This window comes from Hemitrygon akajei, chromosome 30 (assembly GCF_048418815.1).
Source record: "Hemitrygon akajei chromosome 30, sHemAka1.3, whole genome shotgun sequence".
NCBI classification, from domain to species: Eukaryota; Metazoa; Chordata; class Chondrichthyes; order Myliobatiformes; family Dasyatidae; genus Hemitrygon; species Hemitrygon akajei.
The window spans coordinates 12,248,526-12,320,614 of NC_133153.1; positions in this window are offsets into that span (position 1 = coordinate 12,248,526).

Sequence of the window (72,089 nt, forward strand, 5' to 3'; positions counted from 1 at the left end):
ATTGTCCCCTTTCTGTTTCTGACTTCCATCCACAATGACTCAGTACACAATCCCTCCATGACCTTCTCCTTTTCTGCAGCCATCATATTATCCCTGATCAGCAGTGCCACGCCCCTAGCTCTTTTGCCTCCCTCCCTGTCCTTTATGAAACATCTAAAGCCTGGCAAACTCAACAGCAATTCCTGCCCCTGAGTCATCTAAGTCTCTGTAATGTCCGACACATCATAGTTCCACGTATTGATCCATGCTCTGTTCATCCACCTTGCTCACGATACTCCTTGCATTAAAGTAGACACATCTCAAACCATCTGGCTGAGTGCTTCTTTGCTCTATCATCTACCTATCCTTCCTCATAAACTCCCCACAAGCTGTCTACTTGTGTGCCAACCGCTCCATTGTCTGCCTCTTCACTTCGGTTCCCACCCCCCCAGTGAATCTAATTTAAACCCTCCCCAATAGCATTAGCAAACCTCCCTCCCAGGATATTGGTTCCCCTCCAGTTCAAATGCAACCCGTCCCACTTGTAGAGATCACCCTTTCCCCAGAAAAGGTTCCAATGATCCAAGACCTTGAAACCCTACCCCCTGCACTATTTCCTCAGCCCCTGGTTCATCTGCGCTATCTTCCTGTTCTGACCTACACTAGCTCATGGCACTGGGAGTAATCCGGAGATTACCACCTTGGAGGTCCTGCTGTTCAGCTTCCTTCCTAACTTCCTAAACTTACTGCGGAGGACTTCTGCCCTTCGCATGCCTATGTCAATGGTACCAACATGTACAATGACCTCTGGCCGCTCACCCTCCCCTTCAAGCATATTGTGCAACTACTCAGAGACATCCTGGACCCTAGTACCCAGGAGGCAACACACTATCCTGGTGTCTTTTTAGCTGCTGCAGAATCTTCTATCTGTCCCCCTAACTATCGAATTCCCTATGACTATTGCTCTGCCTGACGTCACCCTTCTCTTCTGAGGCTCAGAGCCGACCACAGTGCTACTGGTCTGGCTGCTGCTGCCTTGCCCAGATAGCTCATCCCCCCATCAGTATCCAAAGGGGTATACCTGTTGCTGAAGGGAATGGCCACAGGGGGACCCTGCACTGACTTCCTTCTCCCTTTACCTCTCTCGGTGTTCATCCATCTGCTCTCCGAGTCCTGCACTCTGGGTGTAACTACCCGCTCAAGAGTCGTATCTATCAACTGCTCTCCCTCCCGGATAATCCTAAACTCATCCAACTCCAGCTCCCAACTCCTTAATGTGGCCTTTCATGAACTGGAGCTGGCTGCACTTCCAGTAGATGTAGACATCAGGGAGACTATCAGGTTCCATGAATTCCCACATCCTACAGGAGGACCATTCCACCGCCATCCTGCCTGCATTGTACAATGGGCAACCAAGGCCAAATCCTCCAACCTGTTTCTTGGCCTCAGCCTCTTCTCATCGAAGCTCTTGAGTCAAAGTCTGATGGTCCTACTCTCACCACTGGCCTACTCCCAACAATGGCTGCCCTGACCATTGCCCCTTATGAACTTCCATTTAATTCACAATGCTCTGCTATGGCTTGTTCACAGTCATCATTAGGAAAGGCCAGGCGATGCAAATTTCAAAGCTTTATAAATGCCCTGACTCGTCAAACCTTGTCCCAACAATCAGCAGCCATGCACTCCTCTAAGCAGCTGCATAGCATTCTGAAAATTAAAATAAATGATGCCCACAAAGCAGGAGAAGGCTATAAGAAGATAGCAAAGCATTTTCAGGTAGCCGTTTCCTCAGTTTGTAATGTAATTAAGAAATGGCAGTTAACAGGTACAGTGGAGGTCAAGTTGAGGTCTGGAAGACCAAGAAAACTTTCCAAGAAAACTGCTCATAGGATTGCTAGAAAGGCAAATCAAAACCCCTGTTTGACTGTAAAAGACCTTCAGGAAGATTTAGCAGACTCTGGAGTGGTGGTGCACTGTTCTACTGTGCAGCGACATCTGCACAAATATGGCCTTCATGGAAGAGTCATCAGAAGAAAACCTTTCCTGCATCCTCACCACAAAATTCAGCATCAGATGTTTGCAAAGGAACATCTAAACAATCCTGATGCATTTTGGGAACAAGTCCTGTGGACTGATGAAATTAAAACAGAACTTTTTGGCCGCAATGAGCAAAGGTATGTTTGGAGAAAAAAGAGTGGAGAATTTCAAGAAAAGAACACCTTTCCAACTGTCAAGCATGGGGGTGGATAGATCATGCTTTGGGCTTGTGTTGCAGCCAATGTCATAGGGAACATTTCACTGGTGGAGGGAAGAATGAATTCAATTAAATACCAGCAAATTCTGGAAGCAAGCATCACACCGTCTGTAAAAAAGCTGAAGATGAAAAGAGGATGGCTTCTACAACAGGATAATGATCCTAAACACACCTCAAAATCCACAATGGACTACCTCAAGAGGCACAAGCTGAAGGTTTTGCCATGGCCCTCACAGTCCCCCGACCTAAGCATCATCGAAAGTCTGTGGATAGACCTCAAAAGAGTAGTGCATGCAAGACAGCCCAAGAGTCTCACAGAACTAGAAGCCTTTTGCAAGGAAGAATGGGAAAAAATCCCTCAAACAAGAATTGAAAGGCTCTTAGCTGGCTATAGAAAGCAGTTACAAGCTGTGATACTTGCCAAAGGGGGTGTTACTGAGTACTCACCATGCAGGGTGCCCAAACATTTGCTTCCGGCCCTTTTTCCTTTTTGTTATTTTGAAACTGTAAAAGATGGAAATAAAAAAGTAATCTTGCTTAAAATATTAAACCAATGTGTCATCTTTAAATTTATGCTTTTTGGAAATCAGGTCATCTTTTACTCGCTTAGCTATTCACAGTAACAGAAATTTTGACCAGGGGTGCCCAAACTTTTGCATGCCACTGTATGTTATCAAATTATTAACTGTTCTGCTCTATCCATTACATTCTGTAAGGTCTAATAAAAGTTAATGTCTTGAGTATCCAGCAATTTACTTTTTTTTTGCTTTGATTCTATTTAATTGCATTATTATTCACTGTTCATATGCCACACCATCTATCTTCCCTTTAACCTCTGCTTAAGGTACAGGTGGCTTTTGTGTGAAACCTGTTCTCTAGCAGGAGCTGTTCAAAGAGATGACCATCATTCCTCTTTTCTGAACAACCTACGGTGCAAGTCTTTTCAGCAAAGAACAAACTCAGAGAAGGGAATAACTGCACAGTTACAATCCAGCCCCGCTGCACAGCCCACCCAACCTATCAGTAAGTGCACGTGAAGTGAGAGGGCATTAGTAGGAAGCCACCAAAAGAGGAAGTTTGCAAAGCCATCAGCAAAGTAATTTATAATTCATGTCAATTCAATATTCCATTATACACACATTTCCCTTAATCAGATTGCTTTAGTGAATGGAAATAGGTTACTTCAGGAGAGGTCAAATACCAAATGGTATCATGAATAATATATCAGAGAATACAAAGTTAGGTAATTGATCTGGTGTTGTCAATCCATGAGTGACATTGCCCTTGAAGACAGCACCTACCCTTCCTCCGTCAGGCAAGTGAAGACGGTAAGGACACTTCCTTAACATTCCGTCCACAGTCAGCTGGCCAGTGCTACATTTACAATATTGATCCTATTGATCTTTTTGATGTGACCAGCCATGAGGTAACACATACATCAGTTAATTGCATTCCTACTGCAAAGCATCTAATGGCTGCATGCTGAGGAGACAGGGAATCTGCTGTCCTGGGCTGCTAATGTTGCCGTGGAGACATTGTTCCAGTCAGGTACCAGCCACAGCCTGTGTCCGTCAGAGTTAGTGTAGCCCTGAGCCATGGATTTCTTTCAGGTTGTAGGAGGTGACATCTGTAGCATCTCTTAAGTTCCACAGAGCTCATGGAAAACAGAAGCAAAAGGTAACCAGCAATCTGTTGGAGGAATTCACCACACCAAGCAGCATGTTCCAGAAGATTGTTTGTTGCTCTAGATTCTGGCATATGTAGCCTCTAGTATTACCACAATCAAAGAGGAATTGGTTCCACTGGCATCTTCAGGCTTTCTCAGGGTCCACGCAATTCCTATATTGTCTTGTATATTCTCCATGTCCAACTTGGCACCTTATTGATTGAAGGAGGTTGTATTTTCTAAATTTTCAACAACAGACAGGTTGCTGTCTTGCTGTTGAGGCAGCAATAATGATCCTTTCATTCTCAGCACCAAGTTGCCTCAAGCAGGCTGAGGCTGTATGAAAATGGAGATTCAAGAGACTGTCGTTGCCAGAATCTGGGGCAACAAACAACCTTCAGGGGGAGCTCAGCAAGTTGAGCAGCATCTGTAGAGGAGAGGTGGGTGGGTGCTGATGGATCGTGTGATGTTTGGGGTTTAAATCTTGCATCAGGAATGAGAGAGGAAAGAGGAGATTATCGGTATAAGGGCAGTGGTGAGACAGGGACCAGAGGTGATCAGTGGACCAATAAGGGGTGAAGAATGGTGGATGGATTGAGCTGACTAGAGGAAGGGTTGAGTTTAGAAGCAGGATGAAGATGTTAGACGTCGAACAAAATCAAGATCTTGATGGCCTCCCTCTTCTCCAAGTGGCTTGATCATCCCTCATCCTTCCTGGGTCCACCAATCACTTCCTGCTGTTGTCTTCCAACCTACCCACTCTTTGCACTGGCAAATTCTCTTCTCCACTTTCAGTCCTGATGCAGGGTTTCAACCTGAAATGTCAATGATTCCTTTTCTCCACTGTTGCTCCTTGACCCACTGAGTTCCTACAACAGCTTGTTTGTCACTGGCATGGATATGAATCTCACATGACTATGCAAGACCTAGGATAGGACAGCATGGTGAATAGGTCAGGCAAGTCTCAACCATCTTGTTGACCGTTTGTCAATGGAACTAGGTTAGGAAATTCACTATGTAACCCATAATTAGCCAAAGCTCACACTTTATTTTCTCTGCACAAACAACAAAGGAAATATGTTGACCCCAGGGCAACAACTTAGAACATAAATTCTGCTGTTCTCTTTGTAACAATACTCACTCAGACCACTTGTCTAATTTATAACACCGAAATAGGAGAGATATTCATTGGCCAGATAATTGATCTTTTCTTCAAACTCTGGCATGGGGCTTCTTCCTTGCGAAGGTGGGTCTCTTGAGAAAGTTATTGCTGATAGCACCACCAAACTATCCTCTTTTATTTTTGTTCCTTACCAATTCAAAAATTGCATTCCAATGTCATAGACTGTAAATCATGTGTCTGACCTTTAAAAACTTTTTATTGGCTCAGCTCCAGGCCAGCGTCTATTTATTGCCCTCTTCCCAAGAAGTGACAATTGGTAATTATGGCTCTTTGTTCTCTTCAGTATCCTGCTTGAATCACTCTAGGCTGGTACCTATCCCAATAGTCACAAACCTGCATGTTATATCTAACCAAAGAACATCTCACAAATAACTTCTTATTTGAAAATTATCTCTAGACCTGCAGATTCCCTGAAGCATCATTGTATTTGCTTTAAAACACAGAAAGCAAAGCAACTTCATCTCACAAAATGGAGGACATAACACTGTTCAACAAAATGTCAGCCTCCATTTCCAAGCACGTGGCAGGAACAAAGTCAATTGATCTGTCTGCTTCCACTGTCCTTGACCCATTCGAGTTCAGTGTTTTTTTTCCATAACTTAAATCCACCATAGCCAACAATCTGTAACCACATTCTCTTCAGAGTCAGGTTCATTGTCATATGTTGTGAAATTTGTTGTTTTATGGCAGTGCTACAGTGCTGGACGTAAAAAAAAATACTATAAACCATAAAAAACAAGTAAATAGTGCAAAAGAAGAACAATGAGATAGTGTTGATGTGTTCAGGATTGTTCAGAATTCTGATGGTAGAGGAGAAGCAGCTGTTCCTAAAACATAGAATATGGATCTTCAGGCTCCTGTACCTCCTTCCTGATAGTAATGAGAAGAGGGCACATCCCTGATGATGAGGGTCCTTAATGATAGATGCCGCCATCTTGATAGATGCCTTTTGAAGATAGAACTTGCATAGCCTCGTGCTATCCTGTGGCAATGAGGTGATGCAAGCTCCACCGTACACCTGCAGAAATTTGCTGGCGTCTTTGGTGACATATTAAACCCCCCAAAACTGCTAATAAAAAAGAGCCACCAGTGCATGCTGTTTTTGTGATGATGATGGCGTGGTCTGTCAAGAGAGGTAGCATTGGATTGTTTCTCCTTTCTATTTCTTATACTACCAAGTAAATAACCGCTTTCTAAGGCAGACTGTGTGTGCTCTTGATTTGGAATAAATACAGATCATACCATTTCAGCATAGGAAAGGATCACCCAATGAATGTGTACATTTAGGCCTGTCCCACATATCAGTAGCAATTAATGTCAGATAAAAAAATTATAAAATTATAAATTATAAAACTGAAATCTATCCTTGATGGCAGGAGGAGCTGGAATGCCACCCTCCCAGCTGTATAGGCATTATGCCTGTCACCAAAGCTCATTCCAACCTTCTCCCACACCTACCCCAGCAACACTGATCTGTGGAAACCTGGTGACCCCAGTTTGCTGTCTGCAGTGTGCCAGTGTACACTCAGTTGCCTGGTCCAAATAAGGCCCAAAGGCTCCTGTCATGCAGGCCGCCCTATCCCAGCACTTTGACCATCTCCTCAGCCTAATCTGAGACACCAGAAGTCTCCGAGCTGAACCTCGAGTTGTTGAAAGTTAAGCCTGGCGTACACCTGCATGCTAGGTTGATTTTGTTTTGCCTTGGATATATTAGATGTTGAAATGTGCTCCACAATGAGACAATATCTCCAGGGCAAAGCAAAATCAGCTTACCATGTGAACTGTCTTTTTGCAGAGCACAATTCACTTCCTTGTCATCCACACATGAGCCAGCAATGAAGACCAAGTTTCATTTCACTCCCAAGTTTTTCTCTCTAGCCAGTCAAATCAGAAGAAATGTTACTTTTAATTGAGTCTACGAGACACTTGCTAGATGCTTTAATTAGGTGGCTGTCAACTTTGGATTAGTTACTCATCATTAGTATGAATTCGCAAAGAGTCTAAGAATGGCAGCTAAATGTCTGATCAACCCACCCTCAAAATCTCATTATATTTAAAAGGGAAAGAGAATTACTGTATTTTTTCAGTCCTTGCCCACCCCTTCTCCCAATTAACCACATCTAGCAATCTAGCAGAAAGCTGAACTGACAGAGAATTCAAATCAGCGCCGACAGCATTGTTGATCTCGGTGAAACGTGACAACTGGACCTCTGTGTGAACATATGTTGGAGCCAGCATGAGTCATTTGATGCAAGGAGCTCGGGCTTGACATTGATTAGCTCCTCTGTAGAAGGGCTGACATAGCCCCAGGTTTGTCGGTCAGCTGTGGTCGGGAGGTGAACTGAACTGACTGAGAGTTGCTCCTCCCCTCAGCAGCACAATGGAAGCTGTTGAATCATTTGTACCCTGGTAGAGATCAGTTTTGCATTTGTAGTCATGCGCAGAAAGCAACATTATATAATCCATTGTAAAGATTCCTCTTAATTAGCGGCTCAGCATCTGAAGAATGGTCATTGTAAGCAACACTCAATGTAGAAAAACATCCTCAGGTGTCCACAGGAGAAGCAAGAAGCAGAATCTGGTATTAAACCAAATTATTAGGATTGAAGTCCAAGAACATAGCTCAAAGGGGCAGGTTTTAAGGATCCCCTTAAATCAGAAGGAGATAAAGGGGAAATGGGGCTTGCAGAGTCATTTCCAGAGCCTGGGGCCTAAGGAACGGAAGGCACAGCCATTTGTGGTGGGGAGTTTGAATCTGAAGATGCTCAGGAGGTTAGAATTGGCTGAGTGCACGTAACCTGATGGATCTGTTGCCTGGAGTAGATTGCCAGGAAAGGAAAGGGGAGATAAGATTGTTTAGCAGTGAACTTTGAATGTGTAACTACAGGAAATAGGTACGCAAGACCCAGATTCAATCCAAACTTTGAGTGTTGTTTGTGTGGAGTTTGTACACTCTACCTGTGACTGTATAATATTTCCTGCAAATGCTCTGCTTTCCTCCCACATTCAAAAGATTTCCAGTTTGGCAGGTTAACTTAGTTTTCATATTATCATGCGTACTGAGAAACAGTAAACAGAACTTTTCTTTGCAGAATAGACTATGGCAAGAATTAAGAAAGAAAAATAAATATAAGATTAGTGTTAATGGGTGATGGATAATCAGTGTGGGCCAGGTGGGCCAAAGTACAGCGTCTTTCTATGACTCTCAATACGTTACTGTTGGTTGCGTTTACGGTAAACACGCCTCGGTGAGATTCTGCGGATGTTAGTAAAGAGATTCTGCAGATGTTAGAAAACTTGAGCAACACACAAAAAATTCTGGAGGAACTCAGTGAGGCTGGAAGTATCTAAGGAGGGTGATGAACAGTCAATGTTTCAGGCTTCTGACCCTTCCTTTCCAGTCCGGATGAAGAGTCTCACCTCACAACTCTTCCAAGCCAAGATTCCCCACCTGAGCCTGTCCCATTTCCCTGCATCCCTGTCTCCCTTTCTTCTCAGTACCATTGGGTGAGAGCTACATGAGTGTTGGGCCCTACACTGCCAAGTTTGGGTGCAGTTGTTAGCCTGCAACCATCGAGCTCCTGGACCAGCTTCACTTAACTCAGCACGGAACTGGTTTCACAGCCGGTGGACTCACTCTCGGGACTCTGCGGCTCATGTTCTATATATTATATGTTTACTTTTTGATTATTTGCATACTTGTCCTCTTTTGCACATCAGATGTTTGTCGTTTTTGTTGTGTGTAGTTTTTGTGGATTCTATTGTACTTCTTTGTTTCTTGTAGGTGCTGGAAAGTAAATGAATCTCAAGGTTGCATATGGAATGTATACTTTAATAATAAATTTACTTTGAACTTTGAAAAGTCGATTGCTTATTCCTTTCCATAGATGCTCCCTGACTTGCTGTGTTCCTCCTGTGTAGAGAGTTGTGAATCCCTCAAGATTATAAAGGGAAAAGTGTATAGGTGTGAAGAAACAAAACTACAGAACATTTGAAGAACTCAATGACCAAGCAGCATCTGTGAAGACAAAGAATGCATGTCAACAGCTTTTGTGTCTACAGAAGCTACTAAATGTGCTGTTCTGTTTTATGATGCAAGTTCCAGCAACTGTATTCTCTTTTGTCTTTATAAAAATAGCAAGGTCCTGAATTCATTCATCATTTTAAAGAAAGAGATATCAAAGGCAATGTAGCAGTTGAAAAGCAGTCTCTGTATATTTTTGTCTATGTTTTCAAAGGAGTAACAGGCTCCACACTGATTTTGTGGCCTTCATAGCCAAGTGTATCATAGAAAGATCATAGCACAGTGTGATACCTCAGGAGATGAAAATGTCAGAACAAGGTAACTGGCCTACTTTATTCTTCAATATAGGTCATTCCTTGTTTGGCTCGTGCAATTATTTTCAACATGTAGGATCAGCACATGAACAGAATTTCTCACATTCGAACGAATGTGATCATTTAGGAGTTCCATACCAGTGTGTGATGGATGGTATCACGTTTCATTGCAAAGTAGCTCACACAGATCAATCACTAGGTTATTCTAGGATGTGCATTTTTAGCATATTCTACTTCTCAGCTCTCTCTTTAATCCTTCTATAAACTTCATTATTTACAAGATACAAACACCATATTTTACAGTGTTAAAGCTATAAATGTCCACTGCACTGATGTCATAGTTATAGAGTTACACAGTGTGGAAACAGGTGCTTTGCGTGTACTGATCCATTATGACCACATGCCCATGTAAGTGAGTCATATTTGCCCAAGTAAAGTGCCTTTTAAAAGATGTCGATGTTCCTGCCTCAAGAAATTCACCTGGTCTATTCAATATATAGACCATTTTGGATGAAAAATCTACCCCTAAGCTTCCTGTTAAACCTCTCTCTTCTCACTTTAAACCTATGATTTCTGGTTCTTGATTCTCCAACCTGGGAAAAAGACTGTGTGCACTCACCCTGTCTCTCCCACTCATGATTTGATACACTACTCTAAGATCACCCCTCAGTCTCCCATGCTGATGTGCCAGCAGAGCTCACAGGTTTAGTATTGCCAACACTACTATGGTCCAATATAATCTCTCTCAGGTGGGCAATTAACCCTCCCAGCTCGAAGTGGATTCCTCTTTGTTGATATGATTGCACTGTCGTGGGTACAGAGATTAGCCAGCATGTTGTCTGGATCAGAAGACAACTTTTCGTACTTTCATTCCCCCGGAGTAAACGAGGCTGAGAGATGACTTGATGGGTGCAGCATCTACAGAAAGTAGATGGAGAGGTTGTTTGAAGTAAAGATGAACATGGGGCCAAATGAGTCATTTAAATGTCTGGATTTAGCACAGAATGTCATTCCTAATTGCTGATTAAAAGATATGAATGTACCTGGAGTTGCTTAACCAGGTATCTACAGGTTGAGCACCCGAGGACTGAGGTACAGTACGTGGTCTCATCAATCTCCAATGTTGAAAGTGTGGACGCACTTCAGATATTTCAAGGTGCAGTTCTGCAGAGAATATCAACTTTCCTTCCTGCTCTCCGGCCCCATCTCCTGCAGCTGAACCTTCACTTCCTGGTCTAATAGCCTCCTGCCAATCCTTATCCAGATGGAACTGGGACCATAATCAAGAGTCCCACGTACATCCATTCCCTTTCTGCAGTAAGGTTCTGAATAGAATAAAGTAGTACTGTGTTTACACTTCTGAAGTCAATAGAGAATTCACTAATAATTTCATCTTTTATATTTCTTTACAACAAAAATAAGGCCATTTGAGCCATTGAATCTGTCCAATAACTTTTTGGCACAATACTGGCAAGCTCTTGATAAAGTCTTCCAGAAAATCTGTCAGTTTGTCTTAGGAGTTTGAGGAGGCCTGGCATGTCTACAGATGTACCGTGAAGAGCATTCTGACTAGTTGCATCCCCATCTGGTTTGGAGGGGCCACTGCTCAGATCAGGAAATCTGCAGAAAGTTGTAAACTCAGCCAGATCCATCATGGGCACTAGCCTCCCCAGTACCCAGGGCGCCTTCAAAAGGCAGCATCCATCATCAAGGACCGCCATCAGCCAGGACATGTCCTCTTCTCATTGCTATCATCAAGGACAAGGTACTGTTCAGGAGCCTGAAGACACAAATTCAATGTTTCAAGAACAGCTTCCTCCCCTCTGCCATCAGATTCTTGAATGGACATTGACCCATGAAACCACCTCAGTAATTTTCCCCTCTCGGTTTACACTACTTAATTTATATTTTTATATATACTTCTTATTGTAATTTATAGCTTTTATCATTACTTATTGCAATATACTGCTGCCACAAAACAATAAATTTCACGGCGTATGCCATGATATTAAACCTGATTCTGAATCCACTTCATCGTCCATCAGCATTAAGAGGAGAACGTTTCATTAAATGTAAAAATCCCTGAGTAATACCCTAACATCTGAAGTTAATACTAATCTCAAGTTTAATTCCAGTCATCTGGTTCTGGTTATGAGTGAAGGTTAATTGGTGCTGGTCAATATACGACATGCAATCTCTTCCATGGGTACTGGCAGCAATGCTTAATGGTGATCGCTGTTCAAAATGCCTCCAGGTGGTTTTTCCCTGCCCTGTGTCGACTGCTCTGGCAAGATGCTGTCTTTGCGTTAACGTTGTGATAACTTGGCGCTCCAGCCCAGCGCCTCACCCTGGCGGCCACTTTCGCAGCCAGGCTGTTGCACACCTGAAAATAAACTCCCTTCCACCAGTGTATCCCCATGTACACGTGTGCATGCCCACACACACACACACACACACACACACACACACACACACACACACACACACACACACACACACACACACACACACACACACACACACACACACACACACACACACACTCACACTCAGAATTCCCCACATGCACCCATGCAAACATACCCACACACATACATATTTGCCCACATACTCCCCCTCCCCCCAATTCCTCTCCCCTTCCTTCCAACACACTTATATATGTACACAATATATCTGGCCTGGGGGCCTGCTGTTATTAATCATTACACTCTGTGAAGCATAAACAGGCTTCAGTCATTCAGTAATGAAAGAGATCCATACTGTTAAAGAACCAGACTCAGATATAGGTTGTGAAATGTGTCATTTTGCAGTAGCAGTGCAGTGCAATACATCAAAAATGCTATAAATCACAATAAATATACTTACATAAAAGTACACTGAAATAGGTGATGCAAAAGAAGAGCAAAAATTTTGAGGTAGTATTCATGGGTGGGTTCATTGTTCATTCGGAAATCTAATAGCGGAAGGGAAGAAGCCATTCTTAAAATGTTGAGCGTGTGTTTTCAGGCTCCTGTACCTCCTCTCTTATGGCAGTAATGAGAAGAAAGCATGTCCTGAGTGATCGGGGGGTTCTTAATGTTTGTTGCCACCGTTTTGAGTCATTGTATTTAGAATGCATCTAAAGACATTGTCTTTAGACTAATATCCATGATAGAGTTAGTTGAGCTTACAACCTTCTGCAGCTTTTTCCAAGTCTGAGCAGTAGACCCTCCATACCAGATGGTGAGGCTACCAGTTAGAATGCTCTCCATGTTACATCCGTAGAAATTTGCTACAGTCATATGTCCCCAAAACACTTTATGAAATATAGCCACTGGCTTGCCTTCATTGTAATTGCATTAATATGCAGAGATGCTGGCACCCAGGAACTTAAAACTGTTCACACTTTCCACTGCTGATCCCTCAATAATGATTGTTGTGTGTTCCCTAGACTTCTCCTTTCTGATGTCCGCAGTAAATTCCTTGATCTTACTGACACTGAGTGTAAAGTTGTTGTGACACCACTCAACCAGCCATCTATCTTACTCCTGTGCACCTCCTCATCATCATCTGAGATTCATCCAACAACAGTTGTATCATCAGTGAATTTATAGCTGGCGTTTGAGGTGTGCCTAACGACACAACTATGGGTGTAGAGAGAGCAGAGCAGCGGGCTAAGCATGCAAACGTGAGGTGAGTCGATGTTGATGGTCAGCGAGAAGGAGATCTTATTTCTGATCTGCACTGACTATTGTCTCCCGATGAGGAAGGCAAAGATCCAGTTGCGGAGGGGAGGCACGGAGGGCCAGGATTTGAAGCTTGTTGATTTGTACCGTGGTTGGTGGTAGTGAAGACTGAGCTACAAATAGCAGCCTGGAATACATAGGCGTTGCTGTAGTCCAGGTGGTCCAAGACTGAGTGGAGAGCCATTGAGATTGTATCCAGTGTAGGCCTATTGTGGCAATAGGCAAACTGCAGTGGGTGCAGGTTCTTGCTTAGCGGCAGTTAATTCTAGCATGACCAACCTCTCAAAGCACTTCATCACAGTGGGTGTGAGTTCATCTGGGTGATAGTCATTAAAGCAGCTCACCTTGCTATTCTTTGGCACCGGTATGATTGATGCCATTTGAAGCAGGTGGGGATCTCTGAATGTAGCAATGAGAAATTGAAGATGCCCTTGAACCCTCCCGCCAGTTGGTGGGCACAAGCTTTCAGCGCCCTACCAGGTACACCATCAGGGCCTGATGCCTCGTGACAGTTCACCCTCTTGAAAGATGTTCTGACGTCAGCCTCACAGGGATTACAGGGACGCCAGACGCTGCAGAGATTTGCGCTGGTGTAACTTTATTCCCTCTTTCAATTGTGCATTAAAGGCATTGAACTCATCTGGGAGTGAAGCATCACAACCATTCATGATGTTCAGTTTCACCTTGTAGGAAGTAATGAACGATGCAGATGAGAGACATTGATCGTGTGGATAGTCAGAGGCTTTTTCTCAGGGCTGAAATGGTTGCCACAAGAGGACACAGGTTTAAGGTGCTTGGAAGTAGGTACAGAGAGAATGTCAGGGGTAAGTTTTTTACTCAGAGAGTGGTGAGTGCGTGGAATGGACTGCTGGCAACGGTGGTGGAGGCGGATACGATAGGGTCTTTTAAGAGACTTTTGGACAGGTACATGGAGCTTAGAAAAATAGAGGGTTATGGGTAAGCCTAGTAATTTCTAAGGTAGGGATGTGTTCCGCACAACTTTGTGGGCCGAAGGGCCTGTATTGTGCTGTAGGTTTTCTCTGTTTCTATGTTTAGTCTGCAATCCCCTGATTCATCTATGGCTCTCGGTTTGGGTATGCCAGTCTGTTCTCCAAGACACACACTCATCCACACAGGTCTTGATGAAGTCGATGACAACAGCGGCATATTCATTCAGATTCAAAAAGGAATCCCTGAATATTGTCCCACTGACTGATTTGGACTGCTGATTGGAAGCAGTCCTGTAAATGCTGCTTTGCCGCCCTTGACCGTACCATTGTGGTCCTCATCACTGGTGCTGTGGCTCTCAGTCTCTGCCCCTGCACCGCGAGTAGTACAACCAGGTGACCAGACCAGCCGAAGTGTGGGAGTACGGAAAGCACGGTAAGCTTTCTCGATGGTGGTGTAACAGTGGTCAAGTGTGCTGGATCCCTTGGTTCCACAGGGGATTTAATTGTGTAAGTTGGTCGGAAACTTTTGCAAGCTACCCTGGTTGAAATCCCCTGCAATGATCAAGAAGGCATCTGTGGCATCTGTTAATCTCGCGAGACCATGGATCCATGCCTGTAAAGTCTTGCTTCAGTCCTCTCCAGGGCGCAGGCCTGGGCAAAGTTGTATGGAAGACCGGCAGTTGCCCATGCAGCATTTTGTGATAGCTGTGCTGGGAAATGCCACCTCTTCTCTTTCAAATGAATGTAAAAGAGACCAACACACTATACCAAAAATTCCCCATAAGGGTATTTTAACCCTCTGTCCTGGACAATTTTCATTGTTCAATGAGCACCTCCAAGAAATCCCAAACTCTAATCTTATACATCAATTGCTGCTTTTGAGGTCTCACTGTGTAAGATTTGGCAACATTATAACTGTTTATGTTTTCAAACTTTTTCACCTGGTGTGCACGGTAGCGTAGCGTAATGCTTTACAGTACCTGTGACCAGTGTTCAATTCCCGTTACTGCCTGTAAGGAGTTTGTACGTTCTCCCTGTGACCGCGTGGGTTTCCTCACAGAGTCCAAAGATGTACCGATTGGTAGGTTAATTGGTCATTGTAAGTTGTCTCGTGGTTAGACTAGGGTTAAATCAGGGGGTGCTGGGCAGCATGGCTCGAAGGGATGGAGGGCCTATTCCACACTGTACCTCAATAAAATAAAGATTAAAATTAAATACTTTTCACTAGTGGCAGAAGTTTCCTTTTTTTTTCAAAGTTGTGATATATTAGGGTGCAGGAATACAACATGGACAACACTTCTTCAGTTCATAGTGTGAAGGAAATAGAGATTCCAGATGTTCACCTAACCTGAATGGCGGAGCTTAGGAGGACAATGGCACCTAATGCCAACTCCTTTGTTTGCCTCTTCAGAAACCTCTCTATTTCTATCTTTGATAACTCTTTTTTTTCCTTTTCAAGGTTCTTTTGAAGACCCTGACTTGGAGTTCATGCTGACTTTGGTTCTTTGTGGAAATGGGACCCGCTCTCAGGGTCTCAAGACTAGCCATTTGTTGATATGCCTAGAAGACTAGCGCTCCTTCTGGGTGCCAGAGTTTCGTGTCTCTGGTGGCGGGCAGATTTGAGGTTGGTGCCGCCGCAGAAAACTGGTGTGTCATGGGAGATGGAAGATCGAAAGCAGCAAGATGGTTGCTGGCTGTACGCCCAGAGACCCGAGTTCTTTGGGCACAGAGCTTGGAAGAAGCGACACAACAAACTTCTAATATCATAAATCAGCAAGTTGTTTGTTATGTCTCCCCTCTCGCTGTAAAACGGGGCCACCTCTTTTTCCCTTATTAGGGGTAGAGAGAGCCTGTGGTGTGGTGAATACCGGGTGAATGAGTAGTCTTTGGGGTACTGCAAGTCTGTGTCATTATTGATGCTTTGCTACACGAGTGAGTGCTCGGTGAAAGCCGCTGATACTTTTTGCTTTGCCGCTGCTTGAGTGTGGGAGGGGGGAACGGGGGGAGCTTTGGGGTTCTAACTTCTAACTGTCATTCATTCTTTGGGGCACTCCTCTGTTTTTGTGGATTTTTGTGATGAAAAAGAATTTCAGGATGTTTGTTGTATACATTTCTCTGACATTAAATGTACCTATTGAAACCTATTGAATATACTGTAGCTGGTGGCATAATGACCTTGGTGTGGGAAACAGAATAAATCAAAATAAGATGTGATGCTTCTTCAGATCAGTAAATGAACTGTTAATAATTGCGGCACAAGTAAGTTTGTGGATGGCAGCTGCTTTAAAGCCAATGCCATTTCCTCTCACAGAGTAAAATCTGCAGGTGCTGAAAATCTAAAGAACACACCCAAAACGCTGGAGGAATTCAGCAGGGCAGGCAGCATCGATGGAAAAGAGTACACAGTCGGCGTTTCACACCAAGACCCAGAGTCTTTACTCTTTTCCACAGGTGCTGCCTGGTCCGCTGTTTGTGGGTGTTGCTTCCATTTCCTCTGTCCAGATACTGCAGGGAAGGAAAGCTGGAGCCTTCCAATTTCCCCACGGAGCCCTCTCTGACTGCAACAGACGGTTTGAGAGCAGTGCTCTCAAATCTCATCTTACCACAATACCTTTCTACTAAAAAGACAATGAGCATCTTAACCTCTGCCCAGCAGGCAGATAACTCATTTTAATATGCTTTCTCACTTGAATAATATATCAGTTAAATTTTAAATTAGTGTAACCAGTGGCCTAAATGCTAAATTCAGACTCTCTCGTTCTCATAATAATAATTTTCTTGAAGAGAACAGCGATAATAGAGGTGAGGGTGTCATCTGTTCAAACACTTTCAAGGAAATCCAAATCCCAGCCAAGAAGTTTAAGAATGTCAGTCAACCAGTGAAAGGCTGCTTGATCTATGAGTGAATAATTATACAATACAGTTTGGTAATAGAGATAATATTCTTTTAATAATCCAAACTTGTCTGTTATTGGATTAAGAGCAACTTCAGGAAACATCCAGTGGTTCTGTCGTCCTGATTCTGCCTCCTCATCAATGTCAACCAATAATGGGGTCAACTTGCAAATATATAGCGTCTTTAATGTAACAAAAATACCACGTGAAAGCAGAAAAGGAAATTATGAAACAAATTTAATCTTAGAGCAAAATTGAAAATACGGGAGATGCTTGTAGAGAGAGAAGCAGTCAATATCTTTGGTCAATGATACTTGTGGAGGGAAGAGTTTGAATTATCTTGGAGCAGGTTAAAAGGATGGCACAACATCATGGGCTGAAGGGCCTTATGTTCTATGTGCTATGACACTTCCTTTTCCCATTTGATCACTTAGGTTGATTCGGAGTTTTATGTGCAGTTTGGTCACCTACCTACAGGAAAGATGTAAATAAGGTTGAAAGAGGACAGAGGAAATTTACAAGAATGTTGCCGGGTCTGGACTTTATTCTTTGGAATAAAAAGGTTACGACTTTATTCCTTGTGACATAGAAGACTGAGAGGAGATTTGATAGAGGTATACAAAATTATGAGGGTATAGATAGGGTAAATGCAAGTAGGCTTTTCCCACAGAGATTGGGTGAGCCTAGCGGTCATGGGTTAAGGTGAGAGGTGAACAGTTTAAGGAGAACTTGAGGGGAAACTTCTTCGCTCAGAGGGCTACGAGAGTGTGGATTGAGTTGCTAGCATAAGTGGCGCATGCAAGCTCAATTTCAATGTTTAGGAGGTTTGGATAGGTACATGAATGGTAGGGGTATGGAGGGCTATGGTCCAGGTACACATTGATGGGAGTAGGCAGTTTAAATGGTCTGGCACAGACTAGATGGGCTGAAAAGACTGTTTCTGTGCTGTTGACTCAAAGAGAAAGTAGAATTACCTTTTTTTTCTTTAATAAATCTTTTTATTAATTTTAAACAAACATAAGAGAAACATAGGTACAGAGAATTTGAGAATACATAATTAATAGGTTAAAGTATAAATACAAATAGATGATAATCCATATATAATAACCTCCCAAACGCATAGTGATTACGAAAAAAGGAGTAAATAAGAAAAAAAATCCCTCCAAAAAAAAACCTAACCAACATGGGCCATTGCATTATGTCAAATATACACAGCAGCATCAATAACTCCGTACCTCCATCCAAATAATTAAGGATAATAAAAGTAAGGTTTAGGAAAAGTCAGTCTAGCTCATATGAAAATGTTGAATAAATGGTCTCCAAGTTTCTTCAAATTTAATTGAAGGGCCAAAAACAACACTTCTAATTTTTTCTAAACTCAAATAAGAAATAGTTTGAGAAAACCACTGAAATATAGTTGGAGGATTAATTTCTTTCCAATTCAATAGGATAGATCTTCTAACCATTAACGTAACAAATGCAATCATCCGCCGAGCTGGGGGGATAAACAACTATTATCCACCATTGGTAAACCAAAAATTGCAGTAATAGGATGCGGTTGCAATTTAATATTCAGAACTTTTGAAATAATACCGAAAATATCTTTCCAATAATTTTGCAAGCAGGGGCAAGACCAAAACATGTGGGTCAATGAAGCAACTTCAGAATGACATCTGTCACAGGTTGGATTAACACAAGAATAAAATCGAGCAAGTTTATCCTTAGACATATGAGCCCTATGTACAACCTTAAATTGTATTAAGGCATGTTTAGCACAAATAGAAGAAGAATTGACTAATTGTAAAATTTTCTCCCACTGCTCAGTGGGTATAAGACAATGAAGTTCTTTTTCCCATTCCTTCTTAATTTTTCCTGATACTTCTGGCTGTATTTTCATGATCATATTATAAATTATGGCTACTAAACTCTTCTGGCAAGGATTCAGAGCTAAAATTTTTTCCGTAATGTCCATTGGACATAATTTTGGAAAAAACTGTAACATGTTATTCAAGAAATTTCTAACTTGCAAGTATCTAAAAAAAAGAGTTTTAGGCAAATTATATTTATTAGATAGCTGTTCAAAGGACATAAAACTATTGTCTAAAAAAAAATCACGAAAACATGTTGTACCTTTTATTTTCCATAATACAAAGGCGTGATCCATAAAAGAAGGCTGAAAAAAGTTAGATATAATAGGGCTTGATAATATAAACTTATTCAAGCCAAAGAATTTACACAATTGAAACCATATTTGTAATGTATGTTTAACTATAGGATTGGTTATTTGTTTATTCAATTTAGATAAAACAAAAGGAAGCGAAGATCCTAAAATAGAAAACAATGAGAAGTCTTGTACAGATTTACATTCCAAATTTACCCATTGTGGGCAAGATACTATGAAAGTAGAATTTGTTCATTGAGATCAATTAGCTTGAATTCTGTTGGGGATAAACTGCAAAAGGAGTTGGTGTAAAGCATCTGAGATTTGCGCACATTTCCTTCCCAAAATTGGGAAGAAGGAGACAACTGGTGAGCACAGTCGTATCGATGTGACATCAAGGTCATTACTGCAAGCTCCTCTGGAGAAGTAACAAGCACCCTGGCTCCAAAAAAAAAGTATGAGAAGTGACAATACCAGCCAATGGGAAATACAGCATCCTCCTCTGGAATCAAGAGCAACAAGGTAACAGGTCAAGCAGCACCTAAGGAGTGTAAGGAAATGTCATTGTTTTAGGTTGAAACCCTGCATCAGGATCCAAAATGTCGATTAATTCCTTTCCCCAATGTTCTTGAATTGGATCATCATATCCCAAAAAAGGCAAGTTTTAAAACTATATCAACAAACAGCTCAGAAAGAAGCTGATGAGAGTTCCTGTAATGGAAGAAATGAGACAGGCAGGGACAAGTACAGAATCAGTTTTCAGACCCCAATACACACATCACCAAACACATTCTACAATAGGTGCATTCACTATTGTCTGTCTTTTGTTTAGTTGTACATATAAACTTGAACTTTTACTTGATATTGGTTTGAGTGCCACCAGCAATATTTCACTGTTTTTATTCCTCTCCATGTCTTTCGGTGTATTGGGTGGCAGCCTTGTCATTTCTTTAGCATTTGTCTGGTTTTTTTTAATGAAGCCATGACTGTTTATTCCACTGTACTGCTGCAAAAAAAACCAAATTTCATGACATATGTGAGTGATGATAAACCTGATTCTGATATAGGTCTCTATTGTGGATTAAGATTAGGGAGGGGACAGGGAGAAGGGAATCATGGTTGGGAAAAGGAGCAGGAAACACCAGAAAGACATTCTGTAATGATCAATAAACCAATAGTTTGGAATCAAATGACCTTTCTTGCTGTCTCAGAGCTGGGTGTATCTGCACCCATGCCACCCCCTGCCCCTGGCACTCCTTTTCTGCCACCTGTTCCACACCCCTCCCATGGCGCTTCACCCTCACCATTCCCAACATCCCGGCAGATTTACAAACTTGCTCTCTGCTTAAACGCGACAAATGCAGTACTGAGCAGAAGTCTCAGGCACCCTAGCTATATATGTGTGCCTAAGACTTTTATTGTAGACAACACGAGTAACTAAGGCTTTGTGAGATACAGATCAAATGCAGGTGAATGGAATGTGAAGTACATGATGATTAGCATAGACATAATGCACTGAAGGGCTTGCTCTGTGATGAGTGACTCTGTGGGACAGTTAGAGCTTTCAAGATTGAGAGAATCAGAAGGTTGGGAGCTGTAGTGATAATGAGGAATAGACCCAGACCCACTGTTGTGGAATTGCATAACATACACCCATTACCAAGCAACCCTCCTCAGTCCTGCTGTCAGCTGATTTTAATTTTCCTCAGGTTCTGAAGTCACAACTTCATAGGACTCAGCAGGGATTTATGGGGAGCAGATGGTCCATCAGTGGTGGCTTGCACATATGGTCTTGACGTCATCAATATGCACGCTCCCAAGAGATACTCCAGTTGCCTGTTGCCTGAGGTTCTCAAGTGCCCATTGAGACTGCCAGCTGTTCACTGGTGTTCATACCACAGTTTCCTTTTCCTAGACATACAGCAGATCCCAAAGGTAGGATTTCCAACCTTCCTGGTGTAATTTGAACTTTGCAGTTCTTTTTTTTTAAAAAGAAAGGAGCTGAATAAAATTCATTTTCAATATGAAGTTCTCTTGTAATCTCACCTCCCATCCTCTGCTTTTTGCCTCTTCTCAATCAAGGATCTTAAATCAGCAAATAAGCCCTGATCATGTAAAGAGCTAATATTTATGATTTTCGTTCCATGCTTGGCCTATTTTGAGCTTTTCTTACCTTGAACTAAATTTCAACCAATTTACAATTTTGTTTCATCAAATCGAAATAAATAGGTGTCTGGGATAGGAGAGTTAGGTTGCAGAACAAGATGGTAGTTAATCATCAGAAAATCATTGCTTTCTCAAGTTGATTGTGATTGTGACCACATGATCAAATTGCACCACTTCGGAAATTCAACTGGGTACATCTACGATTGAGCACTTGGTGTAATTCCCTATGTAACGCTGCACAGGTTGACAATGTTCCTCATGCAATATTTCCTTTGATGTAGAGTGAGGTAAATTAGACCTTAGAGACCAGCGTGCTATCGGACTTAGATTCCTACCACACAAGCTTCCAGACATGCACCCTCAAGCATTCCCTGATTATGTTCAGACCTTCCATCTGTTCCTCAAATTTCAAAGTAACTTTATTATCAAATCACATAGATGTCACCATATACAGCCTTGATATTCATTTTCTTGCGAGCATACACAGTGGATCCAAGAAATACAATAGAATCAATGAGAAACTGCACCCACAGGACAGACAAACATCCAATGTGCAAAAGACAACTGCAAATTCAAAAGAGAAAAATAAATAAATAAATATGCAATAAATATTCGAAACATGAGATAAAGAGCACTTGAAAGTGAGTCCATAGTTTGTGGGAACAGTTCAGATGAGAGAAGATGAGAGATGTTATCCCATTTGGTTCAAGAACCTGATGTTTGAGGGGTAATAACTATTCCTGAACCTTGTTGAGTGGGTCCTGAGTCTTCTTCCTGATGATAGCAGCAAGAAGAGAGCATGACCTGAGTGATAGACGTCCTTGTTGATGGAAGCTGCTTTCCTGCATCAGCACTCCGTATAGATGTGCTCAATGGTGGAGAGAGCTTTACTTGTGATGGACTGGGTTGTATCTGCTACTTTTTGTAGAATTTTCTGTTCAAGGGCATTGGTGTTTCCATACCAGACTGTGGTGTAACCAGTCAATAAATTCTCCACCACACATCTGCTGGAGTTTGTCAAAGTTTTAGATGTCATGCTGAGTCATTGTAAACTTCTAGGGAAGCCGAGGTGCTGCCTTGCTTTCTTCGTTATTGCATTTACGTGCTGGGTCCAAGACAGGTCTTCTGTAATGATAGCACCAAGAAATTTAAAGTTACTGACCCCCTCCACCTCCAATCCCCCAATGGGGACAGTGTTGTGGACCTCCGGTTTTCTCCTCCTGAAGTCAATAATCTTGCTAACATTGAGTGAGAAGTTGTTGTGGCACCACTCAGCCAGATTTTTAATCCCCCCTCCTATATGCTGATTCGTCACCATCTTCGATTCAGCCAACAACAGCGGTGTCATCAGCAAACTTAAATATGGCATTGGATCCATTCCTAATCTCACAATCATAAGTATAAAGCAAGTAGAGCAGGGGGTTAAGCACACAGCTCTGTGCCCAGATGTTTCAGGTTGAGTGAAGAGAATTTGCTGTGGTCCTGTTGTGCCGATTGGCAAATTGGAGTGGATCCAAGACACCTCTCAGGCACAAGTTGATATGTTTCATCACCAACCTCTCAAAGCACTTCATCACAATGGATAGAAGTGCTATAGGACGATAGTCATTGAGGCAGGTTACTACGCTCTTCTTAAACAAACCTGTGTTATCAAAGCCTGCTGGAAGCAAGCTGGTACCTCAGACTGCCATAGTGATAGTTAAACTCTCCAGCCAGTTGATCAGCACAGGTCTTTAGTACTTGGCCAGATACCGCATCTGGGCTGGATGGTTTCCATAGTTTCACTCTCCTGAAGGATGCTCACACGTTGGCCTCAGAAACTGAAATCAGAGTCATCAGTGGCTGTGGGAGTCATGGACTACTGATCCTGCTCTTGAATCCCCATGTCTCGTTCAAAATTGTGATCCCAGATGTGTCAAGATCTATATGATCTCCAAGTCTACCTGCCCCATTTGCTGCAGCATCTCTAACCACTTATTCTTTAGCCCATTTACCATCCAGGAGCCACACGGACAAAATGCTGGGCCAGTTCTCAGTGGTAAAGAGAATACCAGGAGATGGTGTGATTGCTTTTCTTCTGGGTCTGATGGATTTGGCCAACGTAGACCGTAAGAAGCCTTTCACATTTTCCACCACATTAAACCCAACAGTAAAGGGAGACAAAATCGAAATTAAACAATAGATCACTGTTAAATGCCCAGAGTCGTTCAGTCTTGCAGGAAGTAGTGCGACCCAGGGTCAGGCCTAATCTCTACTGCTGTTTCTGTTTGCACATTCTCCGTGACCATTGCTGCCCTGATTTGGATAAGTGCTGGCTGGTAGGCTAATTCGACGCTGGTGTAGATGAGTGGTAGGAGGATCAATGTGGAATTGATGAACATGTGAAAAACAATATGTTACTGGGAAATACGTGGGAGAACCTGCACTGGTATTGGTATTGTTTTATTATTGTCACATGTTCTGAGGTACAATGAAGAACTTCTCCTGCATACTCTCCACACAGATCAGATCATTACACAGTCCATTGATGCACAGCAAGGTAAAACAAAATGCAGAATAACATGCAAAACTGACAGAGGAAGAGCTGTGCAGGTAGACAATAAGGTGCAAGATTGTAAGGCAGATAGTGAGGTCAAGAATCCACCTTATTTTACTAGAGAAACATTCAATAGTCTTATGTCAGCTTGGTAGAAGCTGGCCTTGAGCCAGGCTTCTGTATCTTCTATGCAATGTGAGAGGGAAGAAGAGGCAACATCCAGGGTGGGTGGGGTATTTAATTATGCTGGCTGCTTTACCGGGGCAGCGAGAAGTGGTAGACAGAGTTCATTGGGGGTGGGGGGGGAATGGTTTCCGTGATGTGCTGAGTTCTGTCCACTACTCTGCCGTGTCCTACAGTCTCGGGGAAAGCAGTTGTCATACCAAGTTGTGATGCATCTAGATGAGTGAATGAGGCCTCCGTCTGTCAGGGTTGACCATAAATGTTGCACCACAGCTGTCTGGACACACGAGACTGCGCAGTACAATATGGAGAAAAGCTAGAAACATCAAAAAACTACAGACCACAAAAAGCTGTGCCGAACATGTCCTTACTTTAGAAATTACCTTGTGTTACCCAAAGCCCTCTATTCTTCTAAGCTCTATGTACCTATCCAAAAGCCTTTTAAAAGACCCTATTGTATCCGCCTCTACCACCGTCGCCGGCAGCCCATTCCACGCACTCACGACTCTTTGTGTAAAAAACTTAACCCTGACATCTCCTCTGTACCTACTTCCAAGCAGCTTCAAACTGTGCCCCCTTGCATTAGCCATTTCAGCCCTGGGTAAAGACCTCTGACTATCCACATGATCCTGCTAAGCTATTGCCCATGCAGCAAGCTCCTCCATCTCTATACAGCGATTGAACCCAAAGGAAAGGCAGCGATAAAGTTTGGCACCAGCAGTGCCGCAGGAGTTTCCAGTCAGGGTTGAACTCAATGTAGGACTGCCATAGGGACTCCTACTCCGGATTTTTCCCTCGGGGTTCACACCCGAAGCCTTCCCCATGAGTGGGTATAGCCGCAAGTTAGCAGAGGTTTAAGACTCAGAGTTTTCAACTCAATGATATGCCAACCATGGCTGATGAACTCCATCTGTCCAAAGAAACTGGTTTTAAGGCAACCCTCCTTTGCCCCTTCTTTTGTCAGTAGAAATGCTTAGTAGTATAACCCTCTCACCAGGGCTTATATACAAACTTAGCTTAATAGCCAACCCTGCTAACAGCCATGTAACTCAGTGCTGAGAAGGCCATCACACTTCTAGGGTTGATATTATCAAGTGCACTTATCAAATATGGCTCTAGCATAAATAACTTCTACCCATATGGATACGTCAGTTTGATCCAACTAAATCTTTGGGAATAGTCTTTTGTACTTTAGTATTTCCCTTGATACACTGATTGGAATGTATTCTCTCTGAGATGCCAGTCCGTATCTTTTACTGTGTCCCTCCATAGTTTTGCTTCTTTTCTCTGTTTGAATAACTGTTGACATACTTTTTGAAGATTTTCCTGTCCCTCACATTCACGCTTGAAACGTCCATCTTCTCCGCAGTTGTAACAAAAGTTATCGGTTTCCTCTCTAGTCCAAAGTCCAGCAGCATTTCTCTGCTTAGTAAGTCTTACAGATGGGTCGGGTGTTCGAATGGATGTGTCACGTTTGGCTGAAACATTAGGAAACGTCTACTGAGTCAGCTCAGCTCGAAGGTTTTTCACCTCATCCCTCAAAAGCTCTATCTCTGTGGCATCAGGGGTCTCTTCTAACAGCAAAGGCTACCGCTGAAGACACTACTCGGCTTTTGGAAATATTCCACTCCTCAGTCACGCTTTCCTCCCCTCTAACTTCTCTGAGTAACTCGGTAAAAGATGGAGGAGGGTACACCTTGTGGGTCATCCAAATACGTAGAGCAATCATGTCATGTTACAACACCCCCTTCACAACTTGCTCCACCCTCAAGCAACTTATCTTATACAGTTGAATGCCTCCTTTGTGACACACACAGTGCAGCAGTTTCTCCAACCCGAAGAGGTAAGCAGACAGCTTCTCTCCTTCCTCCTGGAATGTGTGCCTAAACTTCATCATATGATCAGTTGAACTTTCAGTACTGCAAAAACCATCTTCCACAGCTTGCACATAATTAGCTGATGTGGCTCATGTGTTATCTGCCTTTAGGGAGCTCACTATATCAGCAGCTGGACCTTTTAAACTCTCTACCAGTTTCTGTTTTCTCATATTACCTGAGCACATCCATAAATCTAGTAACTGAAATGGCTGCTCAGCTCAAGCCTCATATTCTTCTTCCCCTTCAGGTGTGGGCTTGACTCCAGAGAACAATCTCAGCCTTCGATAACTTTGGCTCTCCGCAGGTACTCTTCGGCATTTATCAACAGTGATGTAATAGTCGAAACCAGCTCAGAACTTAAATCAACAGCTGAAGGATTTACTACACTTCTCGCATCAGGCAAAGATTTCTCTTCACTACTCAGGAAAGAGAACAACTTACCTTTAAAATCTTCACCCTCAGCTACATTCTTGCCAACTCCAGAGATATAAACTGGCCATGGCCCCACCTCTCCAGGTACCCCTATCCTATCAGGCAGGGTGACTTTAGTCTTGTCACTGGTAGTCGTATCCACCTGACCTTAATCTCCATAGCGTCTGCAATAAAGTACTTCACTTTCCCCAAAACACTGGTTGAATAACACAAATAAATTGCTTAATCAATCCTTATACAGCATTCGATCCCAGACGAGCCCCCATGAATGTAATCCTCTCACCTGGTCTCGTATACAAACTTGGCTCTTTAGCTAACTCTGCTCTCTCATGACTTAGCAGTGAGAAGACTACCTTCCATAAGCAACACATGTCTAGGGTCAGTATGATTGGGTTCAACCAAACAGGAAAGTTGGAATGTTCCAGGGAGGGACGTGAATTGTAGTGAATGCTGTATAAATACTGCCCTATGAAAAGTTGTTGTTCGTCAGAAAAATAACAGTTTGTACACTGGCATAAAATTACAAAGGAAATATATTTACGAATATTTCAACTTTAACTAACGATTAACAGAAAAAGAAAAGGAAAATAAGACCATAAGATATAGGAGCAGAATTAGGCCAATTGGCCCATCATGTCTGCCCCAACATTTCAACATGGCTGATCCAATTTTCCTTTCAGCCCCAATCTCCTGCCTGCTCCCTGGATCCCTTCTTGCCCTAACCAGTCAAGAATCTATCAACCTTCGCCTTAAATATACATAAAGTCTTGGCCTCCACAGCTGCCTGAGGCAAAGAATTCCACAGATTCACCACTCACTGGCTAAAGAAAAGGGCCCATTACAGTTAAACCAGCCCAAATGTGCACATAAACATTGGAGCTTGTTTCTGAGGTCATCGGAATGCTTCGCTTTGACTACTCATGCATTAAAGCCATGAAGGACACGAGCCATGGTTTGAGCTTCCCTCGAGGACCATTTCAAATGAACTGGCTAATTCAGGACTATTGGCACTTCCTCCTGTGATGCATTGTTCTGCACAAAGCAGTTCTTTCAATAGGGTCTCCCTTCCGGTGAGATCCCCAAGCATCTACCCTTGGGCTCTTTTCTGCACCTCCTCACAAAAACCACCAAATCAGGCTACTGCCCTTCAGAAATCTGATTCTGCCCCGCTCTTTCAAATCTTCCATAGCATCCCACAGGGCAAAAAGTTACACCAGGTTGCCAAGACAAACCTGACTTTTTGACACAACTTTCCAAAGTTGGGCAAATGCTCCTTATCTTTAGCCAAACCCAAAACACTAGCCTATGAAGCTTACTAAGAGGACACACAATATTTGCAGAAAATTGCTAAAATAAAAGTATCTCACAGCGTAGCAGTAGGAACCTCAAGCAGGGCATTACCGTAGCTAGGCCACACGTGAAGGCCAGGAGATGGATTTGGTTGTCAGAGGCTGTTTGAGCTGCATGCCACTGGGAGTATTTAATAGGCAGTGGGAGCTTATCCACACTACCCCCCCCCCCCCCCCCCCCCCCCACAGCTATGACAACCTTAAGGAACCAACGCATTTAGATAAGGTACTGCTTCTTGTGGTGCAACTATGATAAAAATTGGCAAGGATTGCCAGGGATATGCTGTCTTTCTTTAGTTTCCTGTGGAAGTAAAGGCATTGGTAGCCTTTCCTGGTTTGAAGAATACGTGGTTGGACCATGACAAGTGATTGGTGATATTCACTCCTCGGAACTTGGAGCTCTCAGCCTCAGCACCTGCTCATAAAAAAGGGAGGATGTGCACTGGCCCCCTTCCTGAGTGCCTTTTGTTTCATTGGCATTGAGAGAAGGGGTTTTGTCAGGACACCTTGTTACTAAGCCCGCTGCCTCCTTCCTGCACTCTGCCCCATTTTTATTTGAGATGGAGTTAGAGCAGAATCTGGCCGACCAGTTGTGAGTGCACAGGGATCAGAGTGAGGGGACGCAAACTTGTAGAGCACCGGTGTTTAGAATGTGTCTGCTCTGTGGGCCAGTATTGATTTGTTGGGCCAAATATCCTCCTTCCTATACTGTTATGAAACGAGAAAATATAAGATGATTTGAGATGGCAGAGGAGGGGTGGTGAATGACTTAACTCAGTGCCCTGCTGCCTTTTCATGGTGCTGAACATCAAGGCAGTCACCTACCCTGCTATGGAGAGACAAGGAACTTCACTAACATCTGTCAGGCATATAGGAAACTTTGGACTTCCCTGACAAACTCATCTTCTCCCTGAAGAAGGATCCAGTGCTTTCCCAGCGTGCACGATGAATAAACTCTTATCGGGCTTCCTGCCGGGTACAGGAATTGATTTTAACTGATGTTTGATTGACAAACTCTGCCATCTTCATCAGGGAAATTGCCTAAGCATGTCTAGTCCAGTGGTACGTATACCCCTGTCGTCCATCCCTCCCAATTGGTTAGTCCTCATCCAATTAGGTTTTAGTTTCTCCATCTAACAGCCACCATCACGCTTCCCGATGTAGAGCTGTTCATTCTACTTTGATTAGGTGTGTCCCAGAGTGCCTGCACAAGGAAATAAGACTATTATGCACAACGTTCCTACAGAATGGCTACAAGGTGAAGGAAATCAATGAGGCCCTTAAAGAGCTGAAGGAAAAACCAGGAACCCTAACAACTGGGAGGAATCCTGCCTCTACAGCCTGTCTTCCCTATACTCCCAGCTCCTGGAAGGATTGCCATGATCCTCAAGAAATACCAGATTAATACCCTCCACAATTCCCTAAGGAAGCTCAAATCATGGCTCATGTGCGTGAAAGATGACCTGGGACTCAGGACGGCTGGCATTTACAGGATTTCCTGTGAATTCCGAGCCCCGTATATCAGCCAGAAGGGAGACACAGTGGAAACCGGCATCAAGGAACACAGGAGTTGTATCCGTTTGAGTTACCTGGAGAAGTGGGTGGCAGCAGAACACTACATTCACAATGATCACAGGACTGACTTCGACAGCACAAAACTACTGTGCTGCGCCAATGGCTTTGGGACCGCCTAGAGAAGGAAGCCATTGAAATAAAACTACAGAAAAAGAATTTTAATGAAGATGAAGGTCTTGCTCTAAATAAGAACTCGGATTCAATTGTAAACAAGGTGGGGGAGCAGAAACCTGATTGGATGAGGACTAACCAATCAGGAAGGACAGACAACTGGGATATATACACAACCAGACTAGACATGCCCGGGCATCATCCCTGATGAAGATGGCAGAGCTTGTGGTTGAAACGTCGGTTAAAATTGATACCTGTACCTGGCTGAAAGCCCGAGAAGAGTTTACTTATCTTCTTTCTGCCACCTGTTTTCCACAGTTTGATCCCATGCACTGGCCTTTTCCCCCAGACGTGAGTCAGGCAGCGGTGTGACCTGCTGTCAGGATTGGAGAATGATAATGAGTTCCCACTACCATTCAGTTTATATACAGCCTCGATGCTTCTTTGGTTATTTTGGCCTCATCCCACCCAATCCAACCTACCTCCCTGCAAGGTCTCTGGATAATTAGTGCTCGGTCGCTGGATCTGAAGGAGGACTCAGGGAAGAGGTAGAAATCCCTCAACGATTCAGGGAAGGCTTCTTCCCCTCTGCCATCCCATTTCTGAATGTACATGGAACTACTTTTTTATCTCTCTTTTTACACTACTTACTTAATTTAACTATTTAGTATATTTTTTTCCATGATTATATATTGTATTGTACTGCTGCTTCAAAGCTAACACATTTCATGACATATGCCGGTGATATTAAACCTAATTCTGATTCTGATCATGATAATCGCATTTTATGATCCAGGTGGTGAGCTGCTTGCAACACTAAATGACACTTGGATCTGGTTAGTGCCAGAGTGAAGGCAAGTTATAATTACATGGGAATATCCTACTCTTCTGTGATTTGTACTTCTGGTCACAACCACAAAGCTGGAGATTCCAAGGTTAGTGTGGTCTCTTTGACATTTGCCTGAACATTCTTCTAGGGAAGAACCTGTTATATCTTCTCCACAAGGAACGTGTGGCATGGATCAGACACGAGAAAGTCTGTAGATGCTGACAATCCAAAGCAACAAATACAAAATGCTGGAAGAACTCATTAGGTCAGGCAGGTGCTTTATGGCTGCTGGTTTTACCGGTCTAGAGCAGAATCTGTGCATCACCCTCTGAATTCCACGTGCTGTGTGCTTGTTCCAGCTGCATTAGTATAGCTCCTGTTAACGTGGAAGGATCTCCAGAGAGTTCAGTGCATCTGCCGATTCAAAGCTAACAGCACAGTTGCATCAAATCGGGGCTCCATCGTTCAGTTTTGTTAAAAGCACGTATGGTTTTTGAAATACTTACATTGTGTGTCCTTGAATCTCTGACACCAAATGCATTATGTGCAGAGTAACACATGGACTAGATTTGCACTACCCTGGGGCTGAGGGTGGGGAAGTATGTGTTGCTATTCCACAAAAGTGGGTCTGCTTTTCATCCCCACCACTGTTGCCAGTGTCCTGATTCTCTTACCATACGATCAGCCTTGAAAGCTCTAAGTGGCACTTGCTCAGTTCCTGATTGTCCACCACTTTCAGCTTGTTCCATGCTTCTTCCTTGCTGTCTTATCATCCTGGCGTTGATTGCCACTTCCTATGTGAGCAGTTTGTCTTCAATCTCCTTGTGAATTATAGATCGATCGCCAGTATTTTTGAACTATAGCTTTTAACCACTATTTCTTTTTGCTTTCTTTAACCATTTCAGGATTGAGTAAACAATTTCACAGTCTTTCCTCAAATGTCTTAGTTGTTTAAAGCAGTTCAAAGAGGTCATCCTGAAACACAGGCCTAGAATTGGCTAAAAAATCAACCTAGCCTTGCCTATTTGATTATAACGTTCAAAATGTGTCACAATGTATTACTTTGAGATCCATTTTCTTGCAGGCATTCACAGTAGAATAAAGAAATATAATAGAATAAATGAAAAACTACACACAAAGTCTGACAGCCAATGCGGAAAAGAAGACAAACTGTAAATACAAAAAATATTAATAATGAATGAAGGAGTAACAAATAATACTGAGAACGAGTTGTAGTCCTGTAAAGTACAGTATGCATCAAAACATCAAAACATGTTTATTTTAAGCATGAAAATCAAATTATTCATATTAGCAATATTTCAAGTTCCTTGATGTGTAGAAAAAAGGTGTTATAACAATGTGTACCTGAGCACAGCTCTTGCATTCTCTCTTTCCCTCTTTCCTAGTTGAAATAGAGGGCTCACATGTTACAAATGACTTGTCACTTTAAGCCTTTTTTTTATCCCTTAGCTGGTAAATGCTAACCGCTAGGATTACAGCATACCGTCATATCACATGCTACCCCTTTCATTATCTCATAATCTGGTTGAGAAGTATTGTTATGTGTTGTAATCAGTCCTTTTTTCCATATTCACTGCTAACTTGATTAAATAAATGAGCAGAATCAATCCATTGTGGTTCTCAATTGGTTTATTTCCATGTTCTGCCCTGAAACAAAATGATATAATGTGTAATCTTTCACAGTTTTAACTGATTAATATAATAACGCTCTGTTCTCTTTGTCTCCTTTGTTCAGTGTGTGGAGTGAACTTCCACTGTTCTGATTAATAACACTGCAGGAGGGCACCTAAGCCTCTTTCATCATTAAACCATCTGTCCCCCTCCACATGGCTCAGGTGAAACTCCCAGCATCCCTGATCTTCACACATTGCCTGCTGCTGGTTTACTGGCAGACTTTTCTTCCTCCTGGTTAATTAATATGATGGTCTCTTTTCCAAGACAAAATAAAAAATAAAGTACCTTTCAATAGCAATCACAGTGTGTGCATTTTTTTAAACAGTGTTATTTCTTTAGACTTCGTGCGTTTTGTGCTTTGGGAAGTTATGATGAAGTTGCATTTGGTGAAGGACTTGGAATTTATCTTTTCCTTTTGCTTCCCACTTAAGTTGTGTTGGTGCCCTCAGCATAACAAGATAACTAGCAGTAAGTCCCCTATTGCCTTATCTGGGATGCAGTGATGTCTCACTGCTAGCTGGAATAGTAATAAACCATTGAGAACTGCTCCTGTACTACCACCAATTTGCGTTTTTTTTGGCCTTTTAGCATTCCTAGTACAACATACTTCCCTCTTTTGCTGCAGCAGGAGGATCTTTGCCTGTCCCGTGGGTTCCCCTCCCACCTCCTCTGTAATGTTCTGATTGACATGAGTTTCTCCTTTACCAATCAGTTTTGCCTCCAACACCGTCCATTCCAGATCTTTGGGCTTCTCTCACAGGGATTAGTGTAAAAGCATCAGCGAATGCAGAATTCTCATCTCAGGAACAAATCCTGCTTGGATTCTACCTTAACTCCTGGGAGATATTCAGCAATTAACATTAGAACATAGAACAGTACAGGACAGGAATAAGCCTTTCAGCCTATGATATTGTGCTGAACTAATTAAACACTTGCCATTGATGCATCTCCTCCATTTCCCAGATACCCACCCTCACCCCGTCTTCCTGCAGCCTTGACTGGAATAGAGCTCCTCACGTTTTTACCTACCACCTCATGAGTGTCTACATTAAAACAACATTCTCTGTAACTTCTTCCATCTTCAGTGGGATCCCACCACTTCTTTATCGACCCCACTTTCAGATTTCTGCAGGGGGTCGTGCACTCCATGATTTCCTTGTCCATTTGTCCCTCCCCACTGATCTTCCTCCTGGCACTTATCCCTGCAAGTGCGCTACAAATGCCCATTTACCTCCTCCCTCGCCATCATCCAGGGCCCCAAACAGCCTTTCCAGGTGAGGCAACGCAGGTGAGTCTGTCGGGGTCATCTACTGCATCAGGTGCTCCAAGTACAGCTTCATCTACATCAGTGAGAATCAGCGTAGATTGGGGAGCTGCTTTGTTAATCATGTTTGCTCTATCCAAAGCAAGCCTCATTCCCCGCTAGCCAACAATTTCAATTCCACTGATATATTTTGATATATCAGTCCACAGCCTCCTCTACTGCTACAATGAAGCCACTCTCAGGTTAGAGGAGCAACATTTTATACTACATCTGGGTAACCTTCAACCTGATGGCACCTTGATTTTCCATTCCCCATTCTGATTTCCCTCTCACCTCTTCTCTTCCCCTCACCTCCCCCGGTGCTCCTCCTCCTACCTTTCTCCTATGGTCCACTGCCCTCTCCTATCAGATTCCTTTTTGTTCAGCCTTTTACCTTTTCCACTTGTCACCTCTCACCTTCTCACTTCATTCCCCCTCCTCCACTCACCTACCTACCCTCTTACCTGGCTTCACCTATCACCTTCTAGCTTGTATTCCTTCCCATTCCCCCACTTTCGTATTCTGGCCTCTACCCCCTTCTTTTCCAGTTCCGATGAAGGGTCTTGGCCCGAAACATTGACTGATTATTCCTCTCCAGAAAAGCTGCCTGACCTGCTAAGATGCTCAACATTTTGAGTGTGTTGCTCAAGGTTTTCTGCATCTGCGGGATCTCCTGTTCCTATGGAGAGGATATGAACTTTCCACCCCATGATCTAAGGATAGTCACTTCTGTGGATCCTGCAGTGTGTTCCCAGCTCTTTCCATAGCTGCAGCTGTTAAACCAAATGGGATCAACTTCTTTGACTTCTCCTCAGTAGGTGGAGTCACAGATTCTGTAGACATCTCCTCTGACAGGTCAGGTAGCGTCTGTGGAGAGTTAATCAAACTGAATGCTTCAGGTCTTTGATCTTTATTGAGACTCCTTTTCTCTCTATTTGATCTGCTGAGTACTTCTCTGTACCATGCAATCGCACCCTCCGTTTATCATGCTCCATAGCCATTTCTAGTCATCTTCATTTCCATGCATTATAAGCACCAAACAGACATTTCACCCCGTTTTTGGCCTCTTATGTTTTTTTTTTGTGTGCCATACTCTGCCAGAGCCTCGGCGACCACTTTTCTTTTCAAGTGGTTGTCTTGGAGGAAAGATTCTGTGAGTGGTTCCCCCACGCCCTTCTCACAGCGCAGTGTTTATTTTTACGAGGCCAAGTCGCGAGCTCAACATTCAACCCAGCACGGATAGAAAGCATGTCCTGGAGTGGCCTGACTGGATTCGAACTTGGGAACCTTCGCTCCGGTGTCTGGCGCTGATGTTACTGCGCCACCAGCCGGCCTCTTGTATTTACCCTCTGCTAATTATTTCTATTATTGGTTCTTTGTCACATCTTTTTCAGTGATCCTGATGCAAGGTTCTAGCTGCCCCATTATAGGAAGGATGTCAAGGTTTTGGAGAGGGTACTGTCTGGACTAGAGGGCATGCACTATAAGGAGAATTTTTAAAAAAAACTTGGGTTATTTTCTTTGGAGCAGCAGAAGTTATGGAGAGAACTGATAGAGGACATGATATCTGAGTTATGGAGAAATACCAGAGGACATGATATTAATGTGAGAGGGGTAAGTTCGAAGGAGAAGTGCAGACTTAGAAGACTTCTCCATTGTACAATGAGTCAATACAGATGTCTTTCCTAAACTGCGACAAGCTCTTGACCTAACTGAGCTGGCTTTGGTCAAGTAAAGGAATACGCTGGATGGGTGCCTCTGATGCTATGGTGGGAGATGAATCGATGATCTTGTGGGGAGGCTTAGTTAATGTGCGGGGCCTGCAGTCCAGATGAACTCACATGGAATTGGAAGGTCTCCTGGCTCAGTGACCGACAGGCACTCAGATTCCAGCATTGCCTGAACCTTTCAACCCTGATGGAGGGTTTCAGCCCGAAACGTCGTCACTACCTCCTCCCATAGATGCTGTCTGGCCTGCTGAGTCCTGCCAGCATTTTGTGTTTTTATTTATTTCCAGCATCTGCAGATTCACTCGTGTGACTTAGTTAGTATATGTTGATGCATTGTGTTGTGAGATTACTAGGAAGAACAGGCAAATGATAGGACATGATTGCAGTCAGTAGGATGATTTGATGTGTAACATGGGAGAAAAATTGAAAAGACTGACAAGTACAGGACAGAAGGTTTCCTTCATCATGTCAGTAGCTTCCTCTCGGTTTACTGTCGGTCATGGAAGGCTCGGGTGGAGACTCAGGAATACCGTCGCACAAACATGCAGAAGGATTCTTCATTGCTGTTTCCGTAACAGTTTTGTTTGACAAGGCAGGGTTGTTAGCCCTGAGCTGAACCCCCTGGAAGATTAGTGGACCATTCTTAGGCTGACCTCTACCCTTTGACCTATTTGGCATGGGTGACCCTACCAAGAGCCAAAGCATAAAGCCCTGACCCCAGCCAACATAGCTCTCTGGGCTATTGAGGCACTCAAGCCTCCAAACCACAGCAAGGTTGTGGTCCACTTGGAGGCTTGGACGAATACAGCTCCAATAACCCTATACAAACTCAGGCAAAGCTGCCCACCCCTCCTCCAGTGGGTCCTGCCCAACTTCAAGATGACTTCTCACTGCGCCAGTGTACTGTAACTCCGCCCTTTACACTAATCTCTCTCCCCTACACGATAGCCCCTGTTCCCCAAATCCGAACTGCACACACCACTCAACTTACCTTCAGAGCAACTGAAAAACAAGCTAAAGTGTGTAAGGTACATTATGCAGCACACATAGCAGCAAGCCCTCCAACAACACACATCTTTACGGGTGGCATATAATTCCCAAACCTGCTTGTTTTTCTTCATTTGATTTTTTCTCTAAAACATGGAGGGAATGTTATTCCTATATGTGATATTCTTCCAATTTTTTTAGTGAATCAGATTTCAACTCTGCTGTGTACAAAAGTTTGAGGGAGTGACTGCTGAGTCTGTGACCATGGCTTATGGTTAAAATGATGCATCAGCACTCCGCTCATTAATTAAATGCACACAACGCATCATTCTCAATTCTGATATGGTAAATGAAAATTATCACCCAGATCATTACATCACAAGCATTAAAACAAAAATTTACAAATTGCTTTCAAAATGAGCTTCATTAACAATGTCAAAAAGAATATTTCCATTAACAAACTTAATCTCCATTTATGTTTTGGAAGATTGTAACATCTGTTTCCATTTAATGCTAAGCTCATAAAATATTCCACTGCCTTTGGGAACGGTTTGAATCTATGATTCTAACCACAAGTGTCTGCTACATTTGCTGTCTGTAGCAGCACGAACAAATAAATGCAACGTAACAATGCTAACACTTGTAGCTGCAACTTCCTTCTCCATTCGGCATAGGAATAATTTGTATTCAAGGCCAGATCCGAGTCATTGAGATGTCTGTGTTTCTTCATTCCTCACTGGCACTAGTACCACACCACACAAAGTCATACAACATAGAGATTGACACTTTGGCCCCACAAGTTTGTGGTAACTAAGTAGAATCTATTTTCACTGCTTTCTCAGCCTTTGAAATCTATATACACCACCAATCTCATTTTATTCTGCCCATGCTTGTATCAACTTTCGAGGTTAAACTTACATTCCTCCTCACTTGAGCTTATTTACCCGGATCACAGGAACAGGAGTATGCCATAAACCCTCTCAAGACTGTCATTGAAACATAGAAACATGGAAAACCTACAGCACGATACAGGCCCTTCGGTCCACAAAGATGTGCCGAACATATCCTTACCTTAGAAATTACCTAGGGTTACCCATAGCCCTCTACTTTTCTAAGCTCCATGTACCTGTCCAGGAGGCTCCTAAAAGACCCTCTCGTTTCTGCCTCCACCGCCACCGCCTACAGCCCATTCCACACACTCACCACTCTCTGTGTAAAAAACTTACCCCTGACGTATCCTCTGTACCTACTTCCAAGCACCTTAAAACTATGCCCTCTCTTGCTAGCCACCTCAGCCCTGGGAAAATACCTCTGACTATCCACATGATCAATGCCTCTGATCATCTTATACACCTCTATCAGGTCACCTCTCATCCTCCTTCGCTCCAAGGAGAAAAGGCCAAGTTCACACAACCTATTCTCATAAGGCATGCTCCCCAATCCAGGCAACATCCTTGTAAATCTCCCCTGCACCCTTTCTATTGTTTCCACGTCCTTCCTGTAGTGAGGTGACCAGAATTGAGCACAGTTGGGTCTGACCAGGGTCCTATATAGCTGCAACATCCGTCCTGCTATTCAATATCATCACAGCTAAGGGTGGCATGGAAGTATAGTGGTTAGCACAATGTTTTACAGAACCAGCGACCCTGGTTCAATTCCTGCCATTGTCTGTAAGGAGCTTTGTTTGTTCTCCCCGTGATTGTGTGGGTTTCCTCTGGGAGCTCAGGTTTCCACGTTAATTGGTCAATAGGCTAGGGTTAAATTGGGTGTTGCTGGGTGGTGCGGTTCGAAAGGCTGGAAGCGCCTACACTTCACTGTATCTCAATAAATAAATACGTTGGCCTTGCCTGAGAATCAGCATCAGATTTTATATCACTGGCATATGTTGTGAAATGTATTAATTTTGTGGCAGCAGTACTATACAATACATAATGGAAAAGAAATGCTCTACATTACAGGAAGTACCTATACTGTATATATTAAATAGTTAAATTAAATGAGTAGTGCAAATATAGAAATAAAAAGTAGTGCGTTGGCATTCATGGGTTCAAAGTCCATTCAGAAATTGGTGCCAGCCCCCATAATCTTGAGTTTCCTCAATCTTTCAAATATTTATCTCCCTTCAATGTATTTAATCCACCATCCTCAGGAGGAGGTGGGGTGAAGAATTCCACACACTTCTGTTTGATATTTGCTTCTAAGTCCCCTTGTTTCTGACTCTTCTGCTAGTAAAGGCATCTCAAAAACTATCAGGTGCTCCCTTAGAATCATATCAACCTGCCAACAATAGCTCATAATTATCTCTTCTCTCCACTTTCTCTTTAAACTTTAAGGAACAATTCCTATGCTAACTATATTTGATTGTGACAATACTTTGGTGTTGGGCTAATAAATTAGTTTTAAACCAGCTCTTAGCAAATACTGGTTCTCTAGAGAATAATATTATTAATTTTGTGCAACCTTGGACTTGTAACAATGTTTATTCTCACAGATTTTCTGACTTTTGAAGCTATTTGGTGTAGACTTCAGTCCCAGGGTTACCTTCTGTGGCTTTATACTGGTACAATCACAGTTACTACTGAGGAAGTCTCCCGGCAAGCTAGGTCTTGCTGCCAAACTCTCCCGCAGATTTTAGCAACAATTCCAACTATGCGTAAGATGAGTGTCCAAGAAGGTGGCTGAGTGATGGGAAGCTTGTTCTTTGTGTACTCACTGTGTGTGAGGTCTGTTCATCTCAATGATCCTTGTACAGATCAGAACCTTGTTGCTAGGCAGTCTCACTCAAACCTGACACAGGACTTCAACATAGCACCATTTCAGCACACCCTCTGGGGTGATGTACAGTTTCAAAGGCTGATGTTCCAGAAATCTGCTCAGCTGGACACATGCACAGGCTAACACAAATCAGGCTAACAATGCTTGTGTCCTATCTTCAACTCAAGCTTACACAGTCCCAGTAAGATGGTGGCGTACATGTTCACGGTGGCCTTTTCAGGTCCAATCAAAAGCATAATTGTTGATCTTTTACCTTTTTTTTTAACAATCGCAGGACACTGCTGCATATTAAGAACATCGAGTACTTCAGGTCTACCCCACAGCGAGTTGCTCAATGGTGGAGGACCGGACTTGCTGCATACCGTGTGGCCACCCGCGACAGGAGGGCATCGGAGTCGGTGGGCGGATGCAGTGTGCGGTCTAGCAAATGGTGCGAGTGATCGTCTTGGACGCTTCTCCTGTGATCGCCAGACCGTGATGGGCATTGGCAATGTGGAGCACCGCAAGCTCGGTTCACTAGTGCATTGGTGAGAGCAACAGCGGGGAAGCGGCACGGCCTCGGTTGAAGCTCTCGTGCTGCGGGGTCACCTGTTGAAGCCGCCCGGGGAGGAGCCGCACAGCTGGTCCCTCCCGTCGGTGCTGCTCTCCAGTGTTTGCTCAGTGGAAGACTACCTGCATTGCATTCACCTGTGGCTGCACCAGCATGTGATGACCGGACTGCTGCAGGGTTGTCCTTGCCATCGACATCCCAGGCACCATCAGTCTTCAGGACATACACTCAGGGACAGGGGCTCTATTATTATTTTTGTGTGTATGATTTATGTTTACTGCTTATCATAATTATATGCATCTTGTGCTGTGTATGACCATTAGCACTATGTTTTGCTCCTTGATCCCAGTGTAATACTGTTTCATTTGGTTGTATTCATGTATAGTTGGATGACAATGAAACTGAACTGATCTGACAAGGGTCTCTGCCAGCATCAAGACACTGTAGCAGCAAATAATCTGCTGGAGGAACTCAGTGGATCTAGCAGCATCCATGAGAAAGAAGGAATTGTTGGTTTGTCAGGCTGAATCGGGACTGAGAGTGGAGAATCACAATGGCCAGTATAGAATGGAGAGAAGAAGTTATGAGACAGGAGCCCAAGGTGTTGGTGGGGTGAGAAAGGGTGAGGGGTGAGAGGTAAGTTGCTTCAGGGAGGGTGGGAGACTTTTCAGCTACCAAATTAATTACTTTGTAAACTTTGTGTTTAATGTGCAAATAGTTCGTGTGAAGTCAAAAGAGGCTGCAGATGCTGGATTCTGACTCAAAAACCAGAATACTGGAAGAACTCAACTGCTCAGTCGGCATCTGTGGAGGCAAAATGTGCAAGTTACTGCTCAAATCAAGACATGGCATCAGGATTGAAGCAATATAACCCACATGACATTGTTTAAACTTATTCATGTTCCGACAGTCTACAAAATACAGGCTCGTGTTTTCACAACATGACATCAATGTCAATGACATCCATCACTGCAGCTGCACACGGTGGTCTCCTGGGTGTGGAAGCTTTCATTACCATGCAACTGTTGTGTACTGGTACGATGGAAATAATGATCAATTTCTGCAGCTCTCAACATAGCCAAAGTACTGTACAACAAAAAATGCCTGAGCTTGTTAAACCTGGTCAATAGTGGATGTGGATGTTCATGTCAGAACAAGATGCATTAAGCCCTCAAGTGGATGATCATCTGAAGCAACGCTCCACTTTGAGAGCCTGAGCTACAGTGAAACATTTTAAATGGGCTCTGTTAGCAGATAGTATTGACCACATCCTATGATTCAATGTGCAGCCCATATATTATATCCCTCAAATCTTTCCTAGCTGTGTACCTGTCTGCGAGTATTATAAATGCTGTTAATGTATCTTAAAGTGTACATCTTAAGATATGTGAAGAATATTTAGAGGACACTTAGTCAGGCACGTGAACGGGAAAGGTTCAGAGTGATATGAGCCAAAAGTGGGCAATTGGGACCAGCTTAGGTGGGTGGGCACCTTATCCAGCATGGCCAGCTGAATGCTTCCATGCTGTAAGACTCCATGACTCTCTATTGTCCTGGTCAATATTCTCAACAACAACAACAAAAAAACAAATTTTGATGATTTGTCAATCATTTGTAACTCATGGGATCTGGCTTTCTTCATTGCTGGTACCTTTCATGTTTTGTAATTCAAAGGAAGACACTGGAGTCTGAAATACGGGTCTAATTTCGAGTTTACTTTAAGTTTGTTTGTTTATTGAGATAGGCGCACAATAGACCCTTCCAGCCTTCCGAGCCGTGCCACGCAGCAATCCCCAAATTTAATCTCAGCCTAATCACGGGACAACTTACAATGACTAATTAACCTACCAACTGGTACATCTTTGGACTATGGGAGGAAACCAGAGCACCAGAGGAAACCCATGCGGTCACAGGAAGAACATACAAACTCCTTATAGGCAGTGGCACAGAATGAACCTAGTACGCCTGCACTGTAAAGCGTTGTGCTAACCAGTACTCCACCATGCCGCCCCAGAATATTTTTTCCCTCAGTATCCCCCACAGTCACACTGTATCTCCAGTTCAGAAGTAGTATGCAGAAGCTCAGTATAAACAGTTGAAAGAATACACGATTTCCTGAGCAAGCTATCCACCTGTCCATAAAGTTAGAATACGTTAGAATTTGCAGGACCCACCACGACCTTCCCAGCCACCTCAGAATTCTCAGCTCTGGAGTAGAAGCAAATCTTCTTCAAGCACAGGGGATGATCTGGAAAGAAGCTGATGTGTATCTTGGATCTCCTAAAGGTAAAATTACATTAAAATTCTGTGTCTTTCATATTTGAATTGTTATAACTTAAAAGTAACACAATTGGACCAACATTTGACACACTCATTCAGTAATAAGGTTTTACTAAATGCCAATTAAAGTGAGGTATCCTCATATTCTGGTTCTAACCCTGCTTAGGAGTATGAAATGAATGTGGATGATCAATAATGATCACATTGAATGCAAGGCAAGTTTGAAGGGCCAAATGACCTTTCCCTGCTCCTACTTTCATGTTTGTAGCATTTCAATGACTAGCTTCTTCAACAGTGGCTGACAAAATCAGCAGAATAATAGTTAACACCTATGTAAGGAGTCCATTGCAGCAAGTTTCCAACATAGGTAGCACTTCCTAAAAGCACCAGATCTCCATGACTTCATGGAAAAGGGGGTAGCATCATATTCAAGACACCGGCACAACTGTGCAGTAGGTGTTGCTGCCTCACCGTTTCAGAGAATTCCTGACTTCTGTACTGGCCATGTGCAGTTTGCACATCCCTCTCTGTGGTGACGTGGGCTTCTCCAGCTGCATTGGTTTGCTCAGATTTCCCTAAGCTGTGTACAGATTAATTGACCAATATAATTTGGCCCTCGTGTGTAGGTGAGTGGCAGGAAAAGCAGGCAGGAGTGCAGTAAATGGAGATGTGAGGAGAAAAATGGGGTCAGTGTAGATGAGTGCCAATGTGTTTGCATCAAAGCATCTCCAGTGGTCCACCATTCTGTGACTAGTACTTTCCAATACACCCACCATCCTGACTGAGCCATACATTCCAATGCCTGAATTGCCATAGAGTTAAAAGCATGGCACTCTAGCACAGCCATCACATAGACCACAAGAGCTGAGGTGGACATAACAACCTGCTTCTTAGGCGGCCGTGACCACAACTATTCATCCACTCCATTAATGATGCACAAAAATAGCAGTTTGTACCAGCAACAGAGCGCACTGCAGTGACTCACCAAGACTCCTTGAATAATACCTTTCAAACCCACAACCTCTATCAGCTAGGACAAGGGTTATGAAAACATAGATTACCAACAACTAGAACTTGCCCTCCAGGACATAGACCATCCTGGCCTGTAAATATATCACCGTTCCTGCACTGCTGGAACGCTCCAACAGCATTGTGGATGTACCCACATCTTCAGGACTGCAGCAGTTCAAGAAGGCACCTCATCACTTGCTACTGAGGGCAGTTAGGGATGGGCAACATAGCCTGCAAAATTCACATTCCTTGAATGAAGATAAGTAAAGGTGGAGTTCTGAACACAAAGAGAGATGGTCTGAGCAGGTACACTATGAAGTTCTTCCACAAGTTGTAACACGGATCTGCACCCAATTAAAACACTCTGAAAGCATAGGATTGGAGCCAAGATAATTAAAATGTCTTTATTTTGGGAAACAGTTTCTGCTGAAATTCAGTACATTAATCTGCTTAATAAATCACTTCCAATGAAATGATATATTAATGTCACAATTTATTTCCAGAAATTTGAAATATAAAGTTGAAAAGCTGTGATGGCATTTTCACCAAACTGCATTGTCAGATTGTTTCAATAAGTTATTACAATAGAAAAGGAGGCTATTCAGCCCATTACTTTCTGCTGACATCAAGCAGATCATTGCCATCAGTCACGGTCCCCTCTCCTTATCTCCCTCTGCCCCACAACTTGTTCTCTCTCACACTTCATTTGATTCATGCTGCACAAAACATAGATTGACAAAATTTGGGATACGTCCTGTCCAATGTTAAGTGCACCTGACTTTTGAACTCCCCTACAATCCAGCTTCCATTATCTTATTATAAGAACATAAGAGCATAAGAAATTGGATCAGGAGTAGGCCATCTGGCCCATCGAGCCTGCCCCGCCATTCAATAAGATCATGGCTGATCTGTCCATAAACTCAGCTCCATCTACCTGCCTTTTCCCCATAACCCTTAATTCCCCCACTATGTAAAAATCTATCCAACTGTTTCTTAAATATATTTAGTGAAGAAGCCTCAACTGCTTCCCTGGGCAGAGAATTCCGCAGATTCAACACTCTCTGGGAAAAACTGTTTCTCCTCATCTCCATCCTAAATCTTCTCCCCTGAATCTTGAGGCAATTTCCCCTAGTTCTAGTCTCACCTACCAAAGGAAACAACTTTCCTACTTCTATCTTAATCTTGTATGTTTCTATAAGATCGCCTCTCATTCTTCTGAACTCCAGAGAGTATAGTCCCAGGCGACTCAATCGCTCCTCATAGGTTAACCCCTTCATCCCTGGAATCAACCTGGTGAACGTCCTCTGCACTACCTCCAAAGCCGGTATATATTTTCTCAAGTATGGAGACCAGAACTGCACGCAGTACTCCAGGTGTGGCCTCACCAGTACCCTGTAGAGTTGCAGCATGACCTCCCTATATTCAGAATTCATTCCTATGAACTGCAGATAGATTTTCCTCACTCTTTCTATTTTTAGCAACTGTTCCTTCTTAAAAGCCCTATCATTCACTACAATACTGTTTGATATAGTCACCTTAACCAGTGATTCTTTTTGTGTACTTTATGAAAGATGGAGAAAATTGATTTATGCACATCTGTAAAAGTGCAACCTGCTCATTCTTTGCTGTATTGGGTATGGTTCCGGTCACCTCACTTAAGGAAAGATGTGCTAATAATAGAGACACTCTAAAAGAGATTTACCTGGAATGGAGGGCTGAAATTATAAGACGTTTGGATGGGATGGGTTTATTCTCAGTGGATGCTAGAATGATGAGGTATGACCTTAATGAGGTTTATAAAATCATGAGGAGCTTAGACAGGATACATCATCTTTTCCTTGGGGCAGGGGAATTTAGATCTAGAAAATGCAGGTTAAAGGTGAGAGGGGAGAAATTTAAAGATGATAGAAGAGGCAAGTTTTTCCATACACAGAGGGTTGTTTAATCTGGAATGAGCAGTCTGGGGAGGTGATGGGGCAGATACAATTGTAGCATTTAAAAGACATCTCCACTGGCATTTCAATAAGAAAGGGACAGAGGAGTATGAGCTAAATACAATCAAATCTTGCCAGCAGAGCTGGACGTCGCAGTCGGCTCGGAAAAGGTGAGTAGACCAGGCTGCATGATTCTGCAAATCTATGATTTTGCTTTTTATCTGCATTCAGAGGCAATTTAATGAACCCGTTTCAACAACCAACACATCTCAGAGATGTGAAAGCACATGAAGGAAAGCCAGATAACCATGTAAACCTCATAATAAGTATCCAAGGTCAGGACTGAACCAGCTGTCAGCAGCTACAGCTATTAGTGGAGCAGCCACAGTCACCCTCACAACACTGAATTAATTTCTCATGAAGAAAGAAGAGTTTCATTAATGGTTTCAGAAATTCCCCTCCAATTATCTGAGCTGAGACTTACCACTGGGACAATATACAAATAATCCCTCTCAGCTCTTAGCCATTTATACTTCCTTTGGAGAATAAGGAACTGAAAGAACTAACTGCAATTCAAAAATTTAGTAACGGTGAAATTGGTAAATTTAGAAATGCATTCATCCCAAAGACTGGATAATCTCCGCCCCAGAGTTTGGAAGGAGATGGCTTTGGAGATAATGAAGACTCTGAGATCCGTTGAGGTTATAAATCTGACCCCACTATTTACGAAAGAGAGTGAGATAAAGTAGGGAACTACCAACCTGTTGGCCTTGCATCAGTGTTTGCAGAAAGGCTGAAATCTATGTGTTAACAAATACTTTGAAGATATTAATAGGCTTGAGAAGGGTCAACATAGATTTATGAAGGGGTTAGAAAAGGCAGAGTGTTGGGACAAGAGGCAAGTGTAACACCTGTGTAGCACCATGTGTGACTCATTGTTGCACTCTTCAGAGAAAACCAAATCGCACTAGGAAACGTCGACAGTGCTTCTCCCTATAGATGCTGCCTGGCCTGCTGTGTTCCACCAGCATTTTGTGTGTGTTGTTGTTTGAATTTCCAGCATCTGCAGATTTCCTCGTGTTTGCACTTGGTGCTAATAGGTCATCAGAAGAATCCAGGTAGTGAAGGAGGCAGTGAATAGAAACATTGGCAAATGCGAGATCATGCACTTTGGAAGGAATAATAGAAAAGCAGATTATTATTTAAATACTGAAAGATTGCAGCATGCTGTTGTGCAGAGGGACTTGGGAGTACTTGTGCATGAATTGCAAAAAAGTTGGCTTGCGGGTACACCAGGTTATTAAGAAGGCAAACGGAATGTTGGCCTTCATTGCTAGAGGGATTGAAATCAAGTCAAGTCAAGTCACTTTTTATTGTCATTTCAACCATAACTGCTGATTCAAGAGCAGGGAGGTCATGCTGCAACTATACAGGGTACTGGTGAGGCCGCACCTGGAGTACTGTGTGCGGTTCTGGTCTCTTTACTTGAGGAAGGATATACTGGCTTTGGAGGCAGTGCAGAGGAGGTTCACCAGGTTCATTCCAGTGATGAAGGGGTTAACCTTTGAGGAGTGACTGAGTCTCCTGGGACTGTACTCTCTGGAGTTCAGAAGAATGAGAGGAGATCTTTTAGAAACATACAAAATTTTGAAAGGGATAGATGAGATAGAAGTAGGAAAGTTGTTTCCATTGGTAGGTGAGACTAGAACTAGGGGATATTGCCTCAAGATTCAGGGGAGAAGATTTAGGATGGAGATGCAGAGAAACTGTTTTTCCCAGAGAGTGGTGAATCTGTGGAATTCTCTGCCCAGGAAAGCAGTTGAGGCTTCTTCACTGAATATATTTAAGATACAGTTAGATAGATTTTTACATAATTAAGGGTTACAGGAAAAAGGCAGGTAGATGGAGCTGAGTTTACGGACAGATCAGCCATGATCTTATTGAATGGCCGGGCAGGCTCGATGGGCCGGATGGCCTACTCCTGCTCCTATTTCTTATGTTCTTATGTAAAACACACACTTCTGGAAATAAGGTTTTGTTTATAATAAAAAACGATATGTATAAAATATTTATATGAGCAAGAACAATTAAAATGTCAAATATTCTGCTTAGGTTCCAAATCTTAGATATCAACAAAAGCCAAATTCCTGTTTAGTTAGAATCAGTGATATTCATTAGAATAACCTTTGTTACTCCAATTTCTGTAAGTAATTAGACCTGATGTGATTTTCTATTTAAAAGCTTACTGACTAAACTTTCCTTTTTACTTATCCCTGATTCGTTAGAAAACCAAATATAATTCCTATTCACGAGGAAATCTGCAGATGCTGGAATGATCCTCTTCCAAAGCAGGATCTCCCAGTGGCCACACATTTTAATTCCACGTCCCATTCCCATTCTGATATGTCTATCCACGGCCTCCTCTATTGTCAAAATGAATCCAAACTCAGGTTGGAGGAACAAAACCTTATATACCGGTTGGGTAGCCTCCAATCTGATGGCATGAACATTGACTTCTCTAACTTCCGTTAATGCCCCTCCTCCCCTCCCTACCCCATCCCTGACATATTTAGTTGTTTGCCTGTTCTCCATCTCCCTCTGGTGCTCCCTCCCCCTTTCTTTCTCCTGAGGCCTCCCGTTCCATGATCCTTTCCCTTCTCCAGCTCTGTAAAACTTTCGCCAATCACCTTTCCAGCTCTTAGCTTCATCCCCCCGCCCCCCCCCCAGTCTTCTCCTATCATTTTGCACTTCCCCCTCCCCCCACTACTTTCAAATCTCTTACTTTCTTTCCTTTTGGTTAGTCCTGACGAAGGGTCTCGGCCCAAAACGTCGACAGCGCTTCTCCCTATAGATGCTGCCTGGCATAATTCCTATTCTCAAGTATTATAGTTAACTTCAGTTTCCGCTCCAGGCAGTATATCTACAAGTTCAAATTCAAATTCAAAAACTATATAACTATAAAGCTTAAATCCTTTCACGACAATTCTCCAACATGATAGCTCTTAAACAAAGTAAATCTCATTCAGTAATTTATCAAAGTCTTTCAAAAATAATCAGTTCTCACAGAAAATCAAGTTTGTATCCTTGGAATGAAAATAACTTATACATCCAACCATATTAAATCCTCTGTGTCATTACACATTTCATTTCAGCACTGGTTCTTCATCTGGGAGGCTCACCATCTTGGATCATTGGATGAAATAGTAAGTCAATTCATAAACTTGTACAAAACTTGACCAAATGCCGTGGTATGATTTTGCAGAACTAATTTCCAACTACACAGTAGGGATTTTAGACGCTGGTCTCTGCCAATATTGTCTCGTTATGGCTGCTGCGTGTTATAGCTATAGCTTCAATAAATCTTTTATTGCTGTTGTCTCTCCTCCAGGGGTTTTGCCCTGAAGGTTTCAAGTTAGTAGGGTAAAGATACTTGCTACTAATTCCACTCTTAACAGTTCATGTCTTCAGCTTGTAATCGATGCTGTGTTTTTTCCCTTGTCCATCCTGTGTCCAGCCTGCCCCTCCCTCGCATAGCATTTTTCTCAAATTCTTTTTTTTTAATGAGTAACCTCGTTTTCATCCCTCCGCAGGCAGAACTTTGTAAGATTACAATTTTGGGTTTAATTAACCTGGGTTACTTAAGGGTCAGGCCAGTTCTACTTGCTGCTCCACAATGTTTACTCGGCTCTGCGTTGACCTGAGGCTGAGCCTGTGGCCTTCTCCAGCTGCTGGGGCTCCATGTCTGAGGGCTCTGCGATGTTTATCCGGCTCTGCGCTGACCTGAGGTTGAGCCTGTGGCCTTCTCCAGATGCTGGGGCTCCATGCCTGAGGGCTCTGCGATGTTTACTCAGCTCTGTGTTGACCTGAGGCTGAGCCTGTGGCCTGCTCCAGCTGCTGGGGCTCCATGTCTGAGGGCTCTGCGATGTTTATCCGGCTCTGCGCTGACCTGAGGCTGAGCCTGTGGCCTTCTCCAGCTGCTGGGGCTCCATGCCTGAGGGCTCTCGATGTTTACTCAGCTCTGCGCTGACCTGAGGCTGAGCCTGTGGCCTGCTCCAGCTGCTGGGGCTCCATGCCTGAGGGCTCTGCAATGTTTATCCAGCTCTGCACTGACCTGAGGCTGATCCTGTGCCCTTCTCCAGATGCTGGGGCTCCATGCCTGAGGGCTCTGCGATGTTTACTCAGCTCTGTGCTGACCTGAGGCTGAGCCTGTGGCCTACTCTTGCAGTTCCAGGCTTTGTGTCTATGGACTCACTTTCAATCTCAATGCTATTTGCTTGCTTTTATTGTTTGTTTGATCCATTTTCCCCCTCTCTGCACATTGGGTGTTTGACGGTATTCTCTTTTTATGGATTATTTTGGGTTTCTTTGTTTTGTGACTGTTTGTAAGGAGATGAATCTCAAAGTTGTATAAAGTAGACATACTTCGGTAATACATTAACTTTGAACGTCAAATATTTGCTGTGAGACAGAGTTCTAGGTGTGGGCATAGCTGAACGGCAGTCTGGACCAGTGAGGAACAGCAAGACACAGTTTGGACCCCAGCCATTCACAATCTATTTTGGTGATCTGACAGAAAGAAACAATTCTCATATTTCCAAGCTTGCTGATGACCACCAAACAAGGAAGCACTGCAGATACTGCACACAATGAAAAAAAGTGCAGTATTTGTTAAATGGTGATGTTTCTAAAGACCAAATTGTGAGTGAGCTGGTGAATAAAAAGGAGAGTGCAGCCCTATTGTGAGAGAATTTAAATGCAGAATGAAAGAAATATCATTGCATTTCTATAAGGACATTGTGTATAGTTTTGCTTTCCTTACCCTTGCCACAGAGGGAACACAGTGACCGTTCACCAGACTGGTCCAGTGATGGCCATCTGCCCATATAAGGAGAGATTGTGTAGACTGGGACTATATTTCCTAGAGATTATAAGAACAAGAGGAGATTTCATTGAAGCTTACACAACTCTTAAAGGTTTTAACAGAGTGGTTGCAGGAAGGATATTTCTCCTGGTTACAGAGTCAAGGACCAGGGATACAACTAATGAATAAAGGGAATGGCACTTAGGACTAAATAGGGGAGATGTTTATCACTCGAAAGATGATGACATTTTTGAAACTTCTACCTTGGATAGTAACAATATCTTAATCGTTGTGTTTATTCAAGACAGATATCAATGAGTTTCTGGACATGAAAGGACATGGGGATCATTATCAAAAATGGGACTAAGGTAGAAATCAACCATAATCTTCAGGAGTAGTAAGCATGGACAATCCGCCCTCGCTTCTACTTCTTGTGAAATTCATTATCATATGGCCATATGACATAGGAACATGATAAGGCCATTCAGCCCATTGAGTCTACTGCTGGCGATTTAATATTCCTCTCATACCTTCTCCTCATGACCTTTAACAACCTAACTAATCAAGAACACATCAACCTCTGCTTTAAATATACCCAATGACTCGGCCTCCACAGCCATCTGTGGCAGTGAATTCCACAGGTTCACCACTCTCTGGCTAAAGACATTTTTAATCATCTCTGTTCTGAAGGGACGTCTTTCTATTCTGAGGTTGTGTCCCCTGGTTCTAGACTCCACCACTATAGGAAATATTCTCTCTACATGGTTAGTGGATGGAAAGATTTTGGAGTCCTTTATTAAAGATGAGATTGCAGGGTATTTGGAGGAACATGATAAAATAGGCCAAAGTCAGTATGGTTTCCTTAAGGGGGAAATTTGCCTGACAAATCTGTTAGAATACTTTGAGAAAACATCAGGCAGGACAGACAAATTAGAATCCATGGATGTTGTTTATTTGGATTTTCTGAAGGCCTTTGAACATGTACCACAGATCAGACTGCTTAATAAGATAAGAGCCCATGGTATTACAGGAAAGATGCATCATTAGGGACCCCCACCTCCCGGGGCATGCACCCTTCTCACTGCTGCCATTAGGAGGAAGGTACAAGTATCTCAGGACTCATACTGCCCCTCAAACATCAGGCTCTTGAACCAATGAGGACAACTTCACTCAACTTCAGTTGCCCCATCATTGAAATTTTCCCACAGCCAATGAACTCACTTTCAAAGACTCTTCTCTCATGCTTTCGATAATTCTTGTTTATTTATCAAAGGAGAGACCCCGTTGTAAGAAGTGCTTTGTGCAGATGAATGGTTCTCAGGAGGAAGTGCCAATACTCCCGAGTGAGCCGGTTCATTCGAGATGGTCTTCAAGGGAAGCTCAAACTATGGCTGGTGTCTTTCACACAGAACATGGGTGTTGCACGTGACTACTTCAAAAATGAGCTTCACCGTTTTTGTGCACTTCGGACTGGTTTAACTTTAGTGGGCTCTTTTATTTCTTTTCTTTTCCTGTTATCTGTTTGATCAAGTTGAAAAATCGGTTATTATACTTCCTTTATAATTTTATGCTGATGTATGACCTGTCATTTCCTAGCAACCAATAATTGTGTGTGAGCAATTTTTCGCTATATTCGATGTTCCTTATATGGAACATCCTACCATGCCTATTTGGTTGAACCTCAGATCATACCAACCCTAGATATATATTGCTTATGAGAAGTGGCCTTCTCACCACTGAGTCACAAGGCTGTTAGCAGAGTTAGCTAACAAGTCGAGTTTGTATACGAGCCTGGTGAAAGTATGGACCGTGGCCAGAGTAGCGGAGTGAATGAACACATCAGGTAGTGGTTTAGTTGCCCATCAAGTGGGCGGCTATTTCTGGATGGCGTCAAGTATTTTAAATGTTGAGAGAGTTGTATGCATTGAGGGCATGTGATCAAGCTCCTACCTTGTGCTTTGTAGATGGGGAAAAGTCATGGAGCTGAAACATTCACTATGGGATATCCAACGTTCAAAGTTCAAAGTAAATTTATTATAAAAGTACAGATATATAACCATATATACAACCTTAATATTCATTTTCTTGTGGGCACATTCAATAAATCCATAATAGAATAAATAAACGACCGAGCCAATTTGAGTGTTCAACCAGTGTGCGAAAGACAGCGAACTGTCCAAACGCAAAAGAAAGAAATAACACTGATAGTGGAAAAATAAGCAATAAACATCAAGGAAGTGAGATGGAGCGTCCTTGAAAGTGGTTGCCAGAACATTTCAGTGATGAGGCAAGTGAAGTTATTGCCTTTCATTCAAGAGCCTGATGGCTGAGGGGTAATGACTGTGCCTGAATCTGTTGGTGTGAGGCCTGAAGCTCCAATGTTTTCTTGCAGATGGCAGCTGCAAGAAGAGGGTGTGTCCTGGATGGTGGGGTCCTTGATGATGGATGCTGCTTTCCTGCCACAGCGCTCAGTGTCGATGTACTCAATGCTGGGGCCTGCTTTGCTCATGATGACTGGGCTGTATCCAAAACTTTCCTGTAGGATTTTCTATTCAAGGCTGTTGGTCTTTCCATACCAGGCTGTGATACAGCCAGTCGATATACTCTCCATCACATATCTATAAAACTTTGTCAAAGTTTCAGATGTCATGCCAAATCTTTGCAAACTCATAAGGAAACAGAGGCGCTGCCATGCTTTTTCAGAATTGCACTAATGTGCCAGGCCCAGGACAGGTCCCCCAAAATGATAACACTGAGGAATTTAAAGCTGCAGATCCTCTCCACCTCTGATCCTCCACCAAGGCCTGGTTCATGGACCTCTGATTTCCTCCTGAAGTCAATAATCAGCTCTTGCTGATATTGAGTAAGAGTCAAGACGTACAGACAAGCTGGATGAACTCAGCAGGTTGGGCAGCATCCGTTGAAATGAGCAGTCAACGTCTCGGGCCGAGACCCTTCGTCAGGAAGGGTAGACTGTAGTCCTGACGAAGGGTCTCGGCCCGAAACGTTGACTGCTCATTTCAACGGATGCTGCCCGACCTGCTGAGTTCATCCAGCTTGTTTGTACATCTTGATTTGACCACAAAATCTTCAGTGTAGTTTGTGTTTATTGAATAAGAGTCACCACTCAGCCATGATTTCAATCCCCCTCCTATATGCTGATTCATCTCTACCTTTAATTTGGCCCATGACAAACTTGAATATGGTATTGGACCTATGCTTAGCCTCATAGTCATAAGTGTAAAGTGAGTAGAGCAGGGGGCTAAGCACACAGCCTTGTGGTGCACCTGTTCTGATGGAGATTCTGGAGGAAATGTTGTTGCTAATCTGAACTGACTGGGGTCTGCAAGCGAGGAAATTGAGGATCCAATTGCACAGGGAGGTATTGCGGACAAGGTCTTGGAGATTACCGATTAGTTTTGAGGTGGATGATGGCATTGAATGCTGAGCTGTAGTCGATAAAGAGCATCCTGATGTATGTATTTTTGCTGTGCAGATGTTCCAGTGTTGACTGAAGAGCCAATAAGATGTCACCTATGTGGGTCTGTTGTGCCAGAAGGCAAATTAGAATGGTTCCAAGTCTTGGATCCACCTCTCAGGCAGAAGATTCATCAGCAACCTCTCAAAACACTTTATCACTGTCTATGTAAGTGCAACTGGATGATAGTCAATGAGGCAGGTTACCATGATTCTGACCTTACATCTTGTAGCTGTAGCTGTTTCATGACTGGCCCAGCTCAGATTCTTGTGAATAAAGATTATTAGGATGTTGATTTGTGTGTGTAGCTTTGGCTTGAATACAGGTTTACCTTTCTGTTGCACAGAGCCAGGCTCATAAGAGTGTGGGAAGCCAGGTGGATGGAGGGGATAACAGTGGATTTAGCATGGCTGGTCCACAGATCGTATAAAGATCCCAGAGGACACACCCAAAGATGCACTGCATTATGCAGGTACACAGCAAGTCAGGCATTGACTGAGGAAAGAGAGAAAAAATGTTAATATTTAGGTCACTGACCTTTCACCAGAATTGAAGAAATGGAATGAACTAGGAAGAAACTTAAAGTTTTTCTCTCTACAAATGCTCTCTGACCTGTTGAGTATCTTCAGCAATTGCCCCTCTCACCCTTTCCCTCTCTCCCTCCCTCCCTCCCCTGCATGTTATTTCCATTATTATTTCTGTTTTCACTTTAGATTTTCAGCACCTTTCCTGTGTTGCTATTCGTCTGTTTGCTTTGGTGGTCTGTTCTGTTTATTACATATTCAAGAAAAATTATGAATTATTGGTGATCACTGAACTTGGAATGCTCGTGTTCAATCACACTTCTTCTAGTGTGTAGTGCTAAACAGGATATGACCCATTTAACATAGTAGACATTTCTGTCTATCAGAGCATTCACGAGAACGTGTCCTGGCGCTTACTGTAAAGTTAGAGTGAGGGAATGATGTGTAACATTTTCAATGTGTAAATCAACCAGTAACATATGTGAAGGAAAATGTTCTCCACAAACAAAATGTCACATTTCAGTATGATTTCTGTCACCCTGTTTTTAGCCCTGTGGAAGTGGCAACTTCCTGTCACTCTCTCAATTACTTTCACTGTTGCTGCAATTGTGTATTAATTGCCAATTAAAGACAATCTTGAAAGTTAAATCAAGTAATTAACAGCATAAGCAGCCATTTAATGATGTGATAATTGTCAACAATTGCCTCTTAAACTCTTTCACCCAAAAAGTGAACTATAAAACCTGTGGACTTTTCATTATTTTGGACAATTAATTTAAAATTAAACTTTTCCTTTCCCTCTCTTGCAATTGAAACTATCTCCCCCCCTCTCCCCATTTTTATTTTTCTTGCTGCCTTTGATTAGACTAGAAATTACCCACTCTGATTTCTCATTCCTCTGTTCCTTTTCAATTATTCTGGTTTTAAAGAGGTCCTTCACTCAGTATCAAGCAACTCCCAAAATTCATCGAGCTGCAGAAATTTGAACAGAAAATGCAGTAAAAATATATTTAACTACTGGGACGTGTCCTGTTCCAGAAAACTTCTGGACATTTAAATTAAAAACAAATGGAAGAGGACAATGTAGCCAATGTCTAATTTGCCATGGATTGTTTAAATTTGTCTGAAGCAACAATCAGTAAGTTGAATACTAGAATGTATTTATTGGACAATACTATGCCCAAATTTGTTTCAGCAACTGAGATGAATACAAAGAATTTTTTTTCTTAAATTGCAAATGACAGCTTTAACTCTTATTATTCATTTAGTTCTAGAGATCCTAGTTTACCAGATGTTTTCAGACCTGAACATATAAATATCTACATAAGACCCACAGAGTTCTAGAGGAACTCAACAGACCAGGCAGTATCTACAGGGAAATATGCAAATACCTTGTGTACAAGGACTTGATGATGGACTTCATTGGAGCTGAATCTTTATCCTCTATTTGGATCACATGGTCTACATGAGTTTCCTGGGCTTCATGGATTGGTCTAATGTTCGAAGCCTGATCCAATGTTCTTTGTGATTTACGTTGACAACATGATCTTCATGGTTTTCGTGGTCTATATGGTTTGTATGCAGGTAAGCTACCAATTTCTAAATGAACAGTTGGAGACTAACACTGTAAACATTTTTTAAATATATTAGAACTATTGACCCAACTGAAGACCCAGAAGATGCTGGGTCTTGAGTGTCAGGAGGCAAGAGTGCTCCAGTGTAGGATTCTCTGAGAATTTGACACCCAGGAACTTAAAGCTTCTCACCCTTTCCTCCACTGAGCCCTCAATGAGGACTGGTGTATGTTCTCCTGACTTCTCCTTCCTTTAGTCCTCAATCTATTCCTTGGTGTGGGTTCAAGTCCTGCTCCCTGGCAGACTAGTGTCTAGGGTATTGAGAACAAAATGGATGAACTAAGGGCCACACTAACCTACCAATGAGAACTGATGGACTACATGTGCTCTGTCTCAATGAAATGCAGCTTACACCTGGTTCACCTGACTGTGCCATTCATCTTGGCTTCTCAATTCACCTGATGGACTGTACAGCATCCTTGGGCAAAGTTCGAGGTGGAAGGTCTGTTTTGTAATCAACTGCTCATGGGCTTTGGTGTAAGCTCCTGCTCACCGAGGTTGCAATATCTGATGGTGCGGTGTGGCCCATACTATCTGCCAAAAGTGTTCACTTCAGCTATTCTGATGACAATCTACATCCCACCTCAGTCAGGCATGAAGCCTGTACTCAATGAACTGTACTCTGTGGTCAGCAGCCTTGAAACCGAATACCCAGAAGCCCTTTTCATCATTGCCTGTGATTACTACCAGGCCAGCCCGAAGATTGTATTACCAAATTACAGCCAGCACATTTCCTGTACCACCAGGGGCCCAAACACCCCTGACCATTGCTATATAGCCATCAAACTTGCTTAACAAGCCACCCAACACCCCCCCCCCCCACCACCTTTGGTAAATCAAACCTCTAGGCTGTGTTTCTACCCTCTGTATACACACAGAAGCTGAAATGGAAGAATCCAGAACAGACCGTTGTACTGTGCTGTTCTGAGGAAACAGATGAGCTTCTACACAAGTGCTTTGAGTCGATAGACTGGTCCATGATCAGCTACCAGCCTATATGAGTATGTCACTACTATCACAGACTTTATCAGCAAGTGTATGGAGGAATATGTACAAAAGAGGACAATAAAGCATGGATGAATTGAGAGATTTACTCCCTACTGAAGCCTACATCTGAAGTATTCAAATCAGGCGACTCTGACCTTTACAAGACATTGAAATACAGCCTCCATAAAGCTATCAGAGATGCTAAGAGACAGTATCAGTCCAATAGCAAGTCTCAGACCATCCTTCAGCTTTGGCAAGGCTTACAATAATGAGTTATAAAACAAAGGCAAGCAGCTTTGTTCCCAACAGCACAACCCTTCCTGACGAACTTAACACATTCTCTGTACATTTTCAACAGAAGGCAATGGGTATGTCACCACCAACCCAACAGTCTTCCGTGCACCAGAATCTGCATTCTGGGCATAAGATCACTCTTCCGGAAGGTGTCCTGGCCATATCCTTGGGCCCTTTGCAGATCGGCTTGTGGGTTTATTTGCAGTCATTTATAACCTCTCCTGTGTATAGTAGCGGACCTGAGGTTGAAATAGTTGAAAGATTCAAGTTCCTAGGAATGAACACCGCTAAACGCCTGTACTGGTCCAGCCATGAAAACACCATAGGCAAGAAAGCTCACCAGCAGCTCTAGTTCCTCAGAATGTGAAAGAAATTTGGCAAGTCCCCATCGACTCTTGTTAATTTTTATTGATGTACCATAGAAAGCATTCTATATGGAAGATCACAGCTTGGTATGGTAATTGCTTTGCACATGACTGCAGCAAACTGCAGAATTGTCGACACAGCTCAGCCCATCATGGAAACCGTCCTCCTCTCTAAGGACTCTGTCTGAACTTCCTGCCACATCAGAAAAGCACCCAGCAGAATCAAAGACCCTGCCCATCATGGGCAGTCTCCCTTCTCCCTTCCATTGACTGGAAGGTACAAAAGCCTGAAATCCCACACTGTCAGGCTCAAGGGCAGCTTCTATTCCACTGTTGCAAGACTATTGAATGGTTCCCTAGTACAGTGGGTTGACCTCGCAACCAGGTTATGACCTTAAACTGTTTGAGCTATGTCTAGCCAGACAGGCACGAGTGTAGAGAGAGCAGAGCAGTGGATAAGCACATTTTCTAGAGGTATGCCTGTGTTGATCATCAGTAAAGATTTCACCACCACCTTCTCAAGGGCAACTACGAACTGACAATAAATGCTAGAAATGATACATACTGTTAATATATAGTAGAAACATATCAAAGGACACATGGTCATACAAGGGATAATTCTGGGACAATGCGAGTTAAAGGTAGAACTACAACGTTACCCCTAAATCACTTATGGCTCCTTATAACTGATGGTCTCTGTTATGCTAATGCACCTGCTTTCTTTGTGGAAATAATGTGAGAAAATATTTACTGTAAAGGAATTATAGACAGCAAAAGCTTACAATAAAGAGGCTATTCAACACGTTGGACCTTGCCCATTCCTTGGTCCTTGCTACCAGGCTTTTTACAATCCTCTTCTCTTTCCTTTTCAAGTTTGTTCCCAATAGTCTTTGGAGAGTTATTTCAGTAATACATTTCTGACCATGACAATCCCCTACCCTCACCCTCACTTAAAAAAAACCTCTCAGAATTCTACTTATTTTCCCAGTTATCCTAAATCAGTATCGGCAGGTTACTGCCATACTGCAGGTAAAAACTGTTTTACCACAATGTTCAAATATCTTAATCAAAGAGTTTTAAGATTTGCATGGATGTAATTGACCTTGGATTGATGGTGATGTTCAAGTAATCCATCAGCCATGACCTTCAACATTATGCTTCCTATTCAGTAGATTCAGGGAATTTCTCATAAACCCACGTTCAATATTAACCAGAGACTCCAGACTAGGAGGGCCGGAATGGCCTGTTTCCGTGCTGTGATTGTTATATGGTTATACCGGAAACTGGAGCAATACACACTGCTGGAAGAACTCCATGGCTCTGGCAACATTTATGGAGGGAAATGGACAATGAATGTTTTGGAGCCTTGCTCTGAAATATCAACTGTCCATGCCCGCCCTAACTAATGCTGCTTGACCTGCTGAATTTTACCAGCACTCTGTGTGTTGCTTCATCATTAATCATTTGATGAAAGAGAAAATTACTGCTGATGCTAGAAATCTGATATAGAAATTGAACTGGCTGGAAGTACTCAGTCAGTCAGATAGAATCTGTGGCAAGAGAAAGAAAGCGAATATTTCAGTTCAGAGACCTTAATTAGAACAAGACCTGAAATTTTAACCCTATTTCTCTCTCTACTGATGTCCTTTTAGCTGCTAAGTGGTTCCGGCATTTTCAATTTTTATTTATGATTGGGAAGGTTCATCAATAAAGTATTGGTCAAAAAAGCAATGTAGTATCTTCAGTATTTCAGTAATATTTGAGTCATATTGTATATATGGTGCTTGCTTACACATTCTTTCTATGTTTACATCATGCATTATGCATTATATGTAAGAAGTATGTGAAAGGCATATGTCATTACATCAGCACATCATATGTGAGCACCTCACTGAAGTAAAACTAAGTAGAGAGAAATCCCGGCTCCCATGTTTCTCTTCAATGAATTTCTGGAGTTACAAAACGTAACAGTGGTGACGAGGAAGTTTTAAAATGAACCCGAGATGACTACTGACATGTTGAAGCACAGCATGTTTTTTCTTTGCAAAGGGAGAGAGAAATGATTGAGGTAAATAGCGGCACAGCTCATGTTTTATCGCTGGGGTGGAGAAACAGTCGAGTTTTTATAAAAGGCAGAAAATGGACGAAATTCATAAATAGGGAGTACTAGCTGATAATAATTTTTTAAAAATCAGAAATGGCTGGCTTCATCAGAAAGATAGATGCATTTGAATGCATGGAAAATAACTAGATTATGTATACTGAAGAAAATTGGGCAGTATTTTAAAGCAAATGGAATAACTGATCAGAAACGAGTACTAGTTTAGCAAAGTCCAATGGTTTGATTAGAAATTTGACTGTTCCAACCAAACCAGCCAAAATGAGCTTTGTTGACATCATGAACATAAGGCACATTTGGAACCAAAACCATGTTGATGGCGGAATGCTTTAGGTTTCATAAGCAGAATCAAAAGGAAGAGGAGACCATTTCAACATGTGTGGCTGAATTGAAGAAATTATTTGAACATTGTCAGTTCAGTGATAGGCTTAGTGATGCACTGAGAGTCTCTTTAGTTTGCATAATCTTAGAAGAAAATATTCAAAAATGGCTCCCAACTGAAGCACAACTCACATTTGAAAGTGCAGTTGAAGTTGCTGTATCAATGGAAACAGTGGCCAGAGACACAATTGAGTTGCAGTCAAGAATGAAAGTGAGCATGAACAAAATCATAATGTCTAAACAGAAACCAGCCTGGCTGAACAAATAGTGTTGTCATGTGGCATTGGCTCACATACACCAGACCAATGCCGTTCTAAAAGCAAAATCTGCAAAAAAAAAGCAATAAAGTAGGACACATACAAAGAGCATGTCAGGCAGACAAAAATAAATGGACTGTACAGGGAATAGAAAAAGATAAAAAGCCAAGTTAGAGCATTATTCTCCATGCTGTTGATGAAAAATCTGATAATGATGAGAGTGACACAGGACAGGGTAACTGTGAGATTTACAACGTGAAAACTAACAATCGACAAACAGTACAGCTTACACCAGAAGTGAACAGCAAATTAACTAAAGTGGAATTGGACATTGGCTCAGCAGTTTCAATTATTCCAGAAAATAAGTTTGAATGGCATTTCAAAGATACTGAATTGAAGTCTGCAGATATCCAACTAAGACTGCATACTGGAGAAAAGATAACTTCTCTGGGAATGGCATTTGTAACAGTGAAATACAACAAATAAGAAGACACATTTGGCTGGTATGCAGTAAAACCAGAAGGGCCTGCATTGTGAGTCCATGGTTGGCTGAGGCAACGACATCTTGATTGTAGATCCATCCATGAGTTCCATACATTTCCCTTGCAATAGAGTCAACTGAAAGGGAATTAAAAATTGTGAAGGATGATTGCACAACATTTCAAGTATGGCACTGGAAAACTCAAACATATCGAAGGTAAAATAGTGTTAAATAAAAATGCTGCACCCAAGTTTTCCAAAGCCCTTCCTGTTCCTTATACCAACTATGATAAAATAGCCAGTGAGCTAGATCACATTGAGGCTGAAGAAATTCTTTCCAAAGTTGAGTGAAGCAGATAAGCAACATTAGTGGTCCCAGTAGTCAAGAAGAATGGGTCTGTCTGTGATAATTTTAAGGTCACCATCAACCCAGTACTGAAAGCAGGTCAATACCCAGAATAGAGGGTATCTTTACAAACCTTTCTGGAGGCGGGGGGAAAAACTTCATCAAAGTAGAGGCTTACTTACAGATGGAGATGGAAGAAAAGTCCAGAATGTTTCTCACCATAAACACTCATGAAGTGCTTTATTGGTAATAATAGGCTTTTTTTTGGAGTAGCTTCTGCGCCTGCACTCTGGCAGAAAGCTATGGACCAGGTGCTACAAGGCTGCTGACGGTCTCAGTATTACCTGGATGACATCATTGTTACTGACGAGGAGCGCAAGGAACATCTCCAAAATCTCAAGGTGATGTTAAAAAATTTTGAAGAATATGGGTTCAGAGCATGACGCAGTAAGCGTGAATTCATTAAACCAAGCATCACTCTCTGTGGTCACGCCATTGATGCACAAGATTTACACAAGTGTGCTGCGAAAATTCAAGCAGTGGTGGATGTCCAAGGGCCAATGGATATATCACAGTTGTGGTTCTTTTTAGGATTTGTCAATTAATATAACAGGTTCCTGTCAAACCTGGCTAAGTGCTGTACCCCTCGAGCTAATTATCACAAACGGGGAAGAAAGGGCAATGGACAAAGCACTCTGGGATAGCTTTCCAAAGTGTAAAGGTAATGGTGACATCAGACATTACACTCACACATTATGATCCACGTCATCCATGAAGCTTGCTTGTGATGCCTCACCTTGCGTTATTGGTGCAGTCGTGTCGCGTGTTTTGAGTGATGGAGGTGAACACCCTATAGCCTTTGCATCACATTCTGCAGAGAAAAAATATGCCTTGAGTCCAGATGAGGTGTAAAGCATTTCAACCAGTATCTGTTTGGGAGGGAGTTTACCCTCACTGCCGTTCATCAACCACTAGTGTCCATTTTCAATCCCCAGAAGCGTGTTCCACTAACAGTATCAGCTCAAATGCAGAGATCTGCTTAGAGGACACAATCAGGAGATCAAACTCAAGAGGACAACTAATCATGGAAATGCTGATGGATTGTCCCATTTACCCTTGGAGAAGGAAATAGCTGAAAATTTTACAAACGGGGACACTCTCTTGATGTGTCCTAATCCAAATTGAAAGTCTCCCTATTACAGCAGAGACGACCCAAAGGGAAAACAGAAGAGATCCCACACTGTCTCAGGTCTACATGGCAACCCAAAATGGCTGGAGTAAGTATGAACTTGCCCTCAACTGGGGTTGTGTTATATGGAGATTGAGAGTTGTTGCATCATCCCAGTTGAGAGCTAAAGTGTTGGAGGAGCTACATGCTGGCCATCTAAGCGTGGTCAAAATGAAAGCGTTGGCTCGAAGCTTTGTCTGGTGGCCTGGGATAGATCAGCAGATTGCACCACTTGCCATGGATGCCAACGTGCCCAACAAACGCCAAGAGCAGCAGCTCTCCAGTCCTGGGAATGGCCTGCATTGTCCTAGCAAAGGATTCATGTGGACTCTGCCAGACCATGCATGGGCACAATTTTCTTGGCGGATACATCTACAAAGTGGCCAGAAGTGTTCCAAATAGCCTCCACTATAGCCTTGCACTTCGTTTATGTTCTGAGAAGCCTCTTCTGAAGGATCGGTGTTCCAGAACACGTAGTCAGTGATAATGTGACCACGATTTATCGCGGAACAGTTTCAGTCACTCCCGAAAATGAATGGAATAATACATATTACTTTTCATTGAACCCCCCAAGCTACAAATGGGTTGGCAGAAAGGTTTGTCCAGGGTCTAAAGAACACACTACGAGCAATGTCAGCAGAGCGCATTACACTGACACTGAAACAGAAGCGCGCCATTTTCCTGCTTGCCTATCGCAGTGCAGCACACTCCAAAACCAGCAACTCACCAGTTATGCTGATCCTGGGCCATCCCTTCCGCTCATGCTTGGCTCTGCTCTAACCTATTCTCAGGTGACTATGCAGGATAAGCAGCTGAGACACATTGAGGGCTCTCCAAGCAAGGAGGTTCATTGTTTCATTCCTGGACAAGCAGTGATGGTGAGGGGCTACAGAGGGGATCAGAAGTGTGTACTTGGGAAGATTAAGGACAGAACTGGACCACGCAGTGGAGATTGCCTCTCGGGTCATCTGGAGACAACATGTGGATCAGTTGGGGAGAGCAGAGTGAATTGTTGGAGAGGAAAGGTATCCACAGCTGTCAGAACCACTTCCTGCAGTCCCCGAGACAACTCCTACAGCCACCGCGGAGGAAGTCTCAGAACCTGAGATCTGTTTCAAAGCCACAAATCTCACCTGCCAAGCACACAAATCCCTCCCCCACCCCGCTCATTAGGAAAGACATTATCGCACAGAGTAAGAAATCCTCCGCAGCGATTAACTCTTTAGGCCTGAATGGGACAATTTAAAATTTACTATGCTGTGGATGTCTGTCTTGTAGTTGCATTATGGTGTTTTCTATATCGAGCTGGAGCTTGTAGCTAAGCAGGGAGGGGTGTTGTGTATTCAATATTTCAGTAATATTGTAAATATATTGTTGCAGTAAACACTTTGTTTGCTTACATAATTCATTATACGTTATATCTAAGAACTACGTGAATGGCATCTTTTCACCACCACTTTATGTGTGAGCACCTTTCTGAAGGAAGTTTAGGTAGACCAGTTATCTCTGTTTCCATTTTTATTTCTTTTGGTTAGTTTCTGGAGTTACAAAGCATAACATGGACCATGACACACAGAAAGAAAAACACACACTCAGCGGGTAATTGGAATTGGGCGGAGTTATTTCCTTGGCGATCAGTCCACAATCACTACAAGGTGGTTTGCAAAAGAAGTCCCAATTCTAAATGTGAGAGCCAGATTAAGATGTCATTTTCCTGAAACGAGTGACTCAGAGTGTATTTGTGCAGTGATACTGTCCACCTGACACTTAGCTCTCACTTTGGGAGAAGCTACAAACATTAAACTGCAAATTACATCACCACAATTAATCTTCCTGAGGGAATTTATAGGAAGGCCAATGCACAAATCATACACTGGAAACTGAATTAGCAGACTTATTTACTCATAGACAGAAGCTGGCTGATAGATCAGAAGGTTACAATGACGGCCAATCACATATGAATTCCTAAGAGGATCATCATTAAGGGCTGCGAGTCTTCACCATCTTCATCAGAGAGCCAGAGAAAAGGGGTTGGGAAAATAGTCTGGAAGTTTAACTAAGGTTTACAGGAGGGTCGCTGAGTTGTTTGATCCAGACAGGCATGCAAGAAGTGGAGAACATGTGCAAGTATCAGTTACGTCACTACAGAACTAATCTACAGGTATTACAGCTCGCAGAGGCCATTTGCAGTAAGTTGCTGACATGCACGATGTACCAAGATGAGACTAGAACCAGAATCAGAGTCGGGTTGTGAAATTTGTTGTTTTGTGACAACAATACATTGTAATACATAATAAATAAATGATGTATTACATTAAGACTTATATACTGTGTGTGTGTATATATTTCTAATCATAATAAGAACATATATGTAATATATAATATTAAATAAGTAGCACTAAAAGAGAAATAAAAACAATATACTGAGGAAGTGTTCACGGGTTCATTGTCCATTCGGAAATCCGTTGACAGAGAGGAAGAAGCTGTTCCTAAAATGTTGTGTGTCTTCAAGCTCCTGTACCACCTCCTTGATGGTAGTAATGAGAAGAGAGCATGTCCGAAGTGATGGGGGTCCTTAATGATGGATGCCGCATTTTTGAGACATCTCCTTCTGAAGATGTCCTCGATGCTGGGGAGGCTCGTGCCCATGATGGCGTTGGCACTTTCTGCATCATTTTCCAATCCTGTGCTGTGGCCCCACCATGCCAGACAGTGATGCAACCATTTAGAATGCTCTGTGTAGTACATCTGCAGCTATTCGCAAGATTCTCTGGTGATAGACCCAGTCTCCTCAAACTCCTAATGAAAAATATCAGCCGCCATGCCTTCTTTGTATTTGTATCAATATGCTTTTAACGTTACCTGAAAATTTAGGAAATTTGTTTTGCTGGAACCTGTGTTTAATCCTTCTCCCCGATCTAGTTTCATCTCTGACGCTGCACTGATGTCTGCGTGTCCAACCAGGCTGACAGCTTTTATTCAAAACGATGGCACAAGACTGCCTTGTCATGAGAAGGAGAAGGTGGACAATAATTGCTGGCCTCGTTAGTGATGCTCACAACCTGAAAACTAATTCTCTTCACTAAGTAGATAATAATGGCTGCTGGAAGTGATTACAAGATAACAAAACAACTGTGGAGAAAGGGGAGATGGAGCCTGTTTATAATCTGCATGAGATCACACTAATGCCCTCAATCACTCTGTGACGCGTTATTTCACAGAAGAGCTGCTGGGAATTTTTTTTACTTGACATTGGTTCTTTCACCAGTAGCCCTTTGAGTGCTTTTACCATGTTTGTTTGATAATATGATTTATAATTTAGCCATGTTTGTTGTTTAATAGTTTACACTCCAGTATTTTTTTTAATTGTGATCATTTAAGTCACAGATCCAACAAAATGCTCTTGGAACAGTTTCAGCAATCTGTGCACCAGCAATGACAATCATATATCCAAAGCTAAAACTTGGGGGTTGAATCCTAAAATGAAGAAAGAGCACCTGGTCCTGGCTGACATATCAGTGTGGTATCTTAGTGTATCATTCGCCCATCCCATCAAGTTGGATTTTAATTATCTGATGGCATTATTCACACAAGTTCTACCTGGTACTCTGGCCAAAACTAATCTCTCAGTAGGCATCACAAAAGATTCTGCAAATGCTGGAGTAATGCACACAAAATACCGGAGGAACTTAGAAGGTCAGGCAGCATTTATGGAGAAGTATTGGGCTGAAACTCTTCATCCGGACTGGAAAGGAAAGGGGAAGATGCCCCTATATCTTATGGTCTATGTCAGAATAAGAAGGCAAGGGAGGGAAATGAAGTCAAACTAGAAGGTAATAGGTGAAACCAGGTGGGTGGAGGGGGGATGAAGTAAGAAGCTGGGAGGTGATAGGTGGAAAAGTTAAAGTGCTGGAGACGAAGGAATCTGATAGGACAGAAGTGTAGATATGGGAGAAAGGGAAGGAAGAGGGGCAACAGAGGGAGGTGATAGGCAGATGAGGAGAAGAGATAAGAAGCAAAAGTGGGGAATTGAAGAAAAGGGAAGGGGGGAAAATTACAAGAATTTGGAGAAGTTGATGCTCATACCTTTGGGATAGAGGCCATCTAGAGAGAATGTGAGATGTTGCTCCTCCAATGTGCTTTCACAAGAACATGTTATATGGAGATCATCTCATTGCTATTTGCAAAACATTACTGGACTCAAAGTGTCTGGAATGATCCCAGTATCATTACATTGACCTTTCTACAAATATTCAGCATTGGCTACAGTGCCTTGAGATTTCTGAAAAGCTGAAGATTAGTTTTATTTGTTATATGTACATCAAAACATACAGTGAAACGTGTTGTTTGCATCAATGACCAACAGTCCAAGGATGGGTGGGAGCAAGCCACAAGTATCACCATGCTTTTAGTGCCAACATAGCCTGCCCGCAAATTATTAACCCTCACCTGTACTACTTTGATTGTGTGTGGAAACTGGAGGACCTGGTGGAAACGTAGGCGGTCATGGACAGAACATACAACTCTTCACAGACGGCATCAGAAGTGAACCTGACTCTCTGGCGTTGCACTAACCAGTATGGGACCATACCACCCCAAAGGACACCAAAGCTTTTCTTTCTAAATAAGGTAATACTTGTGACACAGGTAAAGATGTTAATAGTCATCACAGATCAAACTTTGAATACTTATTCATGACATGATCGGCCCTTTTTTTGTTCTAGTGCTCGTTCACTGGGTCGAGGTTAGTGCTGCTCTTAGACTTGCTCGGGTGCTCATAATGGAATTCAGTCTGAGGAGGAGACTTTCTCAGACTCGTTGACGTGAAATATTACAGATTCCCTCATTTCTCAGGAAATTCCCTATCATAGTTTTGCTGGTGAGGATTCACCAGGATGTTTCCTGGACTGATGAAAGATTAGATAGTCTGTGTTTGTTTCTTTTCTACGAAGAGAGGAGCCTGAGAGGTGACCTTGTAAAGATACATACAGTTACGAGATGTGTTAATATAATAGATAGTAAGGGTCTTTTACTGTTAGTGTGGGTGTCTAAATAAGAGGGTATAGGCTTAGAATGAGGGGGCAGATTTTGCAGGGGGGGCAGATGGGAATATTTTTCAAACAGAATGGTTGATACTGGAATATACTGCCAGAGGAAGTGATGGAATCAAATACAATCCCAATGTTTAGACTGTCACTTGAAGAAGCAAGGAGTGTGATTATGAAAGGCATAGATATGGTAAATAGTAGGAAGCTTTTCTCCATGGCAGAGATATCTAACATCAAAGGGATTTGATTTAAGATAAAAGTTTCAGAGGGGATCTGAGGACGGACTTTTGCACCCAGAAGTGGCTGGACTCTGGAGCACGCTAGCAGAATGGAAGATGAAAGCAGAGACTCTCATAGTGTTTAAGACAAGCACTTGAAGGCTATGGACAACATTTTTATAAATAGAGTCAGTGATGGTGGGTACTTGATGGTCAATATGTTGACAAAGGACATATTTCTATAACCCTATGACTCTGGACCTTACTTGTATTGGCACATCAGATGGTTCCTGTTAAACTCTACTGGGTAATTCATCATGGAAAGGACATGTCAGGATAGCAGTATACTTAATGCCTTAAAAAGCATCTGATTGTTTATAGAGACAGAGAATGGAATGAAGGCACCATTCTGCTTATGCACCGATATGTTCACATTCAGTTCAGATCAGAATAACCTGACCTAAATTTGAGATTCAGAATTGTAAGCAATATTTCTCTAGGTCAGTTAAATCTGGCTTGTGTTCAAGCCTTATGTGAATTTTCAATCTTTCTCTTCCAAAAGCGAGTTATGGTAGATCAATTCAAATGAGCTGGGAGTTTGTAATCTATTAACTGAGCAACAAGTCTGCCAGAAATAAAAATATATTGCTCAAACATTAATGGAGCCAGAAATCACTTTTGTACAGCTGAAGAGCATTTCTCTGCCCAACAATTTTGTCGACTCTTTGTTAACAGCATCTGTCAATCCCTACACGCGTTGTGTGGTGAAATTACGCAGCCAGCAACTTACGACTGCCCCAAGCAGCGTCTGTGCTGATGTTTCAGAGTTCCCCGACTCTCTCTATGATCCCAGAAGGAAACTAGTAGACCCTTAGGGGATGAAGTACACATTTCTCGTTTGATTCCTGTGGTGCTCCTTGCTAGCTGCAGCAACCGTTCAATTCAGCACGAGCATTGGAGCTAACCTTAAGTGGCTGGGCTCTCTGATCCGAACTTGTGCGAGCATGTGTTTGTGTGTCTTGTGTATTTTGTGCATGTGACACTATTACAGCTTGGTGTGCCAAAGTCTGGAGTTCAATCCTGGCCTCCTCTCTAAGGAGTTTGCATGTCCTCCCTGCGGAATGCGTGGGATTTTCCCGGTTTCTCCAGTTTCTTTCCGCAGTTCAAAGGCAGACCGGTTAATAGGTTAATTGGTCATTGTATAATTATCCCGTGATTAGGCTAGGGTTAAAATTGGGGGATGGAGGCTTGAAGGGCTGGAAGGGCCTGTTCTGCACTGTATCTTGAAATATATATATATAAAAAAAGTAAATCTCCACTTTATGATTGCTTCTTCTGATCCATCACTGATTCCAACAATCAACACTGATGAGAAAAAAATTCCTCAACTGGAAAATCTCTTGATATCTCCTTAATCCTTTTCAGCCTTATAATCCCCTGAGGTATAAACCCTCCTCTAATGCAGATCTCCTGATCATCCCGTTCCATTCCTGTTGGCTATACCTCACTGCCAAGGCCCTAAGCTCTGAAATCCTCTTCCTCAACCTGCAGCTTTTCTAATCCTTTTTGCTCCTTTAAGATGCTTCTTAAACGTTACCTGTCTGGACCTTGTTTTTGGTCACATGCCTCCATTTCTCCTTATTTGGATCAGTGCTAATTGTTGTTTGTTTATATTCCCATCAATCCTATTAGGCTCTTTCTGCTGTGGTAACCATGTTAACTATTGGCAGCTACTGTTTTTTTAATAAGCAGATTAGTGGTTCACCATGTGATCTGGGAGATGCTTGCTGTGGCCGTCAAGCAGGATGTATAGAATTCTGAAGACGCACACCACAGAGTCCAACTGCAAATTTTTCCCCACTGCCACAGCTTCTTTCGCTGACCGAGAAACCCTAGTTCTACCTCCGACCGAATATACCTTAACTTTCACTAATGCAATTATGTGCTTTTTGTTTATTTTTTTCCCGTGAGTTGTTTAATTTATTTGAAAGTGAGTTTATGAAGTTTATGTTTGTGATGTGCTGTGCTGCTGCAGAAAAAGCATTTTCGAGGCAATTACATCACGGATAGTTCAGCCCTTGACGATGAACAAACTTTTCGATTTTGATTATGTGATCGAATCGGAGACTAATTTTACAGGCTTCTTGGTGAACATTTTTCCCCCCTCGTGAAGATTACATGAGCCATGCGTCACATAGCAAACCCTGGGACCTATGGCTCTTCTGTAAATGCTGAGATTCTGAGGAACTGATTACTGTTACAACTGTCAGTAAGGGCAGTTTTGGAATAGAGGAGAGAAAGAATTTCTTTAGCCAGAGGGTGGTGAATGTGTGGAATTCATTGCCACAGACAGCTGTGAAGACCAAGTTATTGGGTATATTTTCAAGTGGAGAATGATAGTATGGGCATCGTGGAAAAGGCAGGAGAATGGGGTTCAGAGGAAATTAAATCTGCCATGATGGAATGGCAGAGCAGACTCGGTGAGGTGAGTGGCCTGATTGTGCTCCTATATCTTTTGGTGTTATTGTCTTATGGCTCAGTGCAATTCAATAATGCAAATATTTAGTTGCTTGTGTCATTGGGATAACATTTCAAGCATTTTTTTGCTTAATACCGAAGCCATTGGACGCGATTGTGAACAAAGCGATTGTATCACTGGGATTGATTTACACCCACCCTGCCACATTAAGTAAGCAGAGTTAGGACAAAAAATAGCTCTGACCTCCATATAAATGGAAGCCTCGTGGAGAAGTCACGTGATATACAAACTCGTCCATACATTGTAAACTTGACCTCGTGAGCACTTTGTAGAGAAGAGGGAGCAGCCCATTGGCTTATGCCATGACAGCTGTGTTAACTTAGAGTAGTGCATAAATCATCCCGTCAAAACTGTACCATGAACTCCGAGCTCTATTACAATACATCACTGGATGTCAAATCTAGGGAGAATCCATGATTTAATTGGAAAATGAATAAAGATCACTGACTGGTATTTCCAAAAGGAAAGAACAACACACATTTACTCCAAGTTAGGGGAGAAAGGCAAAGTGTACCTGCAATGTTTGAGATATTGTTGTAATCGACCATACTGTTCTAAACCTCTTGCATGGACATCATGCCATTTACATTTTCAGCTCCTGTGTTATCTTTAGACTGCTGAACTAAGAGTGTTTTGGAATGCTTCAGTAAGTGAGTATCCTTAATATTACACAGACTCTTAGCGGACCTCATTTGAGGCCCAGTATAACTGCCAGCTCAAAGTAAGCACTCATCTCTGTAACTCACCCCAGGCACAGGGAGCTCAGCAGTTATAGAACAGAGGCTAGCATTTTAGCAAAGTTTTTTAAAATTTCAGTTTTATAGGAACTATTGCTCTGGACACTGTGACTTGTACATTAGAACTCTACATTAAACCTATGGACTCTAATAATAAGTCATTTTATGTGTCACTAATGAATATTGATGATTTTGTTTACCCTGAGCCTTGATCATCTGCATGGGACTCATCTTACAGGTTCTCCGTGGCCTCCCAGGGATACAGTTTGGATATTGGAAGCGTGTCATCTTCCATATAGGACGGGAGCCAAATGAAGATGTTATTTTAACGTTTTCCTTACACGTATTAAGGCCCAATCTATGCCTGAAGTTCACAGCCCAGGCATTTGTTTGTTCTGAGGTTGCCAGGGCGATCACAGGTTTTACATAAGACACCGAAGAAAGAAGGCAAGTGATTTGCTCCCTCATGTGGATCTTGGAATAACAGGATCCATTCTCACACAAGAAGTTAATATCCAACTGACTACACTTCCTCAGGGATTTTGATCCTACCCACACACTGCTCTTCTTTTGACTTATTAATGGCGGTTGGCAGTCCAATTTAAAGGTGTATTACCGCCACCAACTGGACTGGAGTGTGGTGAAGAGAATAGGGGCAGAAAAAGCCCTGACTACTTTTCTCTTTTCAGATGAAAGTTAAATTACCCCAAAAGCCCTATACACTGTAAGTAATGAAATATGATTGTGAATTAAAATCACTCCCATAACTTAGTTTTAAAATGAAAACCATCAACCCCCAAAGATTGTAATGAAGTCTGCATTTGATAGCATTCAACCTTAGGTGCTTCAGACTGTAATAGTATATGTTCAACTGTTTCATGATGATGACAAAACCTAGATACCCATACCCTCTGCCCACTTTTTCTCTGATGTCATTGATGATTTCTGGGTCATGTGACACTGAGCATCCAATTATCTGCAGTGTTCTGATTTGAGCTCTTCCTACAGCACCATTCTGAAAATCCCATAACTGGCCCTAGTTGGACCCAGCTATTTGCATGCAGGGTAAGTACTCAGGTTATACAGAGAAAAAGACTGTATATTTCAAGTTTTCTATTCCATACAAAATGAACCATAAAGGGAAGATGCGACTGACCACCAATGGCACTTTGGGAAACACTTGAAAGGGGAAAAGGGAAGACATGCTTTGTTCTGCTGGTGGAGTCATGGACATGCTTAAAGGCAGAGCCAGACTACTCAGGAAAAAGCATTTATGACATTAATGGTGTTGCTGATAATTAAGTGAATACGCTGTAGAATTGGATATCTCTGCTGGAAACCAGTATTGACTTGAATGGCTGAATGGCCTCCTTCTGTCTTGAAATAATGACCTTTCTTGTCCCATCCAAAAGAAAGGGTATTCTTAAGGTTGGGGCCAACTGAAAACTTCACACTTAAATTGAATGTTTGTACATTCCTCTTGTGACCCCATGGGTTTCTTCTGGGTGCTCGGGTTTCCTCCCACATTCCAAAAGATGCATGGGTTGGGGTTAGAGTTACTAAGTTGTGGGCATGTTGATGACACGTACAGGCTGCTCCCAGCATTTCCTTGGACTGTGTTGGTCATTGATGCAATGGCACATTTCACTGTTCTGATTTTTTTTGATATACATGTCACAAATAAAGCTAATCTTTATCTATAGAGTGGAGATGAGATATAACGCAACCTTGATCTCATTGACTAGGGAAAGAGGTTCAAGGGCCTGAATGGCCTGTCTTCTATTCTTTCTCATCTGTTGTAATCCAACTCATCTGCTTTTGTCTACACACCAACGTCACGGGTCATTCCCCAATAATGGAACGTTACAGGGTGAATGCCGGAGGCAAAGCCTGCAGTCAGAATATCGAGGTTAAGATTAGGGTATCACAGTAACATAGTGGTGAGCATAACACTATCACAGCACCAGTGACCTGGGTTCATTTCCTGCCGATGTCTGTAAGGAGTATGTACATTCCTCCCCGTGACTGCATGGGTTTCCTCCAGGTGCTCCAGCTTTCTCCCACGTTCCACTGACGTACAGTACAGGTTGGTCACATGGGTATTGTAGGACAGCACAAG